Consider the following 72089-nt stretch of genomic DNA (forward strand, 5'->3'; position numbering starts at 1 on the left):
ATATCGCTTTTATCCCACTCTGGGTAAAAAGAACGGATAAACTTCGACTCAATGCTTTCTTGTACCTACTCATCAAATCACACACAACAATATGTTTTATAACACCAAGTTACTGGTCCGTTTACATATTATCAATGTGCAACTGACTTGCAGAATACAACTCACACATCTTGGTTTCAAGAATACAAGATATTATCGTCTCACCAATCACTCGTGATAAAATCCATGAAGCGATCCAAGTGAGTGTGGGTTTAATCCAATACTCTAATCTTATAGCAGCACTCATGAACTCTATAGCAAACTTGTGTTATGTCTAAACGCTTTAGTCAATCTACAGATGGATTCATGACAGTCTTCTTTCATACCTACTTCCAAAGAATGAGCGACTGTGGAGGATTTGAATAATCTTATTATTCGAGCAGTCAAAACATGCAAAGTGAAACACAAAAATAATACTAATCCTATATGGCCCCAAACCTTTGAGTATAAATAAAACATTTTATTTAATCACCATATTGATTACTCATTATTTGTTGTTTTGGGTAATCAACTTCTTATTTGAATTATAACAATAGTTGTCCCATGCACCAAACATGCACACTATGTTTACCTATGGTCTTTACCTTGTGAAATAAATCAAATGAACACATTTCCAATGATGCTCATTTCACAATTCTTAATGTTAAACAATTAGTGTAAGAATACAAAATTCTCGCTACTACTAGAATATGTTAGATTTTAACATTTTATGCAACAGTCCTTTCGTAATATCACAACGCCAAAGTCACCAAGACTTTTCCAATGAAATTACAAAGTGCTCTATTGGAGATTGTAACAAAACAATTCCATACTCATGAAGTCTCACATTCAAAGTACATTCCTTTTAACATCCTTCTTGCATAGAAGTTTTTAATCTAGACATATATTCTTAACGTCCAACTCCCAATATAGAAACATTTCCATATTTGTCATACGACAACTCATTCTAAATAGAATCTTATCTATCCATAATAATGCCAATATGGTCCATCCATGTCTATACTTCCAATTGTCCGCAAGCGACCAATCCTTGGCGAACTTTAGATTGTCCTTGACAGTTGTTAAATTATTTTAGTCAAATCCGGTTCTATTCCCTTTTCCCTCTAAATTCCCTAGGCATTTGGAAAATTTTAGAACGGTCGAATATTACATCATATGAAATCGATCCTATACCCGAAGTGTATGGGACACGATTCATAACGAAAAACGTGATACTTTACAAGTTTCTTGATATAATATTGCCACAATATTTCTATTTGCCGTGTTCTCAAAATTTGAACTATGAAGAGGGATGCCGTAATCATAATCGAAGTTTGAGAATGCAATTAATAAATATTACTTTGACTAAATTCAATTAAAAATTTCTCGATCTAAGCTTTAGATTGGAAACGAAGTATAACATTCTCTCCCTTAATTATAGCAAAAACAACTTTTCAACCCCTGCAACTTTGCGAAGTAAAATTTTGTTTTTCTATAATTAATATTGCCAACTTGAAACACTTAAAATAATAATCATGCTCCCACTAACATGATGATTATATCCATTCCAGCATAGCATTTATGCTCCCACTAGCTTTGACACATATCATAAAACAGTTGGACTTCTAGAAGACAATACTTATTGACTTTCAAAGTTCATATTTCCATTGTGATGTGCTTCGATAAGCCTTTATCTAAGCTTCTCAAATTCATACACCTTTCCTCAGACAGCTTACATGCGTGTCTAAACTAATTCAAAACTTATATTACTAAGTCCTAAATGTTCAGACTAATTGCCAAATCTCACAATTCGAACTATGAAGAGGGATTCCATAATCATAATCGAATTGGAGAATGCAATTTACATAATCGCTATCTCCTTAAAATCTCTCTTAGTGAAAGCGTTTCCTCACAATCATTTTCATGAAGGGTAGAAATCTTATGACACTTAGATTTGATGGTGCATGTGTTCCTATCCATACGAATTTGTCATACCATAATCATAAGATAATGTTTGTGACAAATCCAAGCTCTTATGGACAGAACTTGTTCATGCTTAATTTCTTGCCATCAAGGGTCCCACCATTGTTTCCAAGTTATTTAACAGCTCACCCATGCTAGTCAATGTACTTTCATTGAACAAGGTGCTTGCCTTATGCAGTCTATTGAGAACTCGTAGAGCTCATATGCATAATCAACTCAACTGGATTGGCATTAAAATAAAATTTTGTCAACACAATAGGTTTCAAACCTCAAGTCGTGTGCTAGCAAGTTTACTCTCAATCAGTTCTTGAAACTTTTCAAGATCTTTAGACTCCCACTAACCTCTTGACATATTAGATTCTCTCATCAAGAAACATTTCTTGATAAAACAAATATCCAAGAATTAGTGTGTGTCTTTATCAAAACAAAACCTACACGCAATTTGGTACTAGTTGGACTTTGTCTTATTCAAGACATCACATCTTACCAAAATGTGCGAGTGTAAGAACACTCTTACTTACGATTATGTCACTCAAGTCACAATCTTGGAGTATGACTCTAAGACTTGATTTTGGAACAAAGTACGATACATCTTATTGACTTAACCACTACAACATTTCTCGATTCCTCTTCTTAGTCAAACTAGTGCACTAAGGTGTCCTTAGAGGATGAATTGTAATATGGTTCCTACGATTACCAAGATGATCATAAAACACGATACAAAAGTACTCTCTCTTCTTCTTAGATTGGGGAAACTTTTTATCTTTCTGCCTTCATTGATTCTACTTATTCATTATGCTATTCATTGAAACTTTTCAATGATTCAATATTACACTTAATCTTGTAAGTATAACCACATTTACTAGACTTTTAGTAAATCATGACGAATAATGTTATTATTATTTATGGTGGACTTGACTAGTGCACAACATTCTGTACTAGTTCCTTTAGTCCTTCACTTGACTCACATCCTTATGTGAACAAAGAACTACTCTTAATTGCCTAAGTACCAAGATTTCCATACATCACACAATACAAGTTGTATGATTCCAAGTTTCTGTCCAATTGAAACTTGGGCGATGGGAACCTTTCCTTACTTAGAAAATTATGACACTACCATAAATAACACATCTATTTCAACATTGCTAATAATAGAAATACACAAACTGTCACAACTAGCATTTTTTAGCTAGGAAATTCTATTCTCATGTAAACATCGTTCATGGTGAGGCTTGTACTCTAAATGAATATCATACTCTATGCTCACTCAATATAATTCTTATAGTCAATAAGGTGTTGAAAACCCTAGAAAAATCCCAGTTCTAGTCTAATATGAGCTAGGGTTCTCTTATTGGGCCTAATGGACCAATAAACCTTCAACTTGACTATTTTTGGTCTAGAAACCCTAATTGGGTCCTAATTAGACCCATACTTGTAAAACTTTAGCATTTTGGGCCATGATGGGCCATAAAGGATTTAATTAACCCTAATGGGCCTTAAACCAATTTCCTTTACCATTTTGGGCCGTGAACCTTCTTAAGGGCCCAATGGGCCAAAAAAAATGCTTGGAGCTTCATAGAAATTAGAACAAGGAAAATAATGGGCCAAAGCATTTCATTCTCATCTCTCTAGCCCAAATTCAGGTCCAATATATATATATATATATATATATATATGTGTGTGTGTGTGTGTGTGTACATACATATATGTACATACATGTGTAAAAAAAAGAGAAAAGAAGAAAAATCATGCTTATGACACCTCATGTTTGCATGGTGGATATCCATGCAAACATCACCTCAATCTTCTTATCCTCCATCTTCTTCTAATTTCGGCCAAATCCTTCATTCCCCACCATTTTCATTTCCTTCAAACACTCTCAAGAAGTCTCTTAGGAACTCATCCTCCTTCCTCTAAATTTTCGAGTTTTGGTGTGTGGTTTCAAGAGGAGTTTTCATCAAAGATCATCATCATTGGTAAGATCTCACAAGCTAAGTTGATTTATACTACATCTTTAAACTTAAATCACTCCTCTTACCACCTCAAATTCGTGACCATGCTCCCTAGAACTCATCAAGATTCGAAGATCACTTCAAGCAGCTAGCTAGAGTCATAACTTACACCACCTTCTTCTTATCTTCATCAAAACCGAAATCCAAACCCCAAGGTGAGTTCATACCCCCTTGTTTTCAGTTTTTACTTGTTTTTGGGGGAGAATACAAGTTTATTTGTGTATATCTATGTGTATATGCATGATTATGTGCGTTTTCTTGAATCATTTGGTGATTATGTGTTGCTTACTTCATTAATCTAAAAATATGTTAAGAACTTGAAGTTTATCACTTGGATCTTCATAAGAACCTTGAGAAAAGTATGTTTTATCAAATATATTACATATAAACTTGTAGATCTGGGAATTATACACTTAAAATAGCAAAAATGAGTGTTGTGCTCAAAGATCTATAACTTATACTCAAAAATCAGCTTTTGACAGGAAAGTTTTAGCCCAATATCGAACTGTTTTGACCCTCTTAATGGAAGTATTTTTCCAAAATGTTTTACATGGATAAAGTTCAGATTTATACCTTTAAAATGACTACTCTCACGTTTTTATACAATTTTTCTACAATTTTTGGCGAATTTTACAAAACTGCCTATCAGATTTGAAATAATTTCGGACCAGCCTATGAAGGTGAGCAATTTCACACTTGTTAGAAGCCATTAAAAATTATGAGAAAATTTTTGAATAAAGTAGACAAAATTTCCAATTTCTAGAATTTACGGATCCAAATTTTGACTTATGAAGATTTTTCTACAAATTTTCGAAAAACTTGGTTGGAAAAAACCCAAGACCAGAAAAATGTGTATTTCCACAAAAATCAACCCAAAAATGATATTTTGACAAAAATGGGTTTAAAATGTTATTTTTACCACAAACTAGTCATCAACACAAGTTTTGAAAAAAATGAAGACTAAAGTGTTATTCTTACAAAAATTGGGTCTTAATTGTAAATTTTTGGCTTATTGGGCCAAGAACGTCATTTTTACAAAAAGTGGGCTTTCATGCTATTTTAGTGAATACCTATGACTCGATTGCTGAAAACCCAAGACCAGAAAAATGTGTATTTCCACAAAAATCAACCCAAAAATGATATTTTGACAAAAATGGGTTTAAAATGTTATTTTTACCACAAACTAGTCATCAACACAAGTTTTGAAAAAAATGAAGACTAAAGTGTTATTCTTACAAAAATTGGGTCTTAATTGTAAATTTTTGGCTTATTGGGCCAAGAACGTCATTTTTACAAAAAGTGGGCTTTCATGCTATTTTAGTGAATACTTGAACCAAAACCAACGATAACTAACAAATGAATTATTTTGATCATTTTCTAGGTTATTGGGCTTTAGTGGCTCGTTTTTATGTGTGATAGGTCCTGTATACTATTTATATGTTTATTGGGCCTCATTGACCCATTAACATGTGCGACGAAGCTTGGATACTATTTGTGTACTATTTAGGTCTGTAAATACCTTACATGTGAAATGGGCCTTAGTTGTCATTTCATATATATATTTCGGGTCCATGTTATATAATTTCATTCCAATTTGGGCCTTTAAATGTTTTACATGTTTAGCGATGCCTTAGTGGTTCACTTACATGGTTCATTGGGCCTGGAATGAGATTATACCTTTCTTCGCGTAAATTCGATTAAGGATCTAGTGAGTTTTGTCGGTTGGCACCTATTAAGTGTACGATCGTAACCTGTAGTTATAACCAGAGTCTCTTGGAGGGAGATCGAGGATTTGTGTATAGATCTATACGGGGATGACACCCCACACCTGAGCTGTTCGCTACAGTTAGACTAACTCAGTCTAGGGTGACGAAAACCTTATAATCAAAAATCAAAACCGGCGTCCAACAACGCCAAGATAGGCGAAATTGTCATTATTTAGTATGGTTATGACGGCTCACTTAGAGGAATTAACGTTATGAAATTTACGGAAGACCATTCTCTTTTCTCTTGGATTACTCGGAAACATTCTCGTACTGGTACTCAACCTCGGGGGTTAGTATGGCACCTTTTTCTTTTATAGACAACATCGGGTTGTCTGAGAACATTCTCTTTACATGATCTTTACATTCTCTCTACATTCTCTTTACCCTTTTAGTCAAATAAACAATAACATACATGCATTAATACAAGATCTGCCACAAACACACTAAACAGTTTGCAGAAAATATAGGATTTTCTGGTGGTTTTCAAAGTTATACAAATCATTTTCACAAACATGCTTATGAACTCACCAACATTTTTATGTTGACCGTTTTCAAAATAAATTGTATTCTCAGGAAACCGTTGAAGCACGATGAACGAAACAAACTAATGGATATTATGTTATATTTTGTTTCATCATACTCTTAGTATTTTGGCATGTAATATTCAAATACAATACTCGATGTAAACAATGAATGTTGTTATATTACATGTATGATGATGATGATGTTATGTTTCAATTATATCTACTATAATGAAATTTCAAGATGAAGTCACGCACAAGCCCCCAGACGTTTCCGCCGTCTGGTTTGGGGGTGTGACACAAACATCAATTTTCCATACATGTCATTGCATGGATAAATAAATAAGACAAAATCAAAATTTATTTTATTGCGGAAAAATTTGTCCTTACAACGCAATTCAATTGAAAAACTATGCTATTACATTTCTTAGCAATCTATCCTAACTCTAAAGTAGCAGCTCAAAAATCCAATCTTCGAATCCGTGCGATCGAAATCCATTTCTTCACGATCAGATTCAGCACGCTTCTTCCTTTAAGCTTCCTCTCTTTTCTTCGATTCTACAAAACATCAAAAATGTAATCTTATCACATAATGTATCAAGAATTAAAAATAGGAACTTATAGAGTTGGTTAATGGATTTTACCTGAAGTATATGAGTCAAGAAGTGATTGAAGAAGTGATTGAAGAACCCAATCAACAGCCAGCTTCTCACAGACAACGACTCCCAACATTCTTAATTTATCAATGTGTGACTTCATCTCTAAGACGTGTGCACATACTGACTTTCCTTCTTCATGTTTACTTGCCAAAAGGGCTTGAGTGAGCTTGAACTTTTCAAGCCTTTGAACTTGTGGGTTAGGGAGAACAATAGGAGGAGGTGGAGGAAGTGAAACATGATCTCTTATTCCTCGATCGAATCGTGAAATATCATATTCATGTGGAAAGCTTGTTTAAGGGATTTGGGAAGACCATAGTTGTCGTACTTTGACATCTACAAAACGGAAGAAAATTCAAGTTAGTTGATTGATTGAGTCCTTAATAAAACACCCAAATGAGATATTAAGGCTAGGACCCGAAACAATACTCTACAACTTGGGAAAGGGATGTCGTAATCCAAATTGCAAAACATTTGAAGGTAAGTGAATGACGATTCACTAATTTTCCACCATGAAAAACGAAAAAGAGATTAAGTTTTAAATGTATTGAAAACTCCTAGATCCTTTGAGATTCATTGAACTTTTCAATAGCATGTTTAAATCTCGATATGCCCCTCGATTTGTGACTGGGATGCCGAGGATCACAAAACAGGGTGTGAATAACCATGCAAATATACATGGTGCCCCCAATGTTACAGTCACCTATTCTATGTGCCGGTTAACCACACATGCTCCACCGAATTATGAAAAACATTGAGTCAACCTTCGCTACCTTTGCTTAGAACCCATTTAGTGTGTCGGTTAACCACACACGCTCCACTAACGTCTTAGCAAGGGGACAAAGTGTAATTTCATGGAATTGCATCAAATTCACTTTTGTCTAAAGTAACTAAGATTGGGAATTTTGTAAAACATTTAGTTACTTTATAATTCATTACACTTTTAATGGAAAAGGTTTGCTCTATCCTACCCGTTCGGCTAACGGCCCTCCACTAGTCAAGAGTGTGGTGGGTAAGAGTGGATACCCAATGTCGGTCATTTTACAGGCCGCTTCCTTAAACACCCCTTATAGACCAGCTTCGTGAATGAGGCCTACTAACGGTAAGACTGACATTTAAGTTATACATATATAATATTAGACTTTTAATTTTATATATAGTATAAGGATGTATTTTACACTTTTAAAATACTATGTGGTCTAATTTAACAAATTACACTTTTAATTTAATTAAATGTAAACCATATCATTATTGATTTATTAACTCTCTTTTAATTATACACTTAATTAATTTAATAAAACCATAAGGGTGCAATTGAGCTTTTCAAAAATTAGGGTTTTAGAATTTAACATTTTAAAATTAAACTTTTAATTAAAATTTAAATTCCAAACCTTGAGGGCAAGTTTTGAAATATTTCAAATCATTAGGGTTTAGAATTTAAATATTTCAAAATTAGACTTTTAATCAAAATTTTAAATTCCAAAACTTGATGGCAAGTTTTGAAACTTTTCAAAACTATCAAGATCAAATTACAAATAATTAAAATTAATCAAATAATTGGTAATTATATAAATTTGACCTAATTCAATTTCTTACTAGATAATTCAAAACAAAATTACAAATAATTAATATTTATCTTATAAAACAAGTAATTATCTTAATTTTGACAATTATCTTCTATTTTGGTAAGGATAATCACCAAATATTGATAAAATTCATATTTTATTGATGAAAAATGTTTTTTGGTAATTCTCCTTCAGCAAAAAATAGCAAAAATCCTGATTTTCCCTCTGTCTGACTCCCGGACTCGCCGAGTCACTGTCTGTAGTCGTCGAGCTGGGCTGACTCACTGAGTTCAGTCGGGCAGAGGGCAGAAATCGATTTTCAAGTAATGGATGAACATGTAAACATCAAATACAACAGAAACCAATCAAGACGCTGATACCACTGATGGGTTTTATATAAAGAACATTTTATGTGCTCATGCAAACCCTAAGGCTTGGATCTAGGTTTCTCTATTATACATGCAATTCCTCCAAGACTTATAAACCCTAGATCTAGCATACTAATTTCGAAATTGACATGTATGAATAGATCTAGATGATTACCTCTTGTAGAATGGCTTGAATCTCTTCAATCTTCTTTCCTTGGAGCTTAGAGTCACATATGTCACTCCTCTAATGGTTTACAAACACCAAGAGCAAGAGAATGACTAATGAGAAGGAGGAGGAGCACCAAAAACATCCTAGGGTTATCAAACAAGGAAACCCTAATTTGACTGCTTAGGCTCCAAGCAGCCCGTGGACTCCCTTTAGAACACCCCTTGGACGAATTCCTTACAGGCTCCCCATAGAATTAGTCCAACCCGTGTGCCAAGGTGATCCATAGCCCAACTGCAATTATCTTATAATTACAATTCCATTCCCCTAAGTTTAATTAATATCTTTTAGTCACAAAACTAACTATCAATTAATTCTTGACTAATATTAATTAAACAATATGATTTCTCCTTTAATATATTATTCATATAATATATTAATAAATCATAATTAATCCTCTTTCTCCATAAATCATCCTATCAAGTTGCTTTGATGAAGGCAACCCAAATGGACCATGCACAACGGGGTCAAATACTTACCAAATATAGTTACGGGCTTAGACACTAATCCAACAATATTATTCATTCACATATACCTTGTTTGAATCGATCACTTGTTCTCAAAAACATTTCAAGAGTACCTCGTATTAGTAAACATCTCCTTTTAGCTTATAGACTTGTTTATGATAATAATGTGTTTATCGAAATTCACCAAAATATGTTTCTTGTAAAGGACAAGGTCACCAAGAAAATGCTTATGTTCGGTAGAATCAAAGGAGGTCTCTATCCGTTGCCCATTGTTCGTTCGTCTCGTATTCCTCAAGCTGCATCTAGTGTCAAAGTGTCTTCGTTAAAATGGCATCAACGTCTAGGTCATCCCTCACCAGTAGTTCTTAGGTCTATTTTGAAGTCCAATAAACTTGATGGCCCTTTTAATAGTGTATCAAGTGTCTGTGATGCATGTCAATGTGCAAAAAGTCATCAACTTTCCTATAATAAAAGTTATCATTCTACAATTTTTCCTTTAGAACTTGTTCATACTGATTTTTGGGAGTGGTGGTTTTAAATATTATGTTAGCTTTCTTGATGATTATAGCCGGTATACCTGGATTTATCTTATTAAGCATAAATCTGTTGTTGAACAGGTTTTCTATGATTTTCAACACCATGTTGAATGCCTTCTAAACACTAAAATTAGAACTGTTCAATCTGATTGGGGTGGCGAGTACCATAAGCTCCATAAATACTTTCAGCAAATAGGTATTTCACACAGGGTGTCGTGTCCCCATACTTCCCAACAAAATGGGATGGCGGAAAGGAAATACCGTCACATTGTTCAAACGGGACTAGCTCTTTTAGCTCGTGTTTCACTCCCTCTTCGTTTTTGGGATGAAGATTTCCTTACAGCTTGTTACTTAATCAATCGAATGCCTAGTCGCACACTATCAAATTCTACTCCCATCACTCGTCTCTTAAAAATTACACCTGATTGTTTATTTTTGCGAAATTTTGGATGTGCATGTTAGCCTAGTCTTCTTAAGTACAATTCTCACAAACTTGACTTTCGATCTAAGATGTGTGTTTTCTTGGGGTATAGTTCCATGTATAAAGGGTATAAATGTCTAGACATGTCCACCGGTAGAATTTATATCTCATGAGATGTTATGTTTGATGAGTCACGTTTTCTAAATGCCACTCCAATTACTGATACCACCATGTCCTCTCAATCTGTTGTTGTCTCGTTTCCTCAGTCAGAACCAAGTATTGTGAATGATCTTTTGAGCAAATATGACCTGTCATTATTATTGGCTAGTTCTTCTCATGCAGTTGCAGCTCCCACAGGTACAACTAACACTGAGACTGTTACATCGGGTCCTAGTTTGTCACACGTGGGTCCCATCTTTTCACCATATGTGGATTTATCATCCAACACTACTACAACTCCTCCAGAGCCACCGAATTCTCCCGACATCAGTCCACTGACCCCCCAGCGGCTGCTGGTTCAACTAACCCACCTGTCCAGCCTACTATCGAACCAGGTTCTCCGGTGTCCCCAGTCACTTCCTCTACCGTTGCTCCTGAGATCACCTCCCCACCTGGCATAATGACTCATGGACGTGTAGGGAAGAGTTGTCCTCGACGTTTCACTGATGGTACAATCTTATAAAATCCACATTGTCGTGCATTTTTTGCTGAACCAACGTCATCTCGAGCAGCTCTTCGAGATCCGGCTTGGCAAGCTGCAATGCAATCTGAGTTTTCTGCCCTTACTAAATACATACGTGGGTCTTGGTTCCAAGGCCACCTAATGTGAATGTCGTCAGCTGCAAGTGGGTGTACAAACTCAAACAACATGCTTATGGTTCTTTGGATAAGCATAAAGCACAGTTAGTTGCACGCGGGTTTACTCAACAATATGGGATAGATTATCATGACACATTTAGTCATGTTGTTAAGCCCACTACAGTTTGTTTAATTCTTTCTCTTGTTGTCTCTCGCGGTTGACATCTCAGATGGATCGATGTGAGCAATGCTTTTCTCCATAGATTTCTCAAGGGGGAGGTGTATATGCAACAACCTCCTGGATTTGAGAATCCTCATCATCCTCATTTCGTCTGTAAACTTCAAAAGGCTATTTATGGTCTAAAACAGTCGCTACGTGCTTTCTCCCGGCTCAGTGATAAGCTTCACCAACTAGGTTTTCATTCTTCTAAAGCTGACGCGTCTCTCTTCATTTTCAACCAGGACACCGTCACAATTTATATGCTTGTGTACGTGGATGACATTGTTATTGATGGTACATCTCCTTAGGTGATCGATACTTTGATTAAAAATTTGTCTACATCTTTTCCCATTAAGGATCTTGGTTGCATGCATTACTTCTTGGGGATTGAAGTCATTCACAATTCAGGGGGAATCACTCTTATGCAACACAAGTATGCCAATGACTTGCTTCATCGAGCTCACATGGAGAATTGTAAAAGCGTTTCAACCCCTATGTCTGCTACAGGCAAGCTTTCTCGTGATTGTGGAAAATTTCTTAATGAACCAGATGCCTTTAAGTATCGAAGTATGGTAGGTGGTTTGCAATACCTTACACTAACTAGACCAGATATTTCCTTTGCAATTAAAAAGGTCTGTCAGTATTTGTCCAAGCCAACATATATTCATTGGGATGTTGTCAAGCGTATCTTGAGATATGTCAAGGGTTCGACTAACACAGGGTTGAATATTCGAAAATCTTCTTCCACACTGTTAAGTGTGTTTACAGATGTTGATTGGGCTGGTTGTTTGGACTATCATAGGTCAACCGGTGGATTTGCTATATTCTTGGGTCCAAATTTAGTCTCATGGAGTTCACGAAAACAACCTACAGTGTCTCGATCAAACACTGAGGCTAAGTATAAAGCACTCGCGAATGGTACTGTAGAAGCTATTTGGATACAGTCTTTACTCAAGGAGTTAGGAGTACATCAGTCTCGACCACCGGTGTTGTGGTGTGATAATCTTCGCGCCACTTATTTGACCGCTAATCCTGTTTTTCATGCTAGAACAAAACATATAGAAGTGGATTTCCATTTTGTGAATGAGAAGGTGGCTATTGATGCTTTGGATGTCCATTTTATTTCTACTAATGATCAAAGCCTGTTACTCACCATATGCTAGAGCGTCTCAAGTACAATCTCAACCTTGTACAGGTTAAGATTGAGGGGGAATGTAAACAGAAGCCGAAGATAGATGATAAGTGATTAGATAGTCAGTTGTGATCTGGTGTATAGATAGATATTGATGATATTCAAATATGATGTAATCCTATCTTTGTATTTTATCTATATATATATATATATATATATATATATATATATATATATATATATATATATATATATATGGCAGTATGAACTAAGGGTCTTTCAAGGCAAATATCTAATTTCTTCTATACATGGTGAAGGCTTTACAAAAAAAACATAAAATGATGATGAATTGACATATATATGTTTCATTTCTATATTTGATATTACATTTGGATGCATTTGCTTCAAGACTATGTCGGACAAGTAATCAGAAAGCTTGGAAATGAATATTAAAAATTTGATATCAAAATAAATATTTGTTGATACCAAATACCGCTTTGGGAAACATGATGATGAATTGATATGCATACCTCGAGAATTCAAGTGTATATTTTGAGACCATTCTAATTTTGTGAGACCGTGAGACCAAATCTAAAAATAATTTTAAAATGCAAAATAAATGGAAAAATCCAAAAAAAAAATTTTAAATATTATTTTCGGAACTTGAATTAACTAAAAAATAAAAAAAAATCTCGTTTTTTTTTTTTTAAAATACATGAAATATTCTAATAGAATATTACACTGTACATATTCTAAAAAATAATTTTAAAATGCAAAATAAAGGGAAAAATCTAAAAATTCTTTTTTTAAATATTATTTTCGGAACTTGAATTAACTAAAAAAAATAAAAAAAAATAAAAAAAAGATCTCGTTTTTTTGAAAAACATGTGAAATATTCTAATAGAATATTACACTGTACATATTCTAAAAAATAATTTTAAAATGCAAAATAAATGGAAAAATCCAAAAATTCTTTTTTTAAATATTATTTTCGGAACTTGATTTAACTAAAAAAATTTAAAATAAAATAAAAAAATGCGTCTCACAGTCTCACAAAATTAGACCGTTTTACATGAAACTAACCAGGGCCGGTTCAGACGGTGGGCAACCTGGGCGACCGTCCAGGGCCCACGACTCCTGGGGGCCCAAAATTTATGGGCTATATATATATATATATATATATATATATATATATATATATATATATATGATTTTTAGAGTCTAACGCCTCGTTCCCGAGTTTAACAAAAGAAAAGAAAAGAAGAGAAAGGAAAGGAAAAAAAAAAATTCTTTCGTGTTCCCGAGTTGGAAAGAAGTGGAAGGAAAATGAATCATTTTGTTCTTTCTTTCCAAATCCTCCCAAATTGGAAGGAAAGTTAGGAGGGAAAGTGATCCTCCAATTTCCCTCCACTTCCTTCCACTTCTCTCCTTTAATGAAACTCGGGAACATCAATCTTTTTTTATTTTCCTTTCATTTCCACTCATTTCCTTTCTTTTCTCCGGTAAGTTGAACTCGGGAACGGGGTGTAAAGTTGGTTCAAACTTAAACTAGCTCAAAAGATAAGCAATTTGGTTTGCTTGTTATTGTTAATTGAATGTGTTTATAGTCAATAATAAACGATATTTTTTTTTTGAATATTTATTATATTTATCTTTAAGTGGCCCTTTTTTTTTTCTTTTTGCCCCGGACCCCATGTATTTGGACCGGCCCTGAAACTAACCATATATATATATATATATATATATATATATATATATATATATATATATATATATATATATATATATATATATTTGGTCGAAATAGTAAGAAAGGTAGCAATTTGGTCCACCATAACCAATTGCATAAGGACTGATAAATGATAATAATGGAAATTTCATCATTTTGCGTATAGGATCAAAACCACAATAAATCCCATGCCTAGGGACTGATTTGTAACAAATATAAAAGTTCGACTGAACCTGCATTTACTTGTAAACTACAGGACCAGTTATGTAATTTAGTATATTTTTTTAAACTAAAACGTTGATTTTTCCGTCGTCCAAAAATATTGACCGGTTGGACTGGCATCCGAGATCAAAGCCAGTCTGACAGGCCCTCTAGCTCCTTCTTCAACGGTGGAGGTTCCTTTAAAACAGCTCATGTCCGTCGAAACAAAACCAGGGCTTACCGAATTCGCAGAAATCGATGGAAAATCCCTAGCCAAAATCCTCGTGTACGCATTCAGAGCTGCTTTTGACACGATATACCCAGAAACATTACTTGACCACCCTTTCTTTTCCAACAATTCATCATCTTTGGCATCCTTTAAATACTCACTCACAACCTCATCCACCATCTCCTCCTTCAGACCATCAAAATCACTCAAAATCTTCCTTGTACTTTCGCCATGAACGTTCTGTAAGAAACATAACCATCAAAAAGTGTAAACGTCAAATTCGCTAGTAACCCGTGTACAAATTACTGATGAGGAAAGATTAGCTTACTTGTAGTTGACCTAATTTGGATGAGACGTTGACTATTCGTGGAGAGGTAGATTTAAGAAGAATCGGTAGCAAGGCCTGTGTGACATGTTTAGCTCCATAATAATTGGTTTCCAAGCACTTTTGGGCACCTTCAAATGTTTGTGCTGCAAATTTCTTGGACTGATTAGTCTTTTCATCAATTACCTCCTTCTTTGAAAGGTTTAAACTCCAAATGGACTCCTCGTCAAAGATTGTACCAGAGACTCCAGCATTGTTCACCTGTTGCAGTAATCTATAAGTTGTAAAACAAAATTTATGCGGGATTTGATTGAATAATGAGACTATTAATGAAAATTTATAGATCGATCCCTTAAATTAAGGGGTAACTCTAAACCTGTCTACGATCAAGAGAGAAAATGAAAGTGAGAACTAAACCAACAAATTTGTAGATATATTCATAAAATTAAAGGGTAATTGTGCAGCATAAGTTGTTGTATGAAACCGCCAAAAGGGTAATTTAGAATCTACGATCTGGAACTAATCAGAGAACAAACAACGGGGCTTCACAATCGTTACCAATATATCGAGTTTTCCAAACCGAGCATCAATGAAATTAGCCAAGGAAGCAATACTGGCCGGATCTGTGACATCGAGCTGATGAAAGACGACGTCCAGTAAACCGGAGGAGTGCAATTTTGCGACGGCGTCGACGCCCCTCTTCTCGTCTCTTGCAGTCAACACCACCACAACTTCGTTAGCCAATTGCCGGCATATTTCTAACCCAATGCCTTTGTTTCCACCGGTAACAACAGCAATCCTAAAAATAGTTAGACGATGATTAAGAGATTAAAGAAATTTAAAAGCAAAATGATCAGATTTGAAGTTTCTTAGGGTCGTAACTAGAGAAATATAAATACCTTTTTGACGCCATTTTCTTAAATTCAATCCGTAGGTTAAACTGTTGAATGTTTATTTGGGAGGTTATTACGACTATGAGTAAATTTCAATTAACTACAAATTAGTCCTTGAAATTTACAAATACATAGACATCCCAGAGTTTTCAAAAAAATCTTTCATTCCACAAGCATATATTAAAGAACCAAGTCTCTCTCTCTCTCTCTCTCTCTCTCTCTCTCTCTCTCTCTCTCTCTCTCTCTCTCTCTCTCTCTCTCTCTCTCTCTCTCTCTCTCTATATATATATATATATATATATATATATATATATATATATATATATATATATATAACTCCCCTTATCAAGAGTACATTGTTCATATTGGTTAAGTTTTTATTTATTTATTAAGAACTGAGGCCGACCTCATGTCCACCGATAATAGAATCCAATATGAATGAGATTTGTGTCACCGACTCAACAGCCACCGTTCCAAATATCTCCCTCTTCTTCTGTATCCCTTTACGTTTACTGCTCACCTTCCCCACTTTAGTTTAATCCTCCACTGGGGTTAACCATCGCCTGTATCATCCATTAACTCCATAGATATCCTTGATTGTCTCTCTCCTTCTACCACTTCCACCATTTTAAATCCGATTATCTTACTCTTCTCGATGCTTCCCACCGCTCCAACCTCAGGAGCCCTAGATGCATGTTGATGTTTCGATTCTAAATTGATGATGCATGTCAACGATTGATGTGGTTGTCAAGTTTATAACCCACGTCGGTAGTGTTTAGAGGTTTCCAGCTACAACTCGTTGTTGATTTTGATGTGATTTATTTCACAAGGTATGTTGTTTAATTTCTTTTTTATCTATTTCTATTTTGGTTGCCTTCTGCCACTTCTGGTTCCGGTATCTTTACTCCTTCACAGCAACCACCGGTATTCAAAAGGAGTAAGTGGCGTTTTTTTTTGTTCAGATTGTTTTTCCTTCTCCTTCTCGTAATAAGTTATTCACTTTCTTGCAGGTTGAATACAGGCAATCAGTTTTAGGGTGATGTGTTGTGTTTTATGGTCCAAACCTAAAATCGACGTTGTATTCTGCTTTCTCCTGCTCTTTTTTTAGGTTTGTTGTTTTTTTCATTCTTCTAATTTCCGTCTTTTGACCGTGTGTTCACTGCTGATAACTCTATTGACCACTACATGTTTTGTTGTAGGAGATTTGTCGATGAATAAACTTCAAGGTACTATTCCTTTTTTATTTGATTTTCAGTGCGTCATTGACTCCATTTTTACGTTTGCCCAGTTCGTGTATCCTTTTGAAGAACAGAGAAACCCGTCACATTTCTATTCGGTATAAGTTCTCATTTCTCTAGCTATTGCCACTTTTATTTGATTGAATGTTTTTTATTGTCTTCTATTTAGGTATGAGCATGGGTGTTGCGTATATGGCTACCTGTTTTTTTTCTTTTGATGTATACTCAGTTTTTCATACATTGGATTACACATGCAAGAACTGTAACGCCCCGATTCTCAAGTATTGTCTAAATAAGATTTATTGGGTTAAGCTCTACTTGACGAGTTGGTTGCCCTACTCGTCGAGTAGCAGTGGGGTGGGATCACGTGTTAAGTGACCTACTCGACAAGTCCATATTGGGACTCGACGAGTAGGAGCTGGCAGATGAAACCCTAAATCCCGGGGTTTACACCCCTATTTAAAGGAGCCTCAGCCTCCTTTGGCCTCTTTACAGTCTTTGAGAGCTCCTTAAAACCCTAATTCGTGTGGTATTCCATTTTGGTGTGTCTTAAGCTTGGAAAGAAGGTTGACTATAAGAGAAAAGCAAGAAGTGTAAGAAATTGAAGCAAGGAAAGGTGTGGGAAGCAGAATTTACCTCAGTTATCATCCATTAGAGGTATCAAGTTGCCATCCTTACTTCCTTTTTCCTTTTGTTGAGTTTTTAGGGTTTTTTATGGATTTTGAGGTTGATAAGGTGGGCTATGGGCTAGATCTGAAGTTGTAACTTCAGATCTGGACCCTCCTTAAGTTTTAGAATCATAAAGTTGTTGTTTTGGTCGTGAATGAGGCCCTCCTTGGGCATGAGACCCCATTAAGAGCTTAGATTTGGCATTTAGAACCTTTGTAGCTATGCATGCACGTAAAGTTTGCAACTTTACGTGAAAAGCATGCCCTAGAAGCTTGGATCTGTGATTGGGAGCCGTTGCGTGGCTCAAAATAGGTTTGTATGGAAAAAGGACTGAATGGACTCGGCGAGTCGCAAGGTTGACTCGACGAGTCACATGAAGATGGCCATGAACTCGACGAGTTGTTGGAACAACTCGGCGAGTCTGATGATGATTGCCATAGACTCGACGAGTTGAAGAACAACTCGGAGAGTCGGATGAGTTTTCTCCAGGATATATATGCGTGTGTATCTGTCGAGTTGTAAGGAGGAAACTCGACGGGTGGCCTTAAAGTTGGATCGAGAATCGAAGGAACTCGAAGAGTCACCCCGATCACTCGGTGAGTTGGAATGTGCTTCAAGGAACTCGGCGAGTAGCAGAGGGTACTCGATGAGTCGAGGTCAACATGGACTGTTGACCTTGACTGAGGACTTTGACTTTGATCAGGGCTTGACTAGTGGGTTATGAAGTACCTTATAAGGTTAAGGACTTACGAGTATATTGTACCATGATAATAGGTGGTGGAGCCTGTGTCAAGTGATCCGAGAGTTGGAGTTTATCTTCCGAGTCGACATCTGTGAGGTGAGTTATCCTCACTATATCGATAGGGTCTACGGCACCAAGGCCGGCCCTTTAGTTGTTATTGTTATGGTATGCTACATGTGGTTATGATCTGTTAGATCGGAATCAAGGTAGACAGTATGTTATGCTCTTGTGATCCGTAGGGATTGGTATGTTAGTGACCTGCTAGGTCGGTAATCTAGTTACAGGAGAGTTCTATGATTGATGATCAGTGAGATAGATATGTTTGATGTTTGTATATGCAATTATATGATAGTTATGCAAAAGAAAAGAACGATCATACAATAGATAATCTTAGACAACTACATGAATCGCGAGACTCTCCTAGCATTCTTGGAAGCAAAATTGTTCACCAACTCTTCATAATCATTAGTCTCCAATATAACATTCTTAATAGCTATTATCGCCAATCCATTAAGTCTTTCTTGTGACATTGTGGACCTTAGGTAGGACTTCAACAACTTTAGCTTTGAAAAACTTCTTTCTGCAGACGTGACCGTTACGGGAATAGTCAACAAGATTTTGTAGGCAATAATTGCATTAGGAAAACAATCGACTTTTTTCATATACTTTAAAACATCAATATGGCTCGTAATTTCACTCGGTAAGAACATGTCAAGCAGCTTTAACTCCATATAAAGTTCATGAGAATCGATATCTGATTGTTCACCAGACTTAAGTGCAGCTTCGAGACGGCGACAACATGACTTGAGATTTTTGTCATCAAATTCCTTCATTTTTTTGGAAACAAAAAACCAAAAATATTTTCATACTCTTTGTATTGTTGAAATCTTGTTTTAAGAGAAGCACTCACTTGATCAACAATATATAAAAAGTATTTAACTTTAAAATTCTCCTCGGCTGAAAATACAACATCTTGATCACTTGAATTCTCATCAAATTGTTTTTTTCTACTAACCGGCTGCTTTTGAGAGAATACCGGATCAATATTCATTTCAACGGAAAGTTCCTTCGCATCATCAATCGCCTTGGAGAACCCTGTTTCTCTAAACTCCTTGAAGTACTCAATTAGCATATTCACTTCGTTAATAGCAACATCGAGAAGCATATCTTTTGATTGTAATTTTTTTGCTAACTAGGTTCACCATGTACAATATTTGATACCAAATGACTATGGATACCAAAAAATCAAATCCACCAAGGTCATTATTTGCTAGCGATTTAGCTTCACTTTGGATTTTAGCATCGTTGTCTTTTTCCGCAACTTCAAGTAAAGCTTCTCTTAAATCCGGAAGTTGTTGTCTAATAGCCTTCACACTATCAACACGACTTTCCCACCGAGTGGCAGACAATGAATTTGGAGTCAAACCTTTGATATTCTCTTTCAGAATTTGCCACCTCTTAGTAGAATTGGAAAATATTGTATATACTCGTTGTATGACTCCAAAAAATCTCTAGCTTTACTACAACTGTTAGCCATGTCACACAGTGCAAGATTAAGACTATGACAACCACATGGAGTATAAAATGCTCTAGAATTTATGTCCAAAAATCTCTTTTGAACTCCTTGATGTTTTCCTCTCATGTTTGATCCATTGTCATACCCTTGCCCCCGCATATCATCAATATCAAGACCAAGAGATTTTAATTCATCGTGTGTAATATCAAAGAGCCCTTTACCAATTTTATCATTAACATTCAAAAAACCTAAAAATGATTCTTCAACAGTAACATCATTGGAGGAGAAATTTACATACCTCACTATCAAAGACATTTGTTCTTGGTGACTTGTATCAGGGGTACAATCAAGTATGATGGAGTAATATTTTGCTTCCTTTACTTTTTTAATGATTTCTCGTTTAATTTCATCAGCTAGTAAAAATATCACCTTATTTTGGATCTTGTGGCCAAGATAATGTACATGGATCTCATCATTTTTGATACGACGCACATGCTCTTTCATAACCAGGTCAAACTCTTCAAACATCTCAATCGCTCCAAGAAAGTTTCCATTACTCTTTTGATATAATTTTTCATTTGTTCCACGAAATGCTAAATTATATTTAGCCAAATATTTCACTAGTGCAATAATCCTCAATAGTACTTGTTTCCAATGCTCCCTTTCTTTCTTAAATTGATCATACACCACTTTATCAATTTTTTCATTAACTTTCAATCTTTCACGCATTTCAAACCAAGTAGCTAAATTTGTGAGATGATCTAAACCAACTTCATGCTCTTTAAGTCTTGTACTAAGATGTTGCCAATATGCATAACCTTCACTATCTAATTGACCTTTCGGGATCCCTTTTCTAAATATTTTACAGCAAAAACAAAAAACTTTATCAAGCTCTTTCGAGTATACTAGCCATTCTCTGTTACATGTCTGTTTATTTGGCAGAGTTCTAGTATACATAGCTGCAGAAAACCGTCTAGAAAATCTATCAGGTGGACCCTTATCAATAGTATTATCCCTTTTAGGACCTTTCTCTACCAAACGTTTCACCATGTCTGTGCTTAGTCCATCCTAATTTCTTGGATCGAATATATCAACATTATTACTATTAACATTAACATCATCATCATCATCATCAACATCATCATCATCATCATCACCATCATCTTCAATGTCATCACCATCGTCATTACCATCATCAACATCAACACGATCTCCATCGAAATTAACATTATCAACATTAACATCATTAATTTGATCTCCTTCGACATCAACACCCAAATTATCAGGAATATCATCATTATTTTGATTTTGAGAAGTAACTTTAGGTATTTTTTGGAAAAACTTATCTAGAGAACCTCTATTAGCCTTTGTTGATTCTTCAATTCTTTTTCTCTTTTTACGTTTTTGACTACCAGATAAATACTTAGGAGACATTATTTCTGAAAATAAAATAACAATAATCAACCAAATACTCGATAAAAATTAAAACTATGATAAAAGAACTCTAGAAATCTAATTGAATATATCAAAACGTTGAATGAGCAATACCAATAACAATGTATATAAACTAGAAAAAAAATACTAATGATTATAAAAAATACTAATAATGATGAATTATAAATATTACTATTAGAGAAAAAAAAAAGAAACAAACCTTTTCTTATTTCTTCCTTTGCTGCCAAATTGCCCAAACTCAACAAATAAATAAAAGAGGCCAAAGACTTATATATAGTAATTAAATGCGTGTTTGTGTTAGATACTAATTCTTTATGTGATATACTTAGTTTAAATGGACTTATATACTAATTTAATTAAAGATGTGTTTGACTTAGATAATTCCTTATGGGATAGACGTGTTTGTTACGCTTGAATTAAAAGGATGGGTTGAAGAATTATAATAAAAATAAAAACAAAATTGCTAGTGCCAAGTTTCAATCTTGGGTCTAACTCGTGAATATCAAGCCCATGTCAACCACCAGCTTTTTGTTTACTTTAATTTCGACATCTCATATATATATATATATATATATATATATATATATATATATATATATATATATACTAATTTATAAAAGAAATCCTATTATTTCTATAAATATATTCAATATAATAATAATTATTTTTTAAAACATTCAAGTCTTTAAGCTTAAATACAACCAGTTATAAATAAAATAATATTAAAATTTTAAACAAGTCCCTTTCTAACTTCTTTTGTTATTTATTTGATCTAGTCACGTTGATTTGGGATATCAGCAAATATTTGTGGATTACAACCCGCCTTCCTCTCATATCTCGCCCCATCTACTGATTCATTGTAGAAATTAGATTGAATCATCTGTTTTCTTCCGGTTACACCCTATCTGTTTGTCACCAGCAGCATCATCTCCTCCTTCTCTCCACCCATCAGCGACATTCACTTTTGCTCGATATTGGCTCTGTTTTTGTGAAGTCACTGTTGTCTTCACCTCTGCATAGTCGCACCATCTACCAGCGCCCTTATAGGGTTCGCTATCCCTTCTCTCTATTTCTCTGTGATAGAAGATGAAGAGGATGGGCACAATGCTACTCCATCTTTCGCCTTAAACCACCCAAAATCGGTGTCTACCCATGCTTTTCCACCATGAACCACCACTATAGTCGCTCTTCCTTCTGCCTTCAACCACCCACATATGCTCCCTACTCTGCCTCTATAGTGACCATCATCCAGGTTTGTATTCTTCATCTTTTAGTTTAATTCTCCATAGTATTTATGAATAATGAGATATTTTGGTGAAATTGTTGTAGGGTTTTGAATATGTGAGGCATTGATGATTTTATGTTGGAAAAAGAAAGCAGGTGTGAGATCGTTGAAGAGTATCTCACAAATAGGTTATGTTCTCTGTCTTTATACATCTCTCTCTCTCATTCTCCCATTCTGCACCAACCTTAAATTTAAATGAAACTTGAAGATGTAAAGTTAGTTTTTCTATAAAATGATTTTGATTTCTTTTCTACAAATGGTTCATATTTTTTTTTGTTTCAATGGCAGCTTAGATCTAAGATCGATTGAAGATGAAGCGTTTCTCCAAAACAGGTTACTATGTTTTTCTTAATGGAGGATCTTCTCATTTCATTTGTATTTTCTTATTTGATTATTTTAAGCTCATTCTTCTTAATTATCTGCCATTTTTGGGTTACATTTTGATTCCATTTGCAGGTTTTTGCATTGAATTCATCTTGATCGAATTATCCTACCCTGTTTGCTTTGAAAGAGGCGCTAGTTAAACTGAATTTGTTGTCTGGTAAGTTCTAAGCCAAATCCATAAGAGAGTTTTATGCAAAAACCATACTTTTAGTGTTGTTTTTTAAGGAACTTTGTCCAAGTATGTTTGGAAAGGTTTCAATGTCATGTATGACCCTCCTAAAGAGAGTATATTGGGTTGGGTAATGGCTCAAAATGGGTGGGTCAATTGGGTTGGATAATAGGTCAAAATGGGTGAAACTATAATTTGTCCATTTTCTGATTTTTATGACCAGTTGATTTGTTACAAAAACTATCTTATCAAAATAATTGTTTAAAGTAAGTAATACTAGAATTTAAGCATTTAAATACACTTTTGGTAACTCTTAACCCATTTAATCTTTCCTTTTGAAGCTAATATTTTTATAATTTATGTTAAAAGTACAAGAAATGTCATTAGGGAACTCTTTTAATTGATATAATCGTTGTTGGATAACGTGGAAGTAGTTTTCCCCCATATGGGTAGAAGTGTCATTAGGGAACTCTTTTAATTGATATAATGTATCTCCACATAATAGTGGGTGACATCATGGCATCAACAGGTTTGTTACTGGCATGGAGGTATGGTTACTTATACTTCAGTTCACAGTTAGTTAATATGTGATGTCTCTTTGTGTTCCTTTTACCCATTCCTGATGTGATTACCATGCGTTTTCATAGGCCTCGATAGTATTGTTCATTCATCGATAGTCTGATTTTAAAGATTTTTGAGGATCCCTGTCAACATTTAGGTGTGGGTCGGTTGAAAATTGACTTTTGGGTAATTTTTGCTCTAGGTACTATAAAAGCACCTCTCCGTGGAATGGAAGACTAGAGGTAATACAATAATGTATGGTACATGAAGCATATTTATGATCTCCATAATAACCGTACAGATTGCATAGGAGATCGAGAATGTCCATAATATTGTAGGGTTCAAGAATGTGTTCCTTTTACAGGTTTGAGCTCAAATTATTTGTGTTTTTAGTAATTTTTCGAAAAAATGTTATTGAAGAATTTATCAGTTTAGTATAGGCTGACTTAATGCAACTTTGGTTCTCTTTGTGGTATTTTGTATATAATCAGATGATGAAGTTGCAAACGGATAGTACATGTTGCGGTTTAGGAACCGGCCGAAAGAATTAGGAGATTCAGTTGCATTTATAGTGTCAAACATCTCTCGATTTGTTAGTTTATTCCTTTTTATGATTGAGATTTTTTATATAAATATGCTTGATTTTAGTTTTATTTACGGTAACTTTAGATTTAGTTGGCGTTAGTTGGTTAAAGTGTATTTGAATTTAGAGTAAATTACACGGATGGTCCCTATGGTTAGGGGTTACTTGCACGTTTGGTCCCTAGAAAGATTTTTTAACTCGGACGGTCCCTAATACACATTTTTGTTACGCGTTTAGTCCCTATCAAGCATAAAAAGACTATTTTGCCCTTTACTTATTTCTTTTGTAATTTAATTCATTTTTATACAATTATTTACATTATTATTAACTTACAATGGGCCCACCCCCACCCTTTACTGATTTCCTTCGTCTCCCCAACAACGATGAAGAGTACCTAACTTCGGCCACCATCTACCCATCTTCGGTCATCATATTCCTTCATCTCAACCCACCCTTCTGAAATCTTCAAGCTCCCAACAAGATGTGTTGTTTCTTTAACTTTGATATTTAATAGCAAACCAAATCAAAACTTAACGAAATCAAAATGAAATCAAATCTGAACCTGAAACAAACCTACTAAAATCAAATGTAGCTAAGCGGAGCAGAGAATGTGGTCTACAGATCGATGTTAGGGTTCTTCAGTTCAACAAAATTATTGTATATTTGTTGAAGATTTTTGAAGAATGACTAGAACATACAAAGAATGAAAGGATTTCAACCGGAATTTGTAAAACCCGGACATCGTAAATGGAGATATCTAAGACGATGGGTTTCAACCAGAACCTACAAACTTAAAGGATTTTAATCAGAACCTGCAACAACCTCAACACTTGATCATATTGACGATGGAGGGCAGCAACGATTGCTTGATGATGCAGACCAACGACAGTTTGAAGTATTAATTGCATATGAGGATAAACATAAGAACAGGGACAACAGAGACGAAGGTGCAGGCGACAGCTTGGCGAGATCCCCATCGCGAGTCACATTGTTGCAGCAATAGTTAGGGCATAAAAGGGTACTTTTAGGGTTGGGTAGGTTCCATCAATAATGAAGCAGGTGGGGAGTGGAGAGGGGGACGAAAGAGATGCAACTCGACTATGGAGATGGAGGGAAGATTTTTTAATCGGTAGTGAAGAGGGGGGAGGAGTAGGTAAGCGTTGAAGATGGAGAAGCAGTCGACCATATTATAACAATCAAGAAAAATAGGCGTAAGTAATTAGGTGGGTGGGACCCACATGGCTTATTTATTAAATGTTTTTTCTCATTAAAAAAAATTTGAAATATAATTGATAAGGGTAAAATTGTCTTTTTATGTTTAGTATGGACCAAATACGCAACAAAATAAGATTTAAGGGACTGGGCGGGTAACAAATTTAAGCTTTAGGGATGGTCCGAGTTAAAAAATCTTCCTAGGGACCAAACGTGCAAGTAACCCCTAACCATAGGGACCAACCGTGTAATTTACTCTTGAATTTATGATTTGTTGAAGAGAAAGATGAAGCAAATGAAGAAATGAAAAAGGTAAGGAAAGAAAAGTCAGTTACAGTGACGAAAATGATGTTAACTTTATAACCCATTAGAGTTGTTATGTGTATATGTTTTGTTTGTGTTTCTGTTGTATATGTTTTTGTATATTTCTGGTATGTGTTGTGTCTGATATGTATGTGTGTGTTGTGTGTTTGTTGTATGTGTATGTGATGTGTGTGTGTTATTTGTGTATGTGTTGGTGACATATGTTCCTATTTTTAGATAGAAATATATTTAAAAATTACCAAATTTCAGTTTAATAACATGGAGAAACTTTACTAAAACTATTCAAAAAACGTGGCCTATATACTTAATATCTTGAAGTTGAGTCGGTATCATTTCGCTATGGGTAAAGAGTGTGACATGAAGTTGAGTTGATATCATTTGGTTATGGGTAAAGAGTTTGCCCTACCATTCAGTTTCATATAAATATTATGCAACTTATTTTTCCAAATGAGAAATAAGAAATTTTAATGTATCATTCATTTTCTAACATTTTTTTTGGAATGAGCATGTGCACCTTTGGCGGAATTGGACTATGAGTAACATTAAACTTTTCTTCTTTGTTTGATTATTTAGTTATTATTACCATTGAATCGTAACTATATAAATAGTTAATGACAACTTTTGAAAATTCAAATACTTAGATAACTTTTTATATTATTTTCAATAATGGAATCAATGATAATTTATCAAACATAATATCTAATTAAAAAAATCAAACTTTCATAATTTCAAATATTATATCAAAATTTTCAGAATTTATATTTTCAAATACTTATTTTCTTAAGATATATTAATTTTTGAATAATTTAATTAATAATTTATGGTATTTGATTAATCATTATGTAAACCGATCAATCTTTTAATTTCAATCCATCATTAAGATATCGTCGAATGCTTTTTACAGCATTGATATTACCTAATTTGTTACTGTTGGTTTCCAATTTATTAGAAAAAACTTTTTGACATAACGAATCATTTAAAATCAATATTTTGTATCAAACCTATAACCACTTTATCATGGTGCTTGTATATTTAGTAAGTTGAAAATCTTATAAACGGAAGGCGTACGTTCCAATAGTTGTCATCACATCATAAAATTTTATATAGAGTTAATAATAGAAAAATTGAAAATACATTATTAAAAATAAAGAATTGAAAGTAAAATACTATCAAACAAATAAATGTATAAACATGTGCTTTAAAATTATAAATAGATAATTTTTTTTTCAGTGATGATTTTTACTATCTTAATAAATAATTATGTTTTAATTATAATTTATATATGGTTTCGGGACCAAAAAAACAACTCAAGATAGATTGTAAATAAAAAATGTGTTGAATATTACAAACCCACAACTCATCAAACCGGTCAAAGTTCCAAAACAAGTTAAGATTTAATGATTTTTGCGGTTTGATGCAATAGCCGCAAGTATACATAAAAACCGAAATAAGTTAATCACCGCTCATAAACTATTCGCTCCCGCCGCTTTGCGCGGGTAAACGACTAGTATATATATATATATATATATATATATATATATATATATATATATATATATATATATATATTATACCTTAATATACATATTTGGTCAAAGGCTGAAAATTAAGAGGTACAAACCCTTATTGCTTCATGTACAATGATTTTAAGCTTTGAAATCTAATCTGGTCAACATTGAGAATATAAGGATAAGTAAGAATTCAGTCAACATTAATGAAACAGCCAAAACTAAACATTCGAAATGCTCAGTCAAACAAAATGTAAATCTTATCCGTGAATTGATCAAAGTTAAACCAACATACGCTCAATTTCAGCCATTTAAATCGGTTTGATCCAGTTATATAGCATCTCATCTTCTTTAATCTTTGTAGCTTAATTACCAGCCGACATTAATACCCTTTACCTCACTAACCACATCGTCAATGCCCACCATTGCCATGTTGCCATGATGCTACCTTGCTACTGTCATTTGAATTCCCCCTTAATCGACCTAACCAACGTTTACAACTATCACTACTCGCCTCAAATGACATCACTCTACCATCAGCTGTTTTTTTGATTTCCAGGTTTGTGTGCTTTCCTTTATTCTGGTTTTCCTTTGATTTTATGTAATAACAAGATTTTGTTGTGGATAAATGAAATTCGTGGTTCCAGATATGTGGGTGCAGATATTATGTGTGAAAGGTATATGATAGGCTATTGATAACTATTTTTTGATGATCATGCATACTAGGTGTTTGATAATATCCTTAAGAAGGCCATTTTTCTCCTTCTACCTATTTTCATCTTCACCACTGCATATGGTGTGCTTCACACCATCCTTCCCCATTAGCATGTTCATCTACTTCATTGGCATTTATATCTTATTCAAGCTTCAAAGGGACGAGTAACAAACTGAAGTGCCAAGATCAATTGAAGTGTCCAAATCTGACATAAGGTAAACTTATATGATTTCTTTATTTTCTTCTATTAGAGACATCGAATGATGTATTCTAGACTCAATGATTATTTTCACATTGATTTTTGATGGGATCTGCTTCTTCATCTCTTTGGGATGCTCTATTTCCTATTCACTCCTCTTGGTTTTTTCCATTTTCGATCACTAAGATGAAATTTAATTTTTTTGAACATGATGATGGTAGATGTTGATGTACATAGATGTTGGAGGCTTCCCCTTGATTTTTTTATCCCTAATTATTTTGTTACATGGCCTCGATTTTGAAAAACTAAAAAATCTGATTCAAGAATTAGCTAATCTTGCCTCTTTTGTTTGATAATTTTTTTAGCAAAGGAGTTTGATTTATACTATCCCCTTAATTTTATTAGAGTATTTTATTTCCCATTACTAACACAATTGTTTGTTTTCTTATCCTTACTTTCAGATTAGTTTGAGTAAGACCAAGAAGAAATAAGTAAAAAAAATGAACTCTAATTTCAACTGAGTATACATATTAACTTTTTTTGTTTGTCAATTTTTGCTTTTTTGAACTCTAATTTTAGGTGAATCATTTGGAATTTTTTTAGGTAGTGTGTGGTGTTGTGCGAAAGCAGGATCTACCCATATGTGGCTGATTGTTGGGTCAAGAGTTGAGAATAAGCTCTGCCCATTAAAACAAGTATGTATATTTATCAGCTGATAAAAAATAACTGTGTGATTCTCCTTTGGTTCACTCTATTAGTCTCTTAGACGATATTGCTCATATCCCAGTTTCATCTGTTACGGTGAATTCAACATCTTCCTTTAAGGTGACCCAACTTAACAACCTTATAGAGCTCCCAAGAATTTACCAATAATTACATATCAAACCTTAGAGGAGTTGTATGCTTTTAATTTATTTTTCTGTTTTAGCTGTTTTTTCTATTGTTTGTATGTTTTCAAACATTTCTACTTTCTTCAGAGCAACTTAGAGCAGCAGGTTGAAAAACTTTTATGCATAAATTCTTTATGTCAAAGGAATTGGAGTAAAAAAAAGATGTGATAATGATTAACTTTTTAGTTGGAAAAATGTGAGGGGCGGATAATGGAGAACCAAAGTCACATGGTTTCTATTTATGAATTCAATGCAACTCATGTCTTTATTCTGTTAATTATTTTTTGATTATGAAGATAAAATGATAACTATGTTTGTTTTTTATTATTATTATTATTATTATTATTATTATTATTATTATTATTATTATTATTATTATTCTGTATTTTGTAGATTTTCTTGTAATGTTGATTATTAATGTTTTACAGATTTAAATTAATGTTTAATGTTAGTTTTTTATGACAATTTTTTGTTTATTTTTTTTTCTGACGAGTAATGTCAAGCAAACATTTGAAGTTTCTTTACGCTTGAGTTCATTGGGTTCGATATAAATTGTTTTAATACTATTTTAAAAATCCTAATAATAGAGATAGTTATCATATACTTTAATACTATTATTTTCCAAATAACGAAAAACACGAGATACATCTAGATTAAGTAAGTATTAATTCTTTAATAATTAAAAATATGGAATAACAAGTTTACCATGAAAATGGAGATTGGAGAACATAAACTCTGTTCATACATATGGTAGCAATGTGCTACTTGGAAAACCAAATTTAACAATAAAACTAAATAGCAACGAATGTTTATTTTAAAAACAATATGACATTAAAATTTTACAAACCATACGACTTAATATTCAAAATTAAAAACTAACACCATTTTTTAAAAAGATGATAAAATATTAAAATAATTAAAATGATCGATTTTTGACATAATTTATGTTTGTTTTGTTACAAAGTTTGACTTATATTTAATTAGATAGCTTATTTTTAGAAAACACAAACCTTAAATTCTAAGTCTAAAATCCTAACCCACACATACGAAACACGAAATCTATACTTTAAAAGAAAATATTCATCCTAGAGGTGGCAAAAATTGACACGACACGAAACCCGACACGAAATAAACGGGTTTGGGTAAGATATTTCAACCTGTTTAAATAAACGGGTTGACACGACACGACACGAAAGTTAAATGGTAAGGTTAGGGTTGAGAATTTCAACTCGAATATGACTCGAAAATGACCCGTTTATTTATATGCAAGTTTTTTGAATTATTTAAATAAACTAGAAAGATACAAAACCAAAATCATAAGTAAAAGAAAACATTCGAATTGAATTGTTTTGTAATGTTGAAATGACTTAGCCGTCTAGATCAAAACTTCATTTCAGTTTTTCCATTCTCTCCCAAATTACCCAGTCTCTTTCACCACTCTCACGTTCTCATGACCTTGTCATCCGCCTCACCAACTCCCACTCTTTTAATTTTGTCATTTGAACTTGCTATGACTTCATCTATTCTGTCTCAAAACTATTAGTTTTTCCTTTCTGCCTACCAAACTCCTACTCTTTCAACATGCTCAATCTTTAACGTCATATGACACGAAATATTTCAAGGTATAGCCCTAACCCGAAACCCGACACGAACTCGACACGAAAATAACGGGTTGACACGACACGACACGTTAATTAAATGGGTCGGGTTAGGGTCAAGCGTTTTCAACTCGTTTAGTGTTTCGACACGACACGAACCCGATATGACACGACACGATTGCCACCTCTAATCAATACACAACATGTTCTTTGTAATTAACATGTTTCTGAAACATAACCATTCATCGAAAGAGGACTGCTTGCTAAAATAAAACTAACGTCCACCAAAGACGGACTAATTTTCGAAATGAATTATAATCGCCTCTAGAAACTAATTTATGAAAGAAGTAATTCACCACCCGTCGCTTGGCGCGGGTAAATAGCTAGTGTGTGTGTGTGTGTATATATATATATATATATATATATATATATATATATATATATATATATATATATATATATATATATATCGGGCCCCCCAAACAATGCGGGCCCTGTGCAGTCGCACACCTGACATATGTTAAGGGCCGGCCCTGCTTTTAACCGCTACAAAATGGGGAATCTTCCCTAATTATTTATAAATTTCAAGTGAAATTAGTTTGCGGTTCAAAACAAATTAAAATTATCCTAAAAGAATACTTGAATTGATGAGAAAAACATATGAACACGAATTTTTGCTTGATAATATTTTTGTGCAAACTATAAATAAACTATATTATTTGGCCCTTAAAAATAAATATTAATTCGGATAATTATTACGACTCATATGAGTTGCTTAATTTTTTCATTTTTACTTTTCTAATTTTTTTGCATATTCGTTTCTACCTACACAAATGTTTCAGAAGTTGAATAAATGTAAATTCAGAGGTTGTTTTGTCTATTCTTCACAACATAGAAGAGGAAAAAAAAATAAAAATTCAACCAAAAAGTGGGCGTAAGTTTATTAACTCAATTCGTCCAATCGTCCCGCCGCTCATGCACCATCCCATTTCCCGATTAACGGCCAGGTGACGACTGGCGAGTGACGAGGCAAACAAACTGTTTGGCCCACTTCGTTAAGTTGTTTTAACAGCCCAACCAACCAACTGAATATCAATAAATAAAACCTAATATGGTCCACATACCCAAACTGAATCCAATATTTCAATATCTCTAAATAAAGAGAAACCTTATGACATCATCTAAAACAATCTTAGCCGTAGATTGTGTTTTCTTTATAGGTTTTACACTCTTAGATCAATTTCCTTACGTCACCTTGATCAAACAAAAAGTCAACCCGTTATATTAGGAAATTAAATATAGGAATTTAATGAAAATGATACTTAAATTCTTTCCAAACTTACAACTACAAAATTGGTTCCTTATTAATGTAAACCTTAAATTTAGGCTCTATTTTCATTCAAAATTGTTTTCCAAATATATTATATGTTGAAATCTCGGAAACTATTAATTTTAAATTGTAAAAGTTTTGGATATTATTATGAACCAATACACATTGAAGCATTATATCTTCTATTTTAAGTTTAAATGGGATTTCAATTGATTACCTGCTAATTTTCATCATATTGACTTGTATATATATTTTAAACCTTTTTAATAATCGATTTACACAAACATTATGTCATAATTCCTCCGCAGAAAACAAATGCAAAAAAACTTCAACCTTCCCATCAGTCTGATTAGTCGAATAAATGTATGTACTTCTTCGTTAAATCCTTTTAATCTATAAGTTTGATATTGTTTTTGAATTTATATGTTTTTACTCATTCGTATGTTTCTTTGTTGAATACTTATAATTTGGATGTATATTGTTGTTTTTGATTTTTTTTTATGTTGTGTTTGGTTCTTGGTTCCATCTTTTTAATCGGTTACTATGATCCTATTTTCGAAAAACAGTAAACTCAATGTTAAAATTGGATGTTATATATAATGAAATTATGATGTTAAAATTGGTTCTTGTTTTAGTTTCTATAATCTCTAAATATTATTAGAAGAGAAACCGTATGACATCATCTAAAACAATCTGAGCCGTTGATTGTGTTTTCTTTATAAGTTTTACACCCTTAGATCAGTTTTCTTATGTCACCTTGATCAAACAAGAAGTCAATCCGTTATATTAGGAAACTAAATGTAGGAATTGAATGAAAATGATACTTGAATTCTTTCCAAACTTACAACTACAAAATTGGTTCTTTGTTAATGTAAACCTTAAATTTAGGCTCTATTTCCATTCAAAATTGTTTTCTAAATATATTATATGTTGAAATCTCGGAAACTATTAATTTCAAATTTCAAAAGTTTCGGATATTATTATGAATCAATACACTTTGGAGCTTGATATCTTCTATTTTAAGTTTAAATGAGATTTCAATTGATTACCTGCTAATTTTCATCATATTGACTTGTATATATATTTCAAACCTTTTTAATAATCGATTTACACAAACATTATGTCATAATTCCTATGCAGAAAACAAATGCAAAAAAACTTCAACCTTCCCATCAGTCTGATTAGTTGAATAAATGTATGTACTTCTTCCTTAAATCCTTTTAATCTGTAAGTTTGATATTTTTTATGAATTTATATGTTTTTAATCATTCATGTGGTTCTTTGTTGAATACTTATAATTTGGATGTATAATGTTGTTTTTGAATTTTTTTTGATGTTGTGTTTGGTTCTTGGTTCTATCTTTTTAATCGGTAACTATGATCCTATTTTCAAAAACAGTAAACTCAATGTTAAAATTGGATGTTATATACAATGAAATTATGATGTTACATGTGTGTATACCTTTTTTAAAAATCAATAGACAAGACAATAGATGACATAACATAATATAACAGACGGGTTATACAAAAGACATGAAAGCCCTCATTAGAAAGTTTTCTTATGTCTCCGGTAGTAACAGAATAAGAATAAGAAATATACCTTCTCAACAATTGATGTGAGCTTTAAAGTTAAATATAAGCATCTTGTGAATGATGAAAATAGGCTCCCGTATTCTTTGTTCAAAAAGAATCGGTACCATACATGGGCAGGTAAGAATGCACGGTATAATAGAAGTGTGTACTCAACTAAAGTCAGCATTTGACCCTGAAATACCAAAGACACCCCTCAGAACCTTCTGGAAAAAAAATCAGGTATACTCAAGGACCAAAAATGTAATTTATTCTGAACTTAAGTAAAAAAAAGAAAAAAAAAAAGAAAAATATAAATTTTGTTGTTATACTATATGGTTTTTAGTTTTGGTTTAAAGGCAAAATGGTCATTCAAAAAAAAAAACTAACAGTTAGGCTGTTAACTTAGGCAATCATAAAAGTTTTATGAAACAGTGAAACAATGTCCAAAAACTACAACCTGATTCTTTTAGGGACCAAAACCGACAACTAAACATAGGGACCAAATATGTAAATTACTAAAAATAAATGAAAAAACTTTTGTTTATACTGATCCCCCCCCACACACACACACAGTTTTGAGGTCATGGTGGTGGATAGAGTTTCATCACTTCTACCTCTAATTTGCTCTTTGATTTATAGTAACGAATGTTCTTTGCTACCACTGGATCATTTCTTGCACGTTCAGGATCCATTGATATAATCCCTGTTGTATTTCAAATTCAATAACAAAATTGTAATTAATTAATTTTTCATTGAAGTTAATAAATTATAAATTTATCTCACTTCCTGCTCATCCAAATTTTCTCATTGCTATAGCATCAAGAAGTTGATCATATCGCATATTTTTCTAAATAAGAAACACTAATATCAATAAAAAAGGCTATTTAATTTTGTAATAAAGTTGAATTAAAAAATAAGTAAGTAAATAAATAAGAAGAAAAAGAACCTTGTATTACCATCATATTTTATGTTTGACCTCATCATCATATTTGAATCCTCCCATAATTTGAGGCATTGTAATTAACCAAAATGCAACAATGTTTGGATCTTTCATGCTATCAATAATATGTTGAAACACAAAAACAGATGTTTTGAAGTTTTGAAGTGAGACAATTGTTACAAGAGGAAAATGGATAGAATCGTAATTGGCATTTACCTCATAAGGGTTTTTTGTTTTTTTCATTATGTTGTAAGCTTTGCATGGAGGCTCGATGATCTGCAAAGTAAATAAAACTAAGGGGGTGTTTCTTTTTTCCTTTATTAAACTTTGTAGTGAATGAATATATGGATAAAATGTTCTATACTTAAAGATTGTAGATAAATATGGAAAATAAAACGCAATGGATTATGAGAAATCACAAAAAATAAGAACCAAACCTAGGAACCAACATCGAACAAAAACACTACTTTCTTTACTTCAAAAAAATCAGCATACCTACACATACTAAAAACCGTAGAATGACCTTCACAAAATAAATGTTATTTCATAAAAAAAATGAGTCTGAAAAATAAAAGATGGTGGTAAACCGAAGAACGCATATCAAAATCAAAAAAAAAAACGAAGATATAAATATAAATGATGGACCTGATAAATGATTTATGTCATAGTTATCCCTAAAATAAAAAAGAAGCCATCAAAGAATCTTAACATTGTCGATGATAGTGACAACAACTTAGATTAAGGAAAAAAAGACCTGATATTGGAGATGAAGTGGAAGGGGATGATTAACTTCATTTCAGATTTATTGGTTATAGTTTCTTTGTGGGGGGTTTTATGTGGTTCATTTTGAAGGAACATAAATAAGTTGCTATTTTTTGAAATAAACTGTTATATTTCGCAATATAGCTATAAAATAACAATATATTTTGAAAGTACATTGTCAAATGTTAGATTATACTTGTTTAGACCCATTTTTACGCATGGTTGGCTATATATAGTTGTTTTCCGTGTCACAAGTAAAAAATGTTTGAAGATACTTATATGTGACAAGCAAGGTCATTGAACTAATAAAACAAAAAATATTGTATATAAAGAGGTCCTTCAACGCTATATATATATATATATATATATATATATATATATATATATATATATATATATATATTTACCTATTTTAGTGTAATTTCTACACATTTCAATAATACCAAAAACTCTGTTTTTTTTATAATTATTTGTAATATCTATATAAATTTGTATTTTATTTATGTGTTCCCCGCATTTAACGCAGGTAATAATCTAGTTTTTTATGATATCGCAAGGCGCTTGAATTCTTGATTAAACATCCGTCAATCCTATTTTTCAAGATTTTGGTTTTACTATTCTACCAAAAGAACCATTCAAATATTTTACGGATTAGTCTTACCTTTATTTGCAACTAAGTTTTAGGTGGCAGTTTCCTTATGAATTACGATGTTGTCACAAGTGAAAATTGTTCATTTTGAAGTAAAATTAGATTGACTTTGGTCCGATTTAGCTTTCAATATTAAACAATAGGTTAATACCTGTAGAAACCACCGTTTAGAATAAAAATATTATTGATAATTTGAAATCGTAATGACTAATCAAACATTTATAAAAAATTATTAATTTACAAAGATAGATGTTTTGTATGTAAGTTTATAATGATTAGTTTAAATTAATATATACATTGTTATGAATATATGGTCTAGGTTAAAAGTTACTTTATATGAATGGTCAATGTTACTCGTTTGTTGAAACTTAAAAAGCGTAATAAATAAATATATATTTACAAACATATATTTTATATAAAATTAGATACAAAAATTATATACTCATTAATTTAAATTAATATGTAAAATGATTTGAACATATAAACAACATTCTTTATGTCTAGATTAATGATAAAATGATATAATGAAATATAAAATTTAATAGACCGGAAAAACAAAGACAATCAACCATGAAAATAACATTCTTGTATTGAAAATTATAAAGTAAGAGGTAATATAAAAACATAAATAAACATATGATGATAAAATAAATTACAAACTAGATGGGTATCCCTTGCTTCGCAAGGGGTAGAATGTATTTGTGAACTATTTGTGTTGTGTATGTGGAATAAGTTGTGTTTAGAAATAGACAGGTTACACATGCATTTCATTTTATTAATCAAACCGTGAGGGGTTAGAGTAGCATACTCAAAAGAATTCATTTCATTAGGTTATGAAAGAAAGAAACCAAAATGCTATTAATTAATCACATATTTTTGAAATACATTTAAAAAACAACTCGATTTCACAAATATTCATCTCGGTTTGATTGGTTTTGAAAGGCAACAGCTAAACAACCTGTTGTACCACCAATGGACACCTGATGGCTACAATAGCTACAACATATAAGGCAAAATAAATGAATCAGCCATAAGACAGAAATAGCTAACTGTGAATGCAAATTTTACATTGTTATAGCAATGAACTTTTGAAAATAGCTAATTACAAGTGCAATAAATATAGATTGTACATTTATATTGATTTTTACCTTCAAACATACATTTAAGAGGTAGATGCAACTAATATAACGTCAAAAAAAAGTAAATAAAATAAGAAAAGAAAAACAAACAGAGTTAGTAGTAAACATTGTAAGTTTTCAACTCCTATTTCTTTGAAAAAATATCCATTTATAACTTTAAAATAGAAAAGAATAAAAAGATTGTTTTCATATTTTTATATAAAACAAATACTATTCCAACAGTTCAATTTTAAATTTTTGACCATCTGAGTTGTTGGGAGCATGAGTAAAGTTGTCATTACGAAAATAACTCTTTGTAGAAGATTTAGGTAGAGTCGTTTTTTGTTGCCATTTAAAAAAATAGACTTTTTTACCCTAAGCTTTCATCTCTGCAACATAAAAACTCATCTTCACACCTTGACAACATTCTCCATTGTTTTTTTTTCTCCTAGGTGATGTCATCATCTTTCCTGGCATATTCACAACGATATTTATAATTTCAGAAAGATTTCAAGAACTAAAATTGGAAGTGAATTTGGACATATTTTGATAAAAACGAAAGTAGTACGTCATGTTCTTGAAATAAGCCTACTGTAAAGTAAGAACCCTAGGTTTAGGCATCCGACCATTGCCCATTTTTCCCTTCTTACCCCAAATAAGACGAATTTTGGCCCGCACTTTCTACTCTTCCCCTGTAAAGCAGCTAAGCAGCTGAACATGATATATAATCTGACATAAAATGTTCAACTAATGCTTACAAATTAAGTCCAAAATTATACATGCAAATCATGTTAAAAATAATGCAGAATTACATATTCGCCCAAACAATAAATATAAGTAATTAGATTTTTTAAATGATAATTTTGAAGGAGGATTTAGGTTACCTAACACCAACAATTAGAGGTACTTCTCCTGTTGTCATTGTTAGTTGGAAGTCACTTTTATAGAATATGTGTGATCTTCGCGTTGGTGGTCTTGTCTTGAAAGATTGCCAGGTTTGAAATCCATACTTATCAGATCAAAAAACTGACAAAAATAACACCTTTAATCTATTAATATCAAGGTTGTAAAAATCGCTCGGCGGTAGCTCGACGGTCGACTGGGGTCAATCGATTAATCGGTTTGGCGGGGATTAATCGGAGGATTAATAGGGGACCATAAATTACTAATAAAACTATTTTAAAACTTAATATATCCTAAGAAAAAATAATATTTGAAAATTTAAAACTTTTAAATTTTGAATTTTTGAAATATTTGGTATAATATTTGAAAATTTGAATATTTAAAAATTTAAAATTTTGAAGTTATGAAAATTTTGGTGTAATATTTGAAAATTTGAATTTTTTAAAATCTTCCCGCCAAGGACCGCCGAGGACCGCCAAGGACCGGCTAGCTCGAGTTTGACCGATATTGACCAATTTTTGCCTAGTACCCCTAATCGTAATAAGTTGCAGACCGCCTAGCGCCTAGGCCGATATTTACAACACTGGTTAATATACATGAAAAACTTAGAGTAAAGAAATATTAATGTAACAGGTCTAAAATGTCTATTTGACATTTTAACAAATAGTTGGTGGGCATAATTCAGGTAAGGTTTACCTCCTAATTTGTCCAACATCGTTGAATGACTCCTCTAGATGAGATTTTAGGTCAAATTAACAGTTCATTTCCTATAATTTACTCTAAACAACAATAAAAAAAAACCACAGAACCGCATACATAATTGAACTGAAAAGGTTGATTGTGGGTTTGAGAAAGTGCATGGCAAATTGGAAATGAAAACGTACAATTTGAGTGTAACAAGTTGTTTCTCCGAATTCACGTCGGGGTATTGCATGCATCAAACACCTGCAGTTCGAGCTAATAAGAAATTATTTGAATAGAACCAGCAATGCTCTCCAAATGATTCAATAGGTAGTAAACAATATCATACCTTTAATGGACTGCAAGTGTCCTCAGAACAAAGAACAAAAGACGAAGACAGAAGGTTGGGCATAACTTCCAAAATCACTCCAATCAGTGGAATCCTTTACAGGCAAATAATACGTTGCCAATTCCAAAATTATAAAAAGAAATTGTCAAATACCTAGAGTATATCTTCTTCATACCAAAGGAAATAAAAAAACTGCAAATACATTGACCAGAAACAAAAAGCAAATAAAGAAGAGAAAGATATCTGCACCTGACTCCGATTTCGCTTCACGGTGGTGGTGACTTCATTGAAGGCGATGAACAGACACCGAAGGTTTGGGAGGAGTTCAATCGCTACTCCTCCCGCCTCCCTAACGGAAAATCAAGTGTCGACATCCATAGATGGAGAATGGGAAGTGGTGTGTCGTGGGTGTCTCTATGGTGGTGGTAAGATACGGTGGAGACGAAGGGTATATAGAAAGAGATAGCAAGGAAGATCATGAAACCCATATCCTTTTCACATGATATAACCATTCCTTACATTAAAGCCCTGCATTTATCTTCACCATACTTGTTGAACCCATACCTACAACATATTGTAAAATTTCATATTTAACATAACCTGATAAAAATTATCTGAAACGAACAGTGTGAATGTAGTGATAATCATGATGAGATTGAAAAAAATCAACAAAAACATAAGCCATCAACTTAAATAAAGCAACAACCATTGTACATAAAGAAAATAACTAAAAAAGATGTTGGATTAGGTGAATGTGAGAATCGACCACAAACCCAAATCAAATTGAAGAACCCAAAACTTTTGTATTCTACGCCTCCAAAATGGAGCCTTAAAAACATAAACCCATCGCCGCAGTGTAGCCCCAACCTCCCCTCCGTATGCATGAAAACTAAATTCAAAAGTAATACTTTTTAGTTTGAAGATGAATTTGACATGGGGTGGTGACTATTGATGGGAAGATAGCCACGAAAAATAAAAATAAAAATAAAAATTTGAAGATCAAACCCAAAAATGGAAATAGGGAAATATCTAAAAACCTCTTTAAGAAGACGTGAATTTGGAAATATCTAAAAACCTCGATAAGAAGACATGAATTTGCAAATATCTTATGTTCTCCAGGCCAAACATGTCGATATCAGCCATTGACAGCTCTGGTTCCTTTGTCTATCGCTCCAACGATAGTTCTGTAATCCTCTGGTCAAACATACAAACTGAATGGTCAGATGAAAATACAACTCCTTTTGTCCTAAATTTCCAAACAACTTGTGATATCAAAATAAACTTACTTGCTGATTTCACTATAGAGCTAAGAATGGTCTTCAACATTCCCTTAAGGATTGTTTAAGACAGATGCTGAACCACCCCCTATCCCCAAATTAAGCCTTCAATAAAACCCCAAATTAGTTATATCCCTACACCGTAGAGACTTCAGCTATCCCGGGCAAAAACAAAAGCGTATGTATTTCTTGTTCAAAAACAATCGACAAAAGGCTTCATAGAACGAATTTTGAAGAAACGTAAATACAGAGAAGAAGAATTGGAGACCAATGTGAAATTGTTGACTACCTGACTCGAAGTTCTTAAGTGTGCGCTTCCTCTAGTCTCTTATATCTTATCTCTGTGCTACATGGATATTGAAATAGAATTGGGGAAGAAAGCGAGAAACCCTAAGTCTCTTCGATTGAAATCTTCCTAGGTCCGTGGCAATTAGCCGACTGTTCGCACTCGCCTCCTTCTCCGGTCATCACCAAAGCATATGAGAAGCATTGGAGATTGATGGCGGTGGAGAGAGTAAACCACTTGGATAAAGAATCCAGAGACATGGGAGGCCTCAATCTGTGTAGGAAACAGAGGGACCGGTGATGGGCATCGCCGGTTTTAGAGATTAAAACAAATTAGGCAAGAGAAGAACGTCATCTAGTGGTAGCGACAGGTGTATGCTTCCAAAATTGTTCCCGAGGTATCCGGTGGCGGTAGAGAAATTGTGGAGATATGAAAAGGTAAGTCTGAATGAGGAATAAGATGTAGACAATGTATCGGTGGAGGGTTAAACTAACCCTGGTAAAATAACTTGATGAACAATGATGGAGTTAGCTACTTAACAACAATCCAATGCAGATAGGGCGGAAAAATGGTGAAACAAAGATATGACCAACACGTGCCTATCAATAATTGACAAATTGTCATCAACTGCCCAAAACAAAATAGTCAGCAACAAATCCAGAAGATAACAAACCAGTTTGTGGCAATTAGCCGACTGAATCGACTCCTTAGTCGGTCATCACCAAAGCATATGAGAAGCATTAGAGAATGATGACGGTGGAGAGAGTAAACCACTTGGATAAAGAATCCAAAGACATGGGAGGCCTCAAACTATGTAGGAAACAGAGGGACTGATGATGGGTATCGCCGATTTTAGAGATTAAAACAAATTAGGCAAGAGAAGAACGTCATTTGGTGGTAAGGACAGGTGGATGCATCCAAAATCGTTCCTGAGGTATCCGGTGGAGGTGGAGAAATTATGGAGATATGAAAGGGTAAGTCTGAATGAGGAATAAGATGTAGACGGTGGATCGGTGGAGGGTTAAACTAACCCTGGTAAAATAACTTGATGAACAGTGATGGAGTTAGCTACTTAACAACAATCCAACGCTGATAGGGCGGAAAAATGGTGAAACAAAGATATGGCCAACACGTGCCTATCAATAATCGACAAATTGTCATAAACTGCCCAAAACAAAATAGCCAACAACAAATCCAGAAGATAACAAACCACAAAAAAAACAAAGGACCGAATCTGACCAAAAACCACCAATTTTACTATTCCTAAGCTTGGACAATTTTAATATATATATATATATATATATATATATATATATATATATATATATATATATATATAGAGAGAGAGAGAGAGAGAGAGAGAGTTGGGTTCAAATGTTTATAACAAGTAGTGTGTGCATGGATGCACCAATCACAATTTAGCAAATTATTAATTATTTTATTTATTATTTGAGGGTAATTATGTAATCTTTCATTTTAATTCTTTATTTAGTCTGATTCTTATCCCTTTATATTAGGCAATGATTTATGGTTGATTTAGTTATCATTAATTTAATTTTATTTATATAGTCGATGCAAACGTCCCCCCTCACAGATCACAATTGTCGATTCCATTAGCTGTTGATCAATTTGTTTTACACAATTGATGGATGTTTATACTGGAAATCGGAACCAGGTATTCATACATTACTAACAACATCTCTCTATGATAATGAAGATATTTTTCAAACGTCCCCCACACACCCTTTTACTGTTTTTACATATACATATATATCAAATCTGATAATCTTCCAGGAAAATGAAGATCAAAATCCCGGGAAGGATTTGAGTAATGTCAATGATCCCAAGAATCCGGTGAATGAAGTTGTGAAGAAAAAAAGAAGATGTAAAAAATGTTTTGGATTTCGTCATGATAGCAGGAATTGTCCTTTTGGATTGAAGAAAGCATAAAACTACAAGAAATTCATCAAATTAGTCGTTTTTATATATTATTTACTTTGATTTCAGTAAAATAAAAGTATGTTTTTGATGAATTATATGGTATTATTAAGTTTCAGTTCAGTGTAATAAAATTATCGTTTGATGAATTCTAGGTGTGTTCCTTTAATTATTATGTTTACAACTAATAAGATGTCTGTGGTTTTCTGGTATTTTTATGTTTCGTAGGATCATACAGTTTATCATTCCAACAGAATATCAGGGTAAAACACTACAGTTCTCATTCCAACATAATGTCAAAAAATAATGTTCATTATATTTCATAAAATATGTATGATGTTTCATAAAATCAAAACACATAATGTCAAAAAATAAATATTGTAAACAATGAGCAATACAAATAAGTGAACTTAAACAGTTTAAGAGTTAATTGTCTTTAGCCCCATATTACTATAATATTCTAGTAGATTGATTTAGATATAACACACAGTAAACATTTTTGTTAGCCATATTGCTATATAATTCTTTCAGAATGATATTTAATGTGTGCATTGATTCGAGGTGACACAAATTGATATGTTCTATAAGTCATATTGGTAGAGTATTCTGATAGAATTATGTCATTCTGATAATATGCAGAGTTTTTGAATCCATATTGATATATCATTCTAATAGAATTATGTCGTTAATAAAATATTGTGTAACTTTTTAAAAAATAATACATAATAATATTGTAAAGTAATTAATTTAATGTGCTGTTGGAATTTTTTATATTTTGAATGTGAATGTAGTATCTTATGAATATTTTTATATTTATCATGTTCTAAAAAAGAATCAAATTGGAATCATTTATTTTTATCAGTGATCCCTAATATCAAACATTTTAATTTGCATAGAATCCGTTTTCATCCCTATTTATTTTGTATGACAGTTTATAATATTTTATTTTTTTTCAATTTTTAAAGCATGTACAAACATTATCGAAATTTCTTAGGTATGGGCGATCAAGAACCAGATGTCAATAATCATATTTATGAGGAACATTATTTGGCTAGTGATGATGACAATGGAATTGAAGATTTCGATTTTCCTGATAATGATACACTATATGATGGCGGATTTCAAATAGGAGAAAACATTAATCCTAATTTAGGTGAGTTTTTGAATATATTGTTTAATTTTTCATTGTATTTCAGATTATATATTATAACAAACAAGTTTAATGTTAAATGTTAATATTTTCATCGATGAACATACAGAGGACTCAAATCATGCATAAAACGAAAATCACTTCGTTGATGAAGATACAGAGGTTAATATTGATTTCAGTGAAGGTACTAAATTCAATTCAGGAAATTGAAAGGAAAAATAAAATTATTTCAGAATAATTTTGTATTTTCTATGTTTAAACAGGACAACCACATGTTACACATGATTACGTTTCTCCTGGTGGCACCTTATATTGGACCTCGATTGTTTCAGACGGTATCAAACCAAAAGTTACATCAAAATTTAATTCATATGGTGAAGTAGTAACAATGTATAGAAACTATGCATTAGAATCTGGTTTTGATGTCAGACTTGGAAGAGTACAAAAAACGAAAAATGGGATTATTACAAATTGACATCTTGTATGCAATTGGGAAGGTAATCCAAATACTAGTAAAGTAGATACTCTGGACATTCAACATAAAAAGACTCAAAGAAGGAAAGATTAATTCAGGAGGAATTGTAAAGCGAAAGTTGTTTTAGAAATAATTTTCGGTACTCTTAGATATGTCGTGAGTGATTGTCGAGCAACATAATCACGAGTTATTTAGCAAGAGCAATATGTACTTATCTCGTTCAAAGAGAAAACTTGATTATTCCCAGGAAATTTTCATTCATAATTTGTTAAAACAAAATATTGGTCCTGTAAAAGCACATAGACTGTATAGTGCTCTTCAGGTCGGTCCTTCGGTTCGAGGTGTATTGGTTTCTGATTTCAAGAATGCTAGGAGAAATCTTAATTGTTACATAGGTGGGAGGGACGCGAAATTCCTTATTGACAAGATAAATGACAGGACGAAAAATGTCTCATCACTTACTTTTGAGTATAAAGTGTTGAACAAAAGATTGAATGCTCTATTCTGGGCTGACGAAATAGCAAAGTATAACTACCATTCGTTCGGAGACGTTCTATCACTCGATGCCACATTCAGCATGAATAAGTATTTCTAACCTTTAATACTTTAACAATAACAATTTCATTGTTTTCAGTTATGTAAACTAATATTTTATTTTTAAAATAGTTATGATATGGTTTTTGTTCCATTCACTGGCATCGATAACCACAAAAAATGTGTAACATGTGGTGCTGGACTTTTAAGTAAAGAAGATAGAGTTTCTTATGAATGGTTGCTTAGAGCTTTTTTGAAAGCTTTTAGAAAACAACCTCAATTGGTTATAGCTGACCAAGATCCAGCTTTGAAAAAAACTATAGATAAGGTTTTCCCGTTGGCACATCATAGGTTATATATGTGGCATATAACAAAGAAGTTGCCAAATAAGGTATGCATCAAACGAATATTATTCTTACTTTATGTTATGATTCTACAATTATTTTCTCATATTCTAACAGAATCAATTGCTTTAACTCTTAAACTGTACTCATCCTCATGAAATTTCATTTTATACAAATTTTATCAATTAAAGATGCAACCACCAATCAAAAATTTCGAAAGTGTTTCACTCTATAATTTGGAATTCTAATATGGAACCACATAAATTCGAGAATGTGTGGCATATGATGTTGGATGAGTTTAAAGTTACAGATAACAGTTGGCTGAATACTATGTATGGTTTGCGAAGATCTTGGATCCCCGTATTTTTCAAGCACATTCCAATGTCTAGTCTTATGCGAACTACATCACTGTCTGAAAGTCAGAATTTGTCATTTCAAACCACCACATTAACCGGTTCTTATCTTATCATGTTTATGATGACATTTGAATGAGTCATGGAACAACAAAGACATAACCAAATTGTAAATGATTTTAATACTGCCACCACTTTTCCTAAATTCATTACCCGTAGTCTGAATGAACCTCATGCTTCAAATGTATACACGCGCAAGATTTTTTGTCAGGTTCAGAAAGATATATCAAGAGCTGGAAATAATTGTTTCCAAAAAAATGTGATATCTTCCAACGGTGTTGACACAATTATTGTTTTGTAAAAAAACAACATAACTACTATGCATACAAATGATGTCGATGTAGATGACAAAGATGAGGAATACAATTACGATTGTCTTATAAGGGATACTGAATACATGGTATATTTTTTTCACTTTAATTGTCATTCTATAATTCGAATTTAAACACTAAAAACTTACAACTTAAAGATACTCACTAATCATCTTATATATTCCAGGTCACACACTCAACCAAAGATGGTTCATTCAAATGTACTTGTATGTATTTTGAACATGTAGGGATCTTATGCAGACACATATTCTGTGTGTTTAAGTTTTATGGCGTTGAACAATTTCCTGAAAAGTACATTTTGACATGTTGGCGTAGGGATGTTATTCCAACAGAATTACTAAAAAGACGCGTCAATAGTTCTTTTGACGATTCTAATTCCGACATGACTGCTATTGATATTTTTTCAACTGTTGACCATTGTGTGTCTTTTTTAAGCCATGATGCAGCTAAGTTAAAGTTATACCTTGACGAGCAGAATAAGTTGAAAAAAAAATCGTAGACGATTGTCCAACTCATGATCTACCGAACAGAGCAGAACAGTTCAAGAAGCTTCTAGGCGTAGTATGTCCTGATGTAGTATCTGATGTTAGCGACATTCAGAATCTTACAGATATTCGTAACAAAGGATCCGGTAGTCGTGGGAAAAGATTAAAATCTACAAAAGAGATGATTGAGAAAGAAATCTCGAAAGCTAAGAGAAAGTGTGCTACATGTCAACAGATGGTTCATCATGACAAAAGAAATTGTCCTTTAAAGAACGTCGAGAAATAATTTCCTTGATTGTTTTTTTATTGGTTTTAGTAGAAGGACATTTTATTTTAATTTTGTCGGTTCACATTCAATGTTATCTTTTATGTCGTTTAATAAAGTATTCACCTTCATTACTAGTGATGATGACATTGTAAATTAATCTAACAATATTTATCTTTTCTTATTACTTAAAAATAATCATATCACGTAATACAAATATTCATTCCATCAATTGTATATATTTATTATTTTCCTTACTTACAACAAGTTATACAACTTTTTTCAAACATTTTAAGATTGATTTTCATTTTCACAAAAATGTTTTATTGTTTATTGTAGTATACAAACAATGTGTACAATTTATATACAAGTATTCATTATATCATAATTTCTTTTAAAAAGAATATATACTACGTAAACATATTCATTCCAAAAGAATTTTATATCTAAACCTACATTTACCTTCTACATCCAACTCGCATACAAGTATAACATATTCTGATAGAATAATAACAATATAAACTAATCTATCACCATAAAAAAATTGCAAAAACAGCCCAGGCACCCAACATAAGATGTCGATGAATTTGACTTCATATTTCTAAAAATAACCATTCCAAAAGAACTTTATATTTTGATTTTTTATGCATTATACATGTACCCACACATACTAAATTTCAAAAAGGGTACATTATACCTAAATATACATTTGTCATCTACATCCAATTAATATAAATAAAAAAACTATAACATATTCTACCAGAATCGTAACATTTACTATATTATATCAGCATCAAAAAACTGTAAAAAACAGTCCAGTCACACAACATTATTAACAACTTTGAATTATATTAACAACATTATTACAAAAAATACATCAACACATACACTATCAACAACAACCTTGCATTATATTTAAAAAATCTTCATAATTTAATTCTAAATTTTATTCATAAGCAGCCCATCAAAAGCTGATTATTAAACTACTTCCCATTCAACCAGAATTGCTTTTCACAAAGCATAACATCATCATCCCAGAATTTAAACAATGCACAACCTTTATATCAAAATTAATAATCCATTACAAGACAAAGTACCTTTTCAAACATCTAACATAATGCAGAATCGTATTTGAACAACCACAAAAAAAAGTTCAGCTCATGTCATGTCAATATTTATCTTAAAAAAAACCAAACTACCACTTCAAATTCTTACCTACGACCCATTGTTTTTCTTTTTTTCTTCCTATTTTCAGCTGACTGTTGAAGAAGCATATTTTGTTCCAAAATATCCAGCTTACGAAACGCTTCAAAATCTTTAACTATCATAGTCTTAAACTTATTGAACTCAACGGTCAACAATCTTGCCATGTATTTCGTCCTTAACTTAATTATAGCATTCACATCACCAGGCATTTTACCTGTAAGACCACACTCCCAACGCCCTTCATTTTCCGCCATGTAACTTTCCATATGCCTCATGAGGTAGACTCCACATTCTGTTCCATCTTTTTCTACTTGCCAATATATGTTCATCACCCGTCCCGCCTTAAAAGGTAAGGCTTTTACCATTGGATGATGTTGTGATGTCAAGTGGTTGCAAAACAGTTTTTTCTGTCATTAAATACAACATATACATCAGACATAGTTTTATAACATACTTTAGAATGAAAACCTAGTGGTCAGAATTTTATTGATTATCTTAGCACCAGGTTTGGTATCATGCCATACTTTCTTTTCAAAGTTTCTGTTCTCTTCACATGATCTACTATGTAGTATAAACTTGATCTCAGATCAAAGATGAGTAAGTAATACTTCCCATCATCAACTATTGGGAAGAAAACCTTGTACACATTAAAAAAAGAAGTTACTTTAATATTAAGTGATGCAACAAATTTTACATTTACTAAATAAACTTACAAGGGCAACATCTCTAAAACTTGGCTTGACATCAAATTTATTAATGTAGATTCGCAATAGAGTAGCAAAAAGCCTACATTTCAGATCTTCCGACTTTAATTCATTCGATATCTCTTCTGTCTGTAAAAACCCACCTCAACAACAATATGAATTTCTACAAAAATAAATTTGAATTTAAAATTAATTTAAAAAATAAATTCATACCACAATAGTTGTATCGAAGAAAAATCTTGAAAGCGATGATTCATCCTGGTAGTTCTCCATTTTATTAAAAAATGCAGCCCAACAATCAATTGCTCTAGAATGCAAAAACACCCCTTGACTGAATTGATATGTAAAACTCTGGTGCAGCAAATGACCTGTTCCAATGTCCCAAATCTCATCCCTGTGACAAACATTATATATAAAATTAATCTAAATACATTCAAATTTATAGTCTAAAAATATAATAAGTGAGTCATATAGATACGAACCCATCATCTCTATTAGATACAAAAACTGAATTGCATATCCCTGTTTCATCCTTAGTCAGTTTATCCCCAACCTTAACAATTCTTTCAATATAGGGCGAACAAAATATTTTTGCCTTTTTAGGGATACGTTTTTCCCTTTTGTCATTATCATCATCTTCTGCAGCATTATCAACAACTTCTCCTATATTTCTTCCAACCACATTATCCTCACTGCTTCCTGACATTAGTTGTTTCTTTCTATACACCTGTAACTCAATTTCATCCAACAACTTAATCATTTCCTCATTCACCCCTAGAAGTCGATGAAACTGAGTCATTGTTAAAGAATTGGTATCAACAGGTGTACTATAATTGACTTCTTTTTCTATATTAACTTCAGTAAGTATCAATCCTTGAACAGGTGAACTGTTTCCTTCACCACCATCACCCACATCATTCATATTTAACTCATTACAACACTCAGGCTCATGCACTTTTTTGTTACTTGCCCCTTCTTGCACTTCCTTGAAAAGCACATTCATCTTTTCCATCCACTCATTCAGCACCACACTATCAGGGAATTTTTCCAAACCATCCTTCAACGCAACCTCCATAGTACTTTTCTCTATTAGAATTACCCCATAACTATGTTCTATAATAGCAGCGTATGCCTGCAATACATATAATTAATTATTAATTACATTACAAGAATATTCCACCATTTTGAATATTATAAATGTATAGACAAATTAGTAGTATTCCACAAATTGAAATTTATATTCTACCATAACATAAATTCAAATATTAATGACAGTAATTACAGATTTAATAATTATCCATAAAGAAACATAATATTACCTCCTCATCTCAAAATCCCCCTTAAAGCTGAGTAGTTGTTGTTCTTCACCTCCTGTTTCATCCCTCATATCCACATCATCATGCTCATCCCAAAATTGCCTCCCGAACCCTCCCAAACTGATTTCCAATTGTTGAATCTCTAATAATTTAGCACCATTAATATGCCCAATAAAAGGAAGCCTTTTATCTATATTGATAGAATACTTCATATTATACACGTACACCGACTAAAAAAACATTAACTTAATCAATACATCAATAATAAATGAATACCAAATTTATATTTTCATATAACACTATTTCAAACTTACAATCAGGAGTGTAATAGGACCACTGTAGTAGCTTGATTTGTCATCCCTTTTCCATAGTTTTTTCCTTAATCCCAAACAATCAAGCATATATTTACACCAATTTAACTTTGAAAAGTCTTCTACCAACACCAACTTCCTTACCACTTTTATTTGATTTGTTCCCATCAACATTGACTCTATGAAGTTGTTAACAAAAAGGGTCAAAAAATTAAGCTTAAACATCAAAGTATCCTTTGTTGTAGCCTGAATCCTTCTTAAATACTCCCCACCATTGAACTTATCACAACTATATTGTCCCCTCCATTCTTCCAGAATTTGATTGTCCTTATCACACAATGGCAACTCATTGATGTCTTCTCCACCAACTGGCAAACCCATCATATCATGCACTGTCTGTTCTGTTATCTCAATAATAGAGTTTTGTAGGACAAGTCTTTTACTATCGTCATCATATACATCTAAAAGATAGTAGCTTAGTTGCCCCAGATAAATTGTAATATTCACTTGCAGAATTGATCTGAAACCCATTCTCAAGACTACTTGTTTTTGTTCTGGTGACATCCCCATAACAACTGCAGTGATGTTATCACATTTCATTCTGGTTGGAAGGTATCTTAAACCAGGTGGATATTCCTTATTTGTTTTTCTAACATTATCTTCCTGTTCCTCTTTGACAGATTCATCAATTCCCTTATTCTTTAATTTGTTTACAATTGGAACTCTATCATATTTCCTCTTTGACCTTACCTCTCTTTCCAAAAGTAATACATTTAAAGGTTTAAGACTTTTCTTTTGTTCAATTGATTTATCAAGCTTTTTCTTTGACCTTCTTTCTCGTTTCACATGTTCTTCTCCATGTACTTGTTCTGCTACAACACACAATAAATAATATAATGTTTAGTATAAGATATTAGATATTAATGTTTTAAAATATAAGATATTCCTTATATTCTAACAGAATAACAATTTATTTCAATAACTTATATTCATACATATATTCGTATTCTACTAGAATAGTCGACAATAAACTACAAAAACATAATAAGGTTTAGGATTGAAACATAACCCAATGCACATTAAAAAACTTATATTCATACAGATATTCGCATTCTACTAGAATAGTATACAATAGTTGTACATATTTCAATTTAACTCATAATTATATCTTAATAAAAAAACAAATGACAAATAGTACACATATAAGATATTCCTTATATTCTAACAGAATAACAATTAATTTCAATAACACAATCATCATACACACAAATTTCCCATTCAAACAGAATACAAATTAAAAAACATATTACAAAAATATATTAAAATATATGCAATTCTAACAGATTATAAAATAAACTACAAAAACATCATAAATTTCTTTTTGAAACATAACCCACTGCATATTGAAATACTTATATTCATACATATATTCGTATTCTACTAAAATAGTCTACAAATTAGAATTCTACCAGAATCATATACATTTAAATTAGAATTCTACCATAATCACATACATTTTAATTCAAGACATATAATCCACTATCTATGTAGATAGTCATACTCATATACAATATTCCATTCTTCTTGAATTTTACACATGTAAACATAATCAATATCTAACAATTCTGAATGTTTCAGTTTAAGTCATTAATCATCTACATCCTTTGATTCCATTAGAATATAAAATATATATACCCTGCTAATTAACTACTTAGTTATAGAACTTTTCATTACAATTTTAGCTAATAAAACAACAAAATAATTCTAGGAGAATAACAAACATATTTAAGTTTATATGAATAGAACATTCGGTCAGAAGGGACGATAATTTCAACGCATACTGTAATGAACAATAATTATTCTTAAGATATTACAAAAAAATGAAACATTCTTCTTCCAAACCACAAATCATACACACATAACTGATTTTCAATACACTTCCAACACTATAATACATTTTCGAACTCAATAAACATCATCTGACACAAAAAAATTGTTAACTTCAGGTTTGGCAACGAAATCATCATCGTCATCTTCAAGATTCAAGGTCGTTTCTAATGTGTTCTTGAACTTTGACTTGAATGAAGTGGATCGTGTATTCCTCATTCTTATCGAATACCGTTCACATAAGCCCCCAAATGTCGACTCCGTCTTCTAGGGTTAAGTGTCGATATTTATATGAAAAACCTTCAAAGGATCTTCCAATTTTGAAGATTGATTACAAGAAATCAGAATGTTTTTCAACCTCCGAAGGAATTGGGTTTTTGATTTTGTGTGTATGCGAGATATTTGGGATTATCAGTTGATCACTTCCATACTTATCCACCGTTTCCTAATTAAATGACGACATAATGTACCATTCTACCATTCCTTGACCGGTCACTTAATGAAAGCCCTTTAATTTGATTATTTTTCTATTTATTTTAAAAAGAAAATAACTTTCTTAATTTACCACAAATGATTGGCCTAGAATCCTTTACACAAGCATACAATACTTAGCAAAAACAAAATAACCTAACCCTATATATATATATATATATATATATATATATATATATATATATATATATATATATATATATATATATATATATATATATATAGAGTCAAGATCAAATAAGAAGGAAATTTTTGGTAGGAAGGTAAAAAGTTTTTTTTCTACATATTTTTTTCGCGAACAAACAAAATGAATCATTAGATGATTCATTTGTAAGATGATTCACAAGAAAAAATTCTCAAAAAAACATCTCGATGATTCATTTATACAATGATTTTGTTGTTATTCACTAAAATTGTCACAAAAGTGAATTTTTTTCTTAATTTACTTAAAAATGAATCATAAAGATGTTTTTTTGGGAATTTTTTCTTGTGAATCATCTTACAAATGAATCATCTAGTGATTCATTTCTTACCGGATCTATATATATATATATATTACAAATCAAAATGATGAGCAATTGTGTATTGCCGATAAAAAATAAAACACATTATAAAAAGGCAAGGTTTTTATTGAACTTATCGAATTGTATTTCTAAGGATTCTGAATATATTGGTAGACATGTTTTTAAAAAAGAATGCATTTAATTTAAATTTATTTTTCAATTTACTTTTGTAGAATTCGAAATTTATAAAAACATTTAGATTTTTTGATCTCAAAGGGGAGAGATATAGGGGTTTGAGAACAAGGATTTCAAAACTGAATCCTTTAATAGAATTAGACACTATTTTGCTAATCTTTTTTTGGAAACAACAAATATATTAAGAACTCACATCAAGGCGATGTGAGGAAAGTACAGAACATGAAAAAAAGATAACATACGAAAAACACAAAATATTACACACAAAGAAAAGGACCTAAATACCATACTCTCCAGTCCATGTGCTTAAGCCATCCTCTATGTTTGCACCAAATGAAAATTATTGATTTTATCATTTCCACTGTGTTTGCCGGGACAAAAGGAATGTTATTGAAAACCCTTTAATTTCTATCATTCCATATACACCATAGTACTCCGCACAAGATCACATTCAACAATTTTCTTTTCTTTTTGCATTTAGACCATCGATATATGAAAACTAACATATCCTTCATCGAATCAAAGCCATCACAAAGAGATTTCACACCAAAAAAGTATAGAGTCCATAACCTCTTTCACCGATGGGCATATGAGTAAAATGTGATCACTAGACTCCTCCTGATGGTTACATGAACCACCCATAATCGATGAAACTGTGACATCCCTCCGTTTAAGTGCTATTGCTGATGAGATTTTGCCCATCCTCACTCTCCATATAAAGCATAAAACTTTAAACAAGATCACCTTACACCACTCAAATGATCCATCACACACCACATGACTTGCCAATTCAATCCATTCGTGTAACAATCTCACAGAAAAACGATGGTCAATCACGAAATCAGAGGCCCAACAGTGTTCATTTGGGTTCCAGTACACAATCTCCTTAGGGTCGATATTGAGTTTTTTTAAAACCGGTCATATTTTGACAATATTCTTCCAAACACCCGTTCTGGATCTATTAGCCAAAGTAGACCAATGTCTTCCGTCTAAGTCATGGATACACCGAATAGCTTTCGCCCATAGTGCAAAATTATCACTTTTCAATCGCCACATCCATTTAGCTAGTAGAGATATGTTAAGACTTTTGATAGATCCAAGCCCAATACCCTCCCAACTGATACTTTTCTTTTCAAAATTACTGCTCCAAATAAATCTTCTTCTAATTTTCTCGAGGGTCTCAATGACACCTTTTGGAACAACAAAGATGGACATAAAAAAGGTAGGAACATTACCAAGAACCGCCTTTGATGAAGTCGCTCTTCCACCAAAGCTAAGTGATTTCGCTTTCCATATCGAGAGCTTAGAATGGAATTTCTCAATAATCGGCTTCCAAGCATTCTTTAAGTTCATGTTTTCTCCCACTGGAATGTCGAGATACGTGAACAGGAGAGATGATGGCTCGCAACAAAGAGGAGCAACCCAATTCGATATTTCACTAGGTGATGCTCCAACTCCACACACTTTAGACTTGCTAAAGTTAAGTTTCAATCCCGATGAAACATAGAAGCACCTCAATATCCTTGCCAAGTTAGCAATATTATGTCTCGACCATTCTCCAATGAATAAAGCATCATTTGCGTAAAATAGATGAGACAAACAAATATTAGAATTTTGGAATTTGATTCCATCAAAAACTCCTTTCTCAACCGCCATCTTCATTGCCACATTTAACCCTTCCATCGCAATGATGAATAGGAAGGGAGAAGGCGGGTCTCCTTGTCTCACCCATTTCTCCATAGAGAATTCTTTTGTTGGGCTTCCATTGATAATCACCGATGCTCTTCCCGATTCTAAACAATTGCGAATCCAATATCTCCATTTATTACCAAAGCCCATTTGATCCATAATTGAGTCCAAAAATACCCAATTTACAGAGTTAAAAGCTTTGTTAAAGTCAGCTTTACAAAGCAACATCTTTTTCCCTTTTGCTTTTGCCCAAGTGCAGATCTCATTAACCACCATTGGATCCTCAAGGATGTTTCTTCCTTCAACGTATGCCAATTGAAACTCATCAATGATATTACCGATGACCTTCTTTCGTCTGAGTGCTAACAGTTTTGCAATGATTTTGTATAAGGATATGATCAAGCTTATAGGTCTAAAATCCCCAAAGTGAATTGGGTCTTTAGACTTGGCAGCAAGGGATATAAACAAAGAGTTGCAGCCTCTAGTAATTTTGCCCCCCACTTCAAAGTACTTCACCAACCCCACGATATCGTCTTTTAACAAATCCCAGTATTTTTTAAGAAATTTAAAAGTGAAACCATCTGGTCCAGGAGACTTATCCCCTCCACATGACCAAACTGCGTTTTTTACTTCTTCAATGGAGAACTCTCCTTCCAAAAATCGGGCATCAGTTTCAGAAAGTTTATTAAAGGTTGAATTGCAAAAAAAAAAAACAATCTGTTTCGCCAGCAATCTCTCTATTTTTCCTCAAAAAATTTAGCCGCCTCTTGTTTAGTTTTAGACGGATCGGTTATCCAAACTCCATTAGCCATGATCTTGTGATTATGATTTTTCCGATTCCTGTTATTCACATAGCCATGAAAAAATCGTGTATTTTCATTGCCCTCCACCTCCCATTTCAGTTTAGCTCTTTGATTCAAGTCCAAGGCGATCGTCCTGGCATGTTCAACAATTTGAATACCTCCAATTGATCTTTCTTCAATTTTTGTTGTAGTCAAAGGCCTAGATTTCGCAGCCAATTCGATCTCTATCATTATCTTCTTCAAATAGTCCAAAAACTTGTTATCATCATTTACTGTAAAGGATTTCCAACTCCTGATAGCTTTTTTTAAATGTTTTAATTTATTTAGCATAAATACATCAGGAGTTCCGAACCCCGCAAACTCAGAACATGCCTTCCTAACTACCTGGTCAAAACCATCCTTAAGCATCCATTATTTGAATAATTTGAATGAGGGGGGGGGTCCGAAATCATCACACTGAGCTCTCAAAATAATAGGAGAATGATCTTAGAGGTCTGTATAACACAAAGTAGGAGGCGATGGGATGTGTAGATAAGAAATGATTACACACCAAAATTCGATCTAACTTACTCAGTTTGGCACCCTGCGTTTTGAAAAAGGTGAATCTTTGGCCCCCCGTCTTCAAATCAGTAAGTTCACCTATGCGAATGAATTGATTAAAAGCATCAGCACTAGTTTCGCAAAAGACGGAGTTTATCCTCTCTTGCGGTCTACGAACCACATTAAAGTTACCCATAAATATCCAGGTAGCGGATATCAATGATTTTAAGGCTAACAAATCATCCCAAAATTTTGATTTCTCATTTACCAATTGAGGACCATAGACATTTACTATTCCAGTGAGAACGGTAATGCCAACAAAATTACCCAATGTCGCATTGTAATACCTGGATTTAATAGTCTCAACCAAAGAAAACGCTTTAATATCCCATATTGTTACCAGACCACCAGATCTTCCCGTTGTGAAAACGTGCTCAAATCTACAGTCAGAATCACCCCAAAAACTTATAGTATTTAATGGTGCGAAAGATTCTCCCAATTTAGATTCTTGGATGCCAATCATACATAACTTATGCTCACTTTGAAGCCTGCAAACCCAGTCAACCTTGTGTTTCTCTCCTAGCCCTCTTATGTTTAGAGTCATAATATTCATTGAATGATTTGGTTTCCGCCATTTTCACCAAGACTTCCTTAAGAACCGAATTATTAATGTCAACCTCAAATCCCTATATATTGCCCACCACCATAGTGTTTCTAACTTCTGACATTAAATCTTTTAATAAAATTAGATGTCATGTAGCTAATTAGTTCCTGATTCTAGGCTCTAAATAAATGTTTTCAAATTATAGTTGTTGATTTTCAAGGACATATTACAAGGATTAGGTTATAACACCTAGAAACCATTGTTGTTATTTTTATAATTATCATATAAACAAAAAATAATTTAAAATATCAACAACAAAAAGTAGGTTACTTTGATTGTAAGTAAACATGAACTAATGTGAAAAGCCAAATAACATAATAGTTTATCACAAATTCTGAAACACTTCTTTGTATACTACATTGGAAGTTTTATTGGTCAGATTATTATCGTTATCTAAAATCAACAACTTCAATCAATCCATGTTCTTTGCTATGGATAAAGAAACATATAATTGGTTGTGTGTTAACATTGGCTTATGTGTTCCCAGAGGAGTTACTCGGTATGCCTCCTGAGAGGCAGGTCGGTTTCAGGATCAACATTGTGCCAGGTGCAACCCTTATTGCCAAGGCGTCATACCAATTGGCACCGCCTGAGATGCAGGAGCTGTCATCTCAGCTGCAGGAGCTGCTAGGCAAGCAGTTCATCCGTCCGAGCAACTTTCCGTGCGGAGCGTCGATTTTATTCGTAAAAAAGAAGGATGGTTCACACCGGATGTGCATTGATTAACGGGAGTTGAACAAGTTAACGATGAAGAATCGTTATCCCCTTTCGCAGATTGATGACCTATTTGATTAGTTGTAGGGAGCATCTTGGTTCTCCAATTTAGATATGAGGTCTAGGTACCATCACGTTAGGGTGAGGGAGGAGGACGTAAAGAAGACGATATTCCGAACTTGTTATGGGCATTATGAGTTCGTGGTGATGCCGTCTGGGCTCACCAATGTACCGACAGTATTTATGGATTTGATGAATCGAGTAGCAGGTCGATGCTCGATCGCTCAATTATTGTGTTCATTGATGATATCTTGGTGTATTCCAAGACCAAGGAGTGGCATGAGGAGCATCTTTGTGAGCTTCTCGGGGTTTTGAGGCCAGAGCGACTTTATGTTAAGTTCTCAAAATGTGACTATTGATTGCGAGAGGTTCAGCTCCTTGGACATCTCGTTAACCAAGATGGGATTTTGGTTGATCAAGCCAAAATCGAGGCGGTGATGCAGTGGGGGGTTCCGAAATCTCCCTCGGATATCAGGAGTTTTCTAGGGTTGGCAGGGTACTACCGAAGATTTATTTAGGATTTCTCCAAGATTGCACTACCCCTCACTCGTCTGGCAAGGAAGGGAGTGGATTTCCGGTGAAGCCCTGAGCAACAGTCTACATTTGAGACCCTTCGGCAGAGACTTTGCGAGGCCCCAGTCTTGACCCTCCCGGAGGGAATTGAGAATTTTGTGGTTTTCAAGTGATGCATCCATCACCGGCTTGGGAGCAGTCCTCATGCAGAGAGGACGAGTGATAGCTTATGCTTCGCGGCAAATGAAGTCGCATGAGATGAGACATCCCACGCATAATCTTAAGTTGGGAGTGGTGGTTTTCGCTCTCAAGATTTGGAGGTATTGCCTTTATGGGGTCCGTTGTACTATTTACACGGATCACAAGAGTTTTAGGCATATTATGGATCAGCCGAACCTGAACATGAGGCAACACAGGTGGCTGGACGTGGTCAAGGATTATGACTGCAAGATCCTTTACCATTCGAGTAAAGCAAACATAGTGACGGATGCCCTGAGCCGCAAGTCGACTTGACCTTCTATTAAGATGGAATGTATGAGGATATCCATGGATTCTCCACTTGTAGGTTTGATTAGGGAGGCTCTGACTGAGGGTGTTCGAGAGGAGAATTGGAAGATTGAGAAAATCAAGGGTGTGATCACCAGATTTGTGCCGGACAGTCGTGGTTTGTTGACCCATTGCGGTCAGGTGTAGGTTCTTGTGTCTGGTCGGGTCAGACAGATCGTGCTGGAGGAGGCTCATAAGTCTCGTTTTTCGATTCACCTGGGGGCCACCAAGATGTATCGGGATCTGAGATTGAGTTATTGGTGGTCGTGTATGAATAGAGAGATCGCTTGGTATGTTGAGAGGTGCTTGACCTGCAGGATGGTCAAGGCCGAGAATCATAGGCCACATGGCAAGCTGCAGCCTCTGGAGGTTCCCATGTGGAAATAGGAGAAGATTTCGATGGACTTTATCACCAAATTGCCTAAGACGGCAAAGGGTTCGATGCTATTTGGTTCATCGTGGATCGATTGACCAAGAGTGCCCATTTTCTGGCAATTTGGAAGAGCTCGTCGGCCGATAAGTTGGCCGATGTATATATTCGTGAGATCATTGATCTCCATGGGGTTTCGGTCTCTATTGTTTCAGACCGTGATGTTCGGTTCACCTCCCATTTCTGGCAGAAGTTCAATGAGGAACTAGCATGAGGTTGCATTTCAACACAACTTATCATCCGCAGACCGACGACCGGAGCGAGTCGACCATTCAAACTTTCGAGGATATGTTGCGAGCCTGTGTCATTGATTTTGGTGGGTGCTGAGACTCCTACCTACCTCTTGTAGAGTTCTCCTACAATAATAGTATCCACTCCAATATTGGTGCCCCGCCTTTTGAGCTTTTGTATGGGCGGAGATGTCTTACCCTAGTTTGTTAGGGGGAGGTTGGTCACAGGGTCATAGTGTTGGATTAGTGTCTAAGCCCGTAACCATATTTGGTAAGTACTTGACCCTGTTGTGCATGGTCCTTTTGGGTTGTCTTCACCAAAGCAACTTGACTGGAGAAATTAAATAGAGAGAGAGAGAGGTTATTGTGATTTATTAATATGTTATAAGAATAATGTATTAAAGGAAAAATCATATTTGTTTGATTAATATTGGTCAATAATTAATTAGGAATTAATTTTGTGATCAAGTGTAATTAATTAAACTAGAGGGGCTGAATTGTAATTATAAGATAGTTGCAAGATAGGGCAATATTTATCCTTGTTAAAGGATGGACGAATTCAAGGATAAGGATATCCTTAAAATCGTCCAAGGATAAAAGGACAAGGGTTTTTCAAGGCTTATCTTGTGATTGCTTGGTGGGCAAGTAAATGGATAAGGATAAGGACTAAAACCCTAATCTAAACCTATATAAAGACCCCTAGGCCTTTAGAACTCGTACACATGCTCCTAAGAGGTCCCAAGGACGAATTCCACCTCTTCTCTCCTCTATCTTAAGCCTCTCTAATTGCTTGTGGTGTTTGTGAACCATTAGAGGCATTACACTTGTGGTGCTTGCTTTCAAGACTTTGGATTTGAAGATTTAAGTTGTTATTGCAATATAACAACAAGAGGTATGTAATCCAACCTTATATGTTAATTTCGAAAATAGCAATGCACATTAGGGTTTTATTCTTGTGTTCATAATGTTGTGTATCTAATAGTGAAAACATAGATCCAAACTAGGGTTGCATGCACACTTAGGATTGTTTGTATAAAACCCATCAGTGGTATCAGAGACTTTGGTTAACTTGTTTTCAATTAGTTTTATTCAATTGTATGAACTTGACAAATTAGGGTTTATAGCCAATAAACCCTAGGAGGCCATAGATTTCGAGATTAGGGTTTCCTAACCCTAATTTGCGAAAATCTTGAAAGGGTTTTTGAATCCTTTCCTTTCAATCCAAGATTTCGAAATCTAGGGTTTGCAAACCCTTAGATTTCGAGATTTTCCTCCTTCCCCAAGATAAGATCCTAAATTTTAGGGATTTGGATAATCCCATATCTTGTAATTATCCTTTGATAGTTAAATATGGTAATTAAAGATCATGAATTATCCCATCCCTATTTTCGAATTTTATAGAGGGATTTAAGGGATTAGGATAACTTAAATGTTTAAATGGTAATTATCTTTTAGATTTAGATAATCCCTTATGATTTGATAATTTAAATTAATAGTTTAATTTAAGATAATTATTAAATCAAGAGTTTTAATAATTAAAATTTTAATTTAAGTAACATTAATTTCGAAAATTTTAATTGAAGATTAAAACCCTAGTATTTTTAAAATGTTTAAAATACACTCTATACTATTATATTATTACAAGCTTAATAAATATATATATATATATATATGTATAATTAAAATTCTAGTCTTACTGTTAGTAGGCCTCATTCACGAAGCCGGTCTATAAGGTGGGTATAAGGTTGCAGCCTATAAAATAGCGCTTAATGGGTGTACACTCACACCCACCGCTTGCTTGATCGGTGGAGGGTCGTTAGCCGAACGGGAAGGATAGGGCAACCTCATCCTCTCATTAAAATTATAATAAGAAATACAAAGTAACTACATGTTTTCTAAAAATTTCCCAATCTTAGTTACTTTAGGAAAAGTGAATTGATGCAATCCCATGAAATTACACTTTGCACCTTGCTAAGAAGTTAGTGTAACGTGTGTGGTTTACCGGCACACTAATTGGTTCTAAGCGAAAGTGGCAAAGGGTGATTCATTGTTTATCATAGTTCGATGGAGCGTGTGTGGTTTACCGGCACATCGAATAGGTGATCGATACAATGAAGGAACCGTGTGAATTTGCATGGTAATTCACACCCGCTTTGTGATCCTCGGTATCCCAGTCACAAACGAGAGGGGCATATCGAGATTTAAACATGCCATTGAAAAGTTTCAATGAATCTCATCCGAACCTAGGAATTCTCAATACATTTAGAACTTAGAGTTAGGTTTTTCATGATGGAGAATTAGTGAATCGTCATTCACTTACCTTCAAATTATTTACATTTAGATTACGGCATCCCTTTTCTAAGATGTAAATATTGTTGTTGGATCCTAGCCCTAATTTTTCTTATTGGGTGATAATTAGGGATTCATATTCTAATCTATCTTTGTCCTTTTTCTAATTGTAGATGTCGAACGCAAACAACGCTGCAGCTAGTTCTTTCACGTTGATGAGCCTTTGCCAAAAGGTCACCTTCGATGGAACGAACTTTAGCGAATGGATAAGATACATTCGCACCATTGCTCGCTATGAGGATAAAGAGTATGTCCTCGATGAGAAGCTCGAGAAGATCAACCCTGAAATCGCTACTCCGGCCGAAATTACCGCTTTTGAAACTCATGAGCGCGATGCAACGAAGGTACATTGCATCATGATAGCCACCATGAACTCCGAATTCCAAAAGTCCTACGAGGACATGTACCCGTACGAGATGCATCAAGACTTATTGCAGAGATACCACCAAAACGCGAGACAAGAGCGTTATGAGATTTTCACTAACATGATTTCCGCTAAGATGGGTCATGGAGAGTCTCTTACCGTGCACCTGCAAAAGACGCAAAGGTATGTCGACCGCCTTCGCATGTTAAATGTTGACTTTGGGGAAGACTTGGCGATCGACATGGTGCTTCACTCTTTGCCTCCGATGTACAATCAATTTAGGATGACCTACCACATGAACAAAGAAGAGGTCACCCTAAGCAAACTCCAACGTCTCTTGAGAGTCGCTGAGAGCAACTTCAAAGACAAGTCTGTTGCACCAACTCCCAATCCACCCGCTGCTCCTGTCTTGGCTATTGGTCAAGGAAAGGGAAAGAAGAGGAAGGCTTCGTCTAAGAACTATCGCAAGGTTAAAGCCCGCGATGGTGCCTCTTCTAGTGGGACCAAAGTTGATCCCGCTAAGCCCTGCCCTAACCCTAAGGAGGCAGAGTGTCACCACTGCCACAAGATAGGACATTGGAAGAGAAGCTGCCCAGAGTACCTGCAAGCCATCAAGGAAGGAAAGATCAAGCCATCTTTCGCAGGTATATACACTATTAAATCTAACGATTCTAATCATGCTATTTCTTGGGTTCTTGATACCGGTTGTGGTTATCACATTTGTTCTAATGTGTAGGGACTAAGAAGAAGTAGGGATGTGGAGCAAGGAAGGATCAATCTAATCATGGGGAACAGAAGATCGTCGCCTGTGACCAAGATTGGAGTGTATTCTTTAGTGCTTAGGAATAATTTATGTTTAGATTTGAACAATTGTTGTTATTCGCTAGAAATGGCTAGAAACATCATTTCATTTCATGGTTTATATAGACAAGGTTTTAGATTTTATTTTAATAATGAAAATGGTTCTATTTTGGCTTATCTAAATGGTGTCTTTTACTTTGAAGCTATACCATGTAATGGAATTTATGAAACTGTTATGATTGTTGATAACTTAGGAAATGATGTTTTGAACATAGATTCTTCCAATAGTATGGATAAAGCATCCTTGTGGCATTGTCGTCTTGGACATGTCAACAAGAAACGCATAGCCCAACTCCAAAAGGATGGAGTGTTGGAGTCATTCAACCTTAGGGAAGATGACACGTGCGAGTCTTGTTTGCTTGGAAAGATGACTAAATCACCCTTCACGAGTACGTGTGAAAGGGGTGAGAGTCTATTGGACCTAATACATACCGATGTATGTGGACCATTTAGATCAACCACGAAGGATGGGAACCGTTTCTACGTGACTTTTACCGATGACTATAGTAGATATGGGTATATCTATTTAATCAAGCAAAAGTCAGAAACCTTTGAAAAGTTCAAAGAGTTCAAGAATGAAGTGGAGAATCAATTGGGCAGGAAGATCAAGATGCTTCGATCCGATCGAGGAGGAGAGTACCTAAGTCTTGAATTCCACGATTATCTCAAGGAGTGTGGAATAGTTTCACAATTGACGCCTCCTAGGACACCGCAGTTGAATGGTGTGGCAGAAAGGCGTAATCAAACCTTATTGGATATGGTTCGCTCTATGATGAGTCGTGCTTCACTATCAATCTCTTTTTGGGGGTATGCCTTAGAGACTGCCGCCCATATCCTTAACCGAGTCCCTACAAAGAAGGTTGCCAAAACACCTCACAAGATGTGGACAGGGAAAGCTCCCTCGTTGGCACATATCAAGGTTTGGGGTTGCGAGGCTTTCGTAAGACGAGATACTCACGACAAGCTTGAACCTCGTAGTGAGCGATGTATTTTCATCGGCTACCCGCAGAAATCCTTTGGATATCTCTTCTATAGACCGAAGGACAATGTTGTCTTTGTTGCGAGGAGAGGAGTTTTCCGAGAGCGAGAACTCATAAGCCAAGGAGACAGTGGGAGGAAAATCGAGCTTGAAGAGATTCAAGAGTCGATAGATGAAGGAACCTCTACCACTGGCACTCAACCCGAGGAGGAAACTCCGGTTGAACCAATTGACGAGTCCTTACCTCTTAGACGTTCCGATAGAGTTAGAGTTCAACCCCAGTTTTATGGTTTTCATATTACTACCGAAGGGGACACGTATATTAGTGATGGTACACTAATAAATCTTGATGAACCTAATAGCTATAAGGAAGCCATGGCAGGCCCGGAGTCTGTGAAATGGAAAGAGGCAATGGATAGCGAGATCCAATCCATGTATGATAACCAAGTTTGGAATTTGGTTGATAATGTGCCCGGACATAAGACCGTTGGGTGCAAATGGATCTTCAAGAAGAAGACCGACGTGGATGGAAACGTACACACATATAAAGCGCGATTGGTTGCGAAGGGTTTTACTCAAACTCCTGGAGTTGATTATGATGAGACCTTCTCACCAGTTGCGAAGATAAAATCTATTAGAGTGATGCTAGCAATTGCCGCATTTCATGATTATGAGATTTGGCAAATGGATGTCAAGACCGCTTTCCTTAACGGAAAGTTGGCTGAGGATGTTTACATGGATCAGCTAGAGGGTTTTGTGGATCCGAAGCATCCAAATAGAGTGTGTAAGCTTGAGAAGTCCATTTATGGACTTAAGCAAGCGTCTCGCAGATGGAATCTTTGTTTCGATGAGAAAGTCAAAGAGTTTGGATTTGTACGAAGCGAAGATGAATCGTGTGTATATGTCAAAGCCAATGGGGGTATAGTAAGCTTCCTCGTTCTATATGTCGATGACATATTACTCATAGGAAACGACATTCCGACTCTGCAGGAAGTTAAGTCCTGGCTCGGGAAGTGCTTCGCTATGAAGGACCTTGGAGAGGCTTCTTACATTTTGGGAATAAGGATAGTAAGAGAAAGAAGTAAGAGACTAATTGGACTTAGTCAGAACACTTACTTAGAGAAGGTACTAAAACGTTTTAGTATGGAAAACTCAAAGAAGGGAGAATTACCGATACAAAGTAATGCCAAGTTGAGTAAGACTCAAAGTCCGAGTACCGAAGCTGAAATAACATAAATGAGCCGAGTACCATACACTTCCGCAGTTGGCTCAATCATGTACGCTATGACTTGTACTCGCCCTGATGTAGCCTTTGCTTTGAGCATGGTTAGTAGATATCAAGGGAACCCTGGCAGAGCACATTGGATTGCTGTGAAGAATATCCTTAAGTACCTTCGGAGGACGAAGGAATGGTTTTTAGTCCTCGGAGGAAGTGATGACTTGAAGGTGCGAGGGTACAGTGACGCCAGCTTCCAAACCGATAGGGACAAATATCGTTCGCAATTGGGCTGGGTCTTTACCCTAAATGAAGGAGCAGTGACTTGGAAGAGTTCCAAACAGGAAAAAATAGCTGATTCAACGTGCGAATCAGAGTACATAGCAGCGAGCGAAGCGTCGAAGGAGGCAATATGGCTGAAGAACTTCATTGGTGACCTTGGAGTTGTACCCGCCATAAAGGAGCCCATGGAGATTTTCTGTGATAATGAAGGAGCGGTTGCCTTGACCAAGGAACCGAGGGATCATGGTAAATCTCGACATATCGACAGAAAATATCACTTCATCAGACATCGTGTAGAAGAAGGACAACTCGTAGTGAAGAGGATATCGTCAGAAGATAACCCAGTAGATCCGCTTACGAAGGGACTGAGTAGGGTTAAGCACTTGCAGCATGCTAGGAGTATTGGGCTGAAGGATGGTATTAGCATAGAGTAGATAGTTTTAGAAACGTGTAATAGATAAATGTAATTGACATTTGATGATTAAATAAAGGAGTTTTATTTATAAGTAAAGCTACTGTCATATGTTAATTGTTTAACTATTGTTTCAATTTTTGCATGTTTTGACTTCCAAAATAATTGAGTTTATTAGGAATAATCGAATTATTCAAATTGTCCATAATCGTTCATGTGTTGGAAGTAGATATGAATGAAGATTGTCATGAATTGGTACGTAGATTGTCTAAATGGTATTAGACATAGCAAAGGGTTGCTGCGACGTTCATGAGTGCTTATGAACTGGTTTTGAGCATTGGAATAAACCCGCGCTTGCTGGAATCACCGTATGGAATATGATATATAAGAGGTGATCGCAAGACGATAATATCATATAGTCTTAAAACCTAGATATATGGTTTATTATTTGCTAATTGATTGTACATTGATAATGCGAAAAACGCATTGGTAACTCAATGTTATAAAACGCATTGTTGTGTATAGTTGATTATTGCATAAGTAAATGCATATAAGTCGAAGTTTATCTGTAAATTTTATCCTAAGAGGGTAGAAGAGATATCTCGGCCGCTCGATGATTTGATTTGACTTATGTGTCGGGCCCGGTCAGAATTAAATTGATGTGTTCGATTAAGTTCTATGTCAAATAAATCGGAGATCGAGAAACCTAAATGCTTGACTAATCATTCCATAGAATTGTCAGCATGATATCTAACAGAGGACTGTACGATCCCTTATCTAGAGGACAAGTTACTGATAAGATCAGAGTTTGACAGCGTCTTTGAGAGCTACGATTGCTAATCGGGTTGCACGTTACATTTGTGGTTACTAGACTTATCCAAGTGGGAGACTGTTTGATTAGTGTCTAAGCCCGTAACCATATTTGGTAAGTACTTGACCCGGTTGTGCATGGTCCTTTTGGGTTGCCTTCACCAAAGCAACTTGACTGGAGAAATTAAATAGAGAGAGAGGTTATTGTGATTTATTAATATGTTATAAGAATAATGTATTAAAGGAAAAATCATATTTGTTTAATTAATATTGGTCAATAATTAATTAGGAATTAATTTTGTGATCAAGTGTAATTAATTAAACTAGAGGGGTTGAATTGTAATTATAAGATAGTTGCAAGATAGGGCAATAAGGATATCCTTAAAATCGTCCAAGGATAAAAGGACAAGGGTTTTTCAAGGCTTATCTTGTGGTTGCTTGGTGGGCAAGTAAATGGATAAGGATAAGGACTAAAACCCTAATCTAAACCTATATAAAGACCCCTAGGCCTTTAGATCTCGTACACATGCTCCTAAGAGGTCCCAAGGACGAATTCCACCTCTTCTCTCCTCTATCTTAAGCCTCTCCAATTGTTTGTGGTGTTTGTGAACCATTAGAGGCATTACACTTGTGGTGCTTGCTTTCAAGACTTAGGATTTGAAGATTTAAGTTGTTATTGCAATATAACAACAAGAGGTATGTAATCCAACCTTATATGTTAATTTCAAAAATAGCAATGCACATTAGGGTTTTATTCATGTGTTCATAATGTTGTGTATCTAATAGTGAAAACATAGATCCAAACTAGGGTTGCATGCACACTTAGGATTTTTTGTATAAAACCCATCACATAGGTCCGACCGAGGTGGTTCTGCATACTACAAATATGATTCAGCAGACTAGGCAGAGATTGCAGACTGCTCAGAGTCGGTAGGAGAGTTATGCCGACTGACGCCGATCTGAGTTGGAGTTTCAGGTCTGTGACATGGTGTTGCCGAGGGTCTCACCTTGGAAAGGAGTGATCCGCTTCAGGAGGAGGGAGAAGGTGGGTACCGATTTATTGTACCATTCTGAGTTATTTCCAGGGTTGGCAAGGTTGCTTATAGATTGGATCTTTCAGAGGAGCTCAGTCGCATTCATAGCACTTTCCATGTTTCATGGCTGCGAAAGTGCGTTTTGGATGAGGATGCAATGATTTCATTAGATGATATTATGGTTGATGAGCGCCTGAATTATGTCAAGAGGCCGCTAGCAGTTCTGGAAAAGAAGGCAATGATTCTGCGTAGCAAGGAGGTACCTTTGGTAAAGGTACAATGGCAGCATCGAAGGGGATCCGAGTGGACCTAGGAACCGGAGGCTGAGATGCGGGAGCATTATCTGGATTTGTTCCTCGCAGCATGCTTCGAGGATGAAGCGTAGTTCAAGTGGGGGAGAGTTGTAACATCCCGACTTCCGGGTATGAGATTTATCCCTTAAAAACAAATTCCCCTTGGAACTCGTCGAGTTGATGGCCTCAACTCGACGCGTTGAAGGCTTTTGGGCCGCGCGTATTTTTGGAGAAACTCGACGATTTTGTGAGGAAAAGCTCAACAAGTTGGTGGCTTATTAAGAAACCCTAATTTTTAGGGTGTTACACCCTATTTAAAGTCTTATACCCTTTGGGCGGCCTCCTTATCAGTCTCCTCAATCCACAAAACCCTAGTTCATGCATCCTCTCCCATATTTGTGTGTGTGAGAGCTTGAAGAGTGATTTCTCTGTGTTGTTTTGAAGGAGCTTGAAATTTGAAGTAGCTTGATTGAAAGGAAGGCTATAGATCCATAATCTACTCTTTTTTTGCAGTCATTTTGAGGTATAAAGTTGACACATTGCTTAGATCTCCTTCTTGGAAGTTTATTGTCATGTCTGGCACATTTTTGGGATTGTTCATTGGTTGAGCATTTCATGAAGTTATCACTTCAAATCTGAACGTTTTGCAACCTCTTTGGACTTAAAATTTCAAACTTTATCGAGTTCTAGGCCTGTTTCATGCGTTAGGTCCCTTATTAAGCCTTTGTTGAGTCTTGGAGCCTCTTTGTGTCATACATGGACGTAAAGTTGGCAACTTTACATGGTTTTCCAACTCTTGGGCATCAAATCTATGTTTTAAGGCATTAGACTTGATGAAAAAGGACTGAATGTGTTATGCTTAGAAAACTCGTCGAGTTGTCCAGCCAACTTAACGAGTTGGGTCAACATGGACTATTGACCTTGACTAATGACTTTGACTTTGAATATGGTCGACCAAGTTTGAATTTGAGGGCATTTTGCGTATTTTAGGATTTTGATAGAAATGGTCACATGGTGGTTGTAAGCATTTGAGTCCGGAGCTGAGTTTTGGAGTTGGATTTTATAGGTTCAACACTACTTGTGAGGTGGGTGTTCCTCATTGTACTTGTTGGGTCGAAGGAACCATGACCGGCCCTTCAGATTGTTATCTTGGTTATCGTATAATTGAGTACTGTAGTAATCAGTTAAATCTGAATCATGGTAGATAGGATGATGCTATGCTTATTAATCCGTATGATATGTGCTTGCCTTTTGACTGATTATGTGTTTATGAGTTGTGTATATGTCGACATGTGTGCGTGTGGTTGGGTTGAGGTGGTACCGCTTTTGTTGGGTTTTGAGCACTACATCATTCCTATGGAGTACATGAAAACCCTAAAGCTTTGGATCTAGTTTGTATAATGAACATGCAATAATCATCCAAAGCCATAAACCCTAGAGCTAGCATGTGATAATCGATATTAACATAAGAATAGGGTTTAGATCTTACCTTGATTGTTATGTAGTAATAACAATCTCAATTCCTCCTTGTAATTGACTTCTGAATGCTTAGTGTCACAAATGTCACACCTCTAATGGCTCACAAACACCAAGAGCAAGAGGATGACTTTGGAGAAGAGAATGAGGCACCAAAATTCGTCCAAGAACCCTAAGGGAAGCTTAGCCACGTTTTTGGTGCCCTAGGGGTCCTTAAATATGTGAGGCTATTAGGGTTTTGAACTAGGAAACCCTAATCTGAGTGCTTAGGCCCTAAGAAGCCTTTGGACTCCCTTTAGAACACCCCTTGGATGAATTCCTTATGGGTTTCCCATATAATTCGTCAATCCTATGTTCCAAGGTGATCCATAGCCCAATTGCAACTATCTTATAATTACAATATCAGTCCCCCAAGTTTAATTAAAGTCTTTTAGTCACAAAATTAATTTCCTAATTAATTCTTGACTAATATTAATTAAACAATATGATTTCTCTTTTAATATATTAATAAATCATAATTAATCTCTTTCTCCATAAATTATCCTATCAAGTTGCTTTGGTGAAGGCAACCCAAAAGGACCATGCTCACAATCGGGTCAAGTACATACCAATAATAGTTATGAGCTTAGACACTAATCCAACAGCTTTGTGTTGAAGGCCAATAGACTTAGAGTGGCCGGATAGACTGAATGCCTGCAAGACGGTCCAGTCAGGCCAAAGGCCCGGCGAGTGGTCCAGATAGGTTGTAGACCCTACAAGGCGATCCAGTCATGCCGAAGGCTCGGGAACGGTCCTGATAGGCTGAAGGCCCTGCGAGGTGGTCCAGTCAGGCTGAAGGTTCGTTTATGCATGATGTTGTCTATTATGTTTATGTGGTGGTATTTTGGGGAAGACTCACTAAGCTCTGGGCTTACAGTTTTGATTATGTTTCAGGTACCTTAGATGATTGCGGGAAGGCAAAGTCTTGATTGTGCACCTCTTCGTATTTTATGCTATGATTTCTAGGAAAACTCTGATGTGAAACTTATTTTGAAAAAAAATATGTAATAAATGACGATTTGTAGTTATTTCAAAAGTTAAAATTTTTCAAGAATTTTTCGAATGTTATAGTTCTCCTACAACAACAATTTTCACTCCAGCATCGGTGCTTCGCCTTTCGAGCTTTGATGTCATACCCCAATCTGTTGGAGCGAGGTTGGCCACAGGGTCATGAGTCACACCGAGGTGGTTCTGCAGACTACAGAGATGATCCGGTAGATCAGACAGAGATTGCAGACTGCTCATAGTCGGAAGAAGAGCTATGCCGACCGGCGCCGATCTGAGTTGTAGTTTTAGGTCAGTGACATGGTGTTGCTGAAGGTCTCACCTTGGAAAGGTGTGAACCGCTTAAGGAAGAGGGGGAATTTGGGCCCCCGATATATTAGACAATTCCGGATTGTTTCCAGGGTTAGCAAGGTTGCTTATAAAATGGATCTTTCGAAGGAGCTTAGTCAGATTCATAGCACTTTCCATGTTTTGTAGTTGCAGAAGTGCGTATTGGACAAGGATGCAATGTATCATTGGATGATATTCAGGTTGATGGGCGTCTGAACTATGTCAAGAGGCCGGTAGCTATTCTAGAAAGGAAGGTAAAGGTTCTGCATAGCAAGGAGGTACCTTTCGTAAAGGTACAGTGGCAACATTGGAGGGGATCTGAGTGGACCTGGGAGTCGGAGGCTGAGATGCGAGAGCATTATCTAGATTTGTTCACCGCAGTAGGCTTCGAAGACGAAGCCTAGTACAAGTGGGGGAGAATTGTAACATCCCGATTCCCAGGTATGAGATTTATTATTCAAAAGACAAATTTCCCTTGGAACTCGTCGAGTTGATGGCCTCAACTCGACATGTTGAAAGGCTTGGGGACGCGCATCTTTTGGACCAACTCAATGAGTTGGAGAGGAAAACTTAACGAGTTGGCGGCTGTTTGTGAAACCCTTAATTTTAAGGTTTGCACCCTATATAACCTCCTTAAGTCCTTGAGGCTGATCTGTTATTAGCCTCCAAACCCTATTATCGGCCTTGTGAACACTAATCTTCATTCCATCTCATACTGTGAGTTAGTGTCGCATTTTGGAGAAAAAGAAGGAGAAGTTTGAGAGAAAAAGGCAAGGATCTAGCAAGCAAAGTTCTTATCTTAAATTTGGTATTCTTTTGGACCATTGTAAGTGTTCAAGATCCGATTTTTATCTATCTATGTAGCTAGATCTTGAGTTTTGTCCCTTTTTCTCCCTATTCTTGGATGTTGCAATGGATGG

The 72089-nt window shown here is 34.5% G+C and overlaps 1 protein-coding gene, 3 long non-coding RNA genes and 1 pseudogene across 22 annotated transcripts; 2 read left to right on the forward strand and 3 right to left on the reverse strand.

Annotated features, from left to right (window-relative positions):
• Nucleotides 1-14549: 14549 nt before the first annotated feature.
• Nucleotides 14550-16194, reverse strand: LOC145091423 (short-chain dehydrogenase/reductase 1-like). The gene is made up of 4 exons (XM_079029138.1): nt 16073-16194; nt 15732-15972; nt 15177-15434; nt 14550-15088 (listed from the first exon to the last, which is right to left on the reverse strand). The coding sequence occupies exons 1-4, from the start codon at nt 16084-16086 to the stop codon at nt 14708-14710; spliced, it is 894 nt and encodes a 297-aa protein (XP_078885264.1). The 5' UTR covers nt 16087-16194; the 3' UTR covers nt 14550-14707.
• A 2919-nt stretch (nt 16195-19113) lies between these two features.
• On the reverse strand, nt 19114-21665 carry LOC145095014 (uncharacterized; annotated as a pseudogene).
• An 811-nt stretch (nt 21666-22476) lies between these two features.
• Nucleotides 22477-24738, forward strand: LOC145091424 (uncharacterized). Its single transcript, XR_013702149.1, has 5 exons — nt 22477-22938; nt 23016-23304; nt 23428-23512; nt 24288-24449; nt 24577-24738. It is a non-coding gene; the product is annotated as an uncharacterized LOC145091424 (long non-coding RNA).
• Nucleotides 24739-27992: 3254 nt separating this feature from the next.
• On the forward strand, nt 27993-29863 carry LOC145094264 (uncharacterized). The gene is made up of 3 exons (XR_013703248.1): nt 27993-28271; nt 28439-28642; nt 29230-29863. It is a non-coding gene; the product is annotated as an uncharacterized LOC145094264 (long non-coding RNA).
• A 7308-nt stretch (nt 29864-37171) lies between these two features.
• LOC145091425 (uncharacterized) lies at nt 37172-41462 on the reverse strand. 19 transcript variants are annotated; one of them, XR_013702168.1, is made up of 8 exons: nt 40984-41457; nt 40704-40799; nt 40493-40611; nt 39418-39981; nt 39272-39332; nt 38135-38510; nt 37901-37954; nt 37172-37362 (listed from the first exon to the last, which is right to left on the reverse strand). It is a non-coding gene; the product is annotated as an uncharacterized LOC145091425 (long non-coding RNA). The 19 variants fall into 19 exon arrangements; XR_013702158.1 differs by having other exon boundaries at nt 37859-37954; XR_013702166.1 differs by having other exon boundaries at nt 37859-37954; nt 38369-38510; nt 40984-41452.
• Between the last annotated feature and the right edge of the window lie 30627 nt (nt 41463-72089).

Source organism: Lactuca serriola, chromosome 3, assembly GCF_051521515.1.
Source record: "Lactuca serriola cultivar US96UC23 chromosome 3, Lser_US96UC23_V15, whole genome shotgun sequence".
Taxonomy (NCBI): Eukaryota; Viridiplantae; Streptophyta; class Magnoliopsida; order Asterales; family Asteraceae; genus Lactuca; species Lactuca serriola.

What these genes read in the sequence shown, in the direction of transcription:
- LOC145091423 (XM_079029138.1), bottom strand. An exon ending in TTGGAAAACTCGATATATTG is followed by an intron (nt 15,435 to 15,731) that starts GTAACGATTGTG and finishes TTACTGCAACAG; the next exon opens with GTGAACAATGCTGGAGTCTC. An exon ending in CCAAATTAGGTCAACTACAA is followed by an intron (nt 15,089 to 15,176) that starts GTAAGCTAATCT and finishes TGTTTCTTACAG; the next exon opens with AACGTTCATGGCGAAAGTAC.